Consider the following 72089-nt stretch of genomic DNA (forward strand, 5'->3'; position numbering starts at 1 on the left):
CCATAAAAGATGACTGCATTACAGGGCAGGCTTTTAGGTTTGAGAATAGTGTTGAGGACTGCAGGGGAAGAGCACTGGTCAGGCAGTACGAGGATAAGGAGTCATTTTGGCACAGGAAAATATTCTATTGTTAATTCCTTAGGAGACTTAAGGTGACACTTAAAACTAAATTTAGGGTTGTGGCAATGGCCCAACAGTTGAAGTACTTCTTCAGCTCCTGCAATCCCAAACAATAACAGCAAATGTAACATCCATCCCCCCCTGCCTTTACTCTAGCTAAAACTCCAGTTTAGAGATGACAAATCCACAGACAATACAAACCTAACAATGGCAAAACACACGTTTGCTTCTGCTTCTGAACTTAAGCCCAAACCTTATGGTACCTATAGCTCACCAGTCTCAGATCTAATGAGAGTCCATTTTATCCTGGCTACAGCCCTCAGTCCACAATATGGTACTATTCATCAATAAAAATTCCTCTTCTATTCCCACTGTCCCCAAGCCATGGCACTTCAGAGGCCCAAGCCACTCTCCAGTTCTAGTTTTTATATCAGTCTTGCAGGAACCAGCAATAAATCCAGTTTTTCAGCCTTTCTTGACCTCTCAGAGCTAACCCTAATCTGAACTTGGGTTTTTGAGTAAAGAGCAGGAAGTCAACCTTGTAACTTTGTGTCATCTTTAACCTTAATCTAACACCCAGTATTGACAGGCACACAATGGCAGAACCTGGAGAAGGAATGGACTGAATTATTTTTAAAGCTAGTATTTGGCACATCAGAGTCTAGAAACATTTTTTTAGTTGCTCCACATGGCTTACATGTCTAAGATGAGGACTCGGTACTTCCAGGCAACCAAAAAGTTATGGTTTGTCTAAAGGTACACTTGTTGCTGGTTCTTCTTTATATTGAGGCATAGACAACAGCCAGGAACTAAACTATCAATCAGATGTATTGCTGGATCCTGCAATTTCTTAGCTGAGACTGTGACTGGAAGGAACAGAAGCACATAGTTTTATGTAGACATAAGATGCTGGAGTGCCTTTAGGGCTATTGTACTTTGGGATAAAACCCCAAAGTTCGTTGTTACATTCTGTATTGCCCATAATATTAAATGAATGTGTATTGGAAAGGGGTAGATATTTGAAAGACATTTTGGTAACTTGTCTAAGGCTGAACAAAAGCAAAGATTAAAATGTAATGCTTTGTCCCACAAAGGCAGCAGCGCTACAGCAAGGGCTAGTGCTAGCAAACATGCAAGGAGGATAGCCAGAATTCCATTAGCTTTGGTCGTCTGGAAAAGTAGGGGCATATCACTTACACAAGCTCAATGCGGATCAGCTAAAATGAGCTAAAGCACTCTTAAAAACAAATTTGGCAGTACATACACTGCAGTGTATCATCACCCCTGAACACAGGAAACAAGCAGCCATCTTTTAAGGCAGGATTTCTTTTGACTCATTGAAAGGCCTTCATCCTGTTCCCAGAACTTGACCTAAATAAAGCGACCACTCCTCTGTTTTCTGTCCTTAAACGCTTCTGAAATGGGTCTATTCAGACAAGGACTGCCCTATAAATGGTTGAATTGCGTCCTCTTTCTCAGTCATTCTTTGCAAGCCCTGAATGTGGCTACATGCAGGAGTTGCCAAATTACAGCCAGAAGGGTGAAACAGAATACATGCATTCGGGAGCCACAGATTTTTTTAATAAACTTTTTAACCTCGCTCAATATTTCACGTTTCTGGTCTTGCCATAACTGCCTGCCTCTCAGGGGAAGGTTAAACCATCGTGGACACTCGTGTTGAGGCTAAACCTTGTTTTGTAATGCTGCACATACGGTAGTTATTTAATGATGCGTTTGCTGCACTAAATTAAGTCCGGGCTCTCAGGAGTAACTGCAGTAGCTTCATTTAATGAAGCAATAATACTCACTTGCTACAGTAAGTACACATAACATGTAGTCTTTTGCAACCCGCAAACCAAGTATTTTCCTGCAGAGATAATTGTTCCAGTCCCAATTTTAAAAGGCTCTCCGGGGTGGGTATTAACTCCTAGATGGCATTTTGGGAGGGAAATCCCCTCCGCTACGTGGGTGCGGGTACTCAGGCTCCGCAAAGCCCACACCGCACCCAGCCCTGCCGGCCCGGCCACGGCCGCCCCACGGGCCCGGCGGCTCCGCCGGGCGGTGACCCGGCCCCCGGCCGGAAGTGCGGGCCAGGCGCGGCCCCCTAGCGGCGGCGCGGCCCGGGGGGGGCAAAGCTGCCCTCAGACGGAGGCCGCTGCCCGCCATGCTCTTCCGTTTCGGTGTGGTGCTGCCGGGCCGCATGACGGAGGGCGGCGGCGGGCTCCTGGTGGCCGGCTCGCGGCCGGAGCTGGGCCAGTGGGACCCGCAGCGCGCCGTGCCCATGAAGCCGGCGCGGCCGGCCGCCCCGCTGCCCGCCCAGGAGCCCGCGCTGTGGCTGGCGGAGGTGGTGCTGCAGGACGAGGACGCCTCCAGCCCTTTCTGGTACAAGTTCCTCCGGCGGCGGGGCGGCGACCTTCTCTGGGAAGGTAACGGACGGGCCCCCGCCTCGCACCCCCCAGCGCTCGGGCCGCCGGGACGTGCCCGCGCGGCGGGGGCGGGGCTGCCGCCGTTGCCCCGCCCGCCTTGGGTGGAAGGGACGGCGGGAGGGAGAGAGAGGCGGCCGTTAGCGGCGGGTCCCAGCGGTTTCGGCCGTTGTCCCCGCGCCGTGGGGCAGGCACCGAGCAGCCGCCTGGGTGAGGGGCTGCAGTGAGGTCGGTAGGAGCGGGTCGCCCCGGCGCCGCCCGCCGGGCCCTCCGCAACGCGGGGCCGTCGAGGGCCGGCTCTGGGTGCTGCTCTGAGGGGCAGAGCAGCGCTGGGAGCTCTTCTTCAGGGATCGCTTGCCTTGCTGGCGGCTCCGACAGCTCCGGCTCTTGGCCGGTGCCACGGAGCATCGCCCGGGGACAGGGAGAGGTGTCACCGTCAAACGGGCCGTACCCTGAACAGGGCGCTGCCGGGTGTCGGCCGCCTCCTGTGCAGGGGTGGCCTGAATTGTGCTCGCAGGTAGAACCTCCTAGGCTGTCGTGACGTGACACGAGCACTCGCTAGCAAAAACGTGGTAACCGTGTGGTGGAGGAGAGTGAACACTGAAGGAAGCTGCTCTTCTAGGTTGGTAAAAGTTATTTGGAACAGTTTTCTTTCCCCTGAAGTAAAGAACTCGGAATTTCCTACTTATGCATTAAGATGCGATTTGTTACTTTATTTCAGTAAGGTGAAATGTCACAACGGCATTTTCAAGCTGGTAAATTTTACCATCGGAATTGCTGAAAAAAATAAGGAAAAGTTCTATTAGAGCTTTTCCAGTTTTCTTGCTGTTTCAGTAGTACTTCCGCCCTGATTTTCTCCCATGTTGTCAAATATTCAATAACTTCAGTCAGTTTCCATGTGCAGTTGTAGTATATTTAATTTAAGTATCTTAAATAAAAGAGAACACTCATACAATTGTATGCTGAGTCAAAGCTCTAAATATACCTCTTGTTACTGAGGAATGGATCTGACTCGGTGAAAGGAAGACAGATGACTAGGTAATTTGTGAGGTTTTTTTTAACTTATCGAATAGTTTCATAATCCATATACCGAAATAACACATTGTAAAGCAGTTGCTCTTCACCTATTTCAAGAAGACATATTACACTTTTAAACTGCCATTCAACAACTGTCATACAGTCTAAAAGATGCATTTGTCATAACTGTTGCATTTGTTTTTTCTTCTTTATACTAATAAAAGCCTACATGTTAGAAGTACCTTCACTGAAATTTACATCATGGAATACTATTTACACCATTTAATAGTAATTGTTCTATTTAACAGCTAAAATAAATAGTATATTCTGCCTGTTTTAACCATGTTTTTCTTTTGCAGAAATGCAGGAAAAGTGAATTTATGGAATAAAAAACTTTGCATCTGTCCAAGGAAGCAGAAATGGGTCTCTTTTGAAGGTGCCAAATTTAGATAATAAGCCAATGATATTGGTATATAAAGAGGTCCTCACCACAGAGAATATAGAAATAATAATAGAGTGTTTCAGTCTATAGAACATCTGCAATTGTAAGGTGATGGTTCATATGTAGTTTGGAAGTAATGATATCTCAAGGTATTTGTCCATACGTGGGAGCACATTTAGTAAATGTAGTCTGTTGAGTAATAAACATCTTCTGTTTTGGTGGTAGTGCTATTGGATTTAGGATTAACCTGCATGGGATTTTGTTCTGGTTATTGTGAATGCTCAGCAGTTTGAGCTTATTGCTTAGCTAGAATGATAAAAAACAACTGGGCATATCATCCAAATGCAGAGGGTATTTTTTTTTGATTAGTCATTCATATAAACCATTTTTTTGTAAGTTGTTATTTACAGGAAAGAACTAAATGAGTTTAAACCCTGAAAATTATTGTTCTTCATGTGTTACATGAAAGGAGCGTAAAGATGTTTTTCTATCCAATAATTAAACAATATCTTGCAGTCCTTTTTTATATCACTTGTTTTAATGATTTTTTTTTCAACTGTAGGTCAGTAAGAGTTTTGGCTGTCATCTGTTTATTCTTGTAAAAGTCACGAATAGACAACTACCTTTTTTTAAAAAAACAAAGGTTTTTTTGTGATAAGTAAATGCTATACTATGGCTCTTCAGTATCCTATGTGTTTAGAATTAAAATGTGCTTTGGGAGACATTTAGCTGTTGGAGAACATCTGCAGTTTTGACAACATGATTATAAGGGCTAGAGGAAGGTGCAGAATGATACTTGCTCTGAGTTTGAGTTGAGGCATTCATCTGTAGTCAGAGAAACTCCTGTCCAATTATGGATGTCAGATGTTTACATATTTTAGATAGGAAATAATGTGCCATACTTTAAAAAAATCATTCCGTATTTTTTTATTAGTATACGTCATGTGAGAATTCCCCTAGTGACATGTATTATCTTTATAATACCACAGTACATGTTGCATCATATGTTTTGAGTATAGATTTAGTTCATCCTTCCAGCCACTCCAATGCAATGGGGAAACTGAAAGATAAAGTGAGGATGTTTGTTTCTGTGGGCTAGAAGAGACAAAGTCATGGGCCAGTGTTCTGTGGCCTTCGGGTTCTGCCAGGTGGTCCGGTAGGAAGTGAAGCCTTCAGGCCAGGCTTGGCCAGCAGGAGGGTTGCTGGCTTGTTGCTTGTGTCTGGAGGGAACTAGTCGCCCTCTCTAGGAGGATGAGGTGGGAGAGGAGACTCTCTTGTGGTCCTGAAGGGTCAGATGCTTACCTCTGCTGTCGTGGGGTGATGATGCTGGTCTGCATCCAGGGCTTGTCACTTAAAGCCATAGGGCTCCTCTGGCTCGAATCATGGGATTTCTGTACACGCTCTAGCCTAAGTGAAGTTTTGTCAGGGTTGGTACTTTGCTTACCTCCTGTGAGCTCAGCTGAAAAGCCTGCTATCTAGGAGAGTTTTTAACTGTCCTGCTGTATCTGTGGAAAACAGGTTGGTTATGTTGAGCTTTAGAACCTAGGAATAAGTTTACCCATTAAAAAAAAATAACATAGACACCTTTTTTTTTTTTTTTTAACCAACTGCATCCTGTGTGTCTTTCAATGTACTTTGTTTTTGATGTAGATTCTTCAGAACTGGGTTTATGTCTCCCTTTCAGCTCGGGGAGTAGAAGTACATTGTGCCTACTGTCAAAACTAAATAAATACAAGATGAAACTTAATGCTTTGATTTGTTTTTGTGAGTTTATGCTTGAACACTTATCTATGCCTTTATCTGTTTTGCTCCGGTCTAAATAAACTGTGGGTACTGTACAAGATACATGTTCCATAACAGGACAGAGGAGTTTCTAAGGGCATGCCCCATACTGTATTTCGAGATTATGGAATACAGTCTGTTGACACATTTTGAGAAGGGGGGGAATATATATATGTATATAAAGTATAAGCTTATATTCTAAACTGTTGGTCCATTTTCACATAACCATTAGTTTGATGTAGTTGGTGCTTGCTTGAAGCTTGACAGATACAATATTGCCAATTAAAGCTGAAAAGCACCTCAGTCTACATTCTAGTAATTGGCACAGGTGAGCAGAACTTTATTCCTTCCAACAAAACCCCATCTCTAGTCTTGGAGACAGCAGAGGAGAGAAAAAGAGGTGTCTTGTTTGTACTTACCTGCTGCTGTTCTCTGTGGTTTCTTGGGGGCCAGTACAACAGAGTTTGGTTGGTGTGTTGGCCTTCCAGTATTTCCAGTTCATGCTCCTGTGAGCTTGTTAGTTACAGTTTAAGCCTTCTGTTGGAGAAGATACACTTCTGATGATAGTTTAAAAAGACTGGTACATTTATGGAGTAATAAAGGCTTCCTAATATTGTAATATAATTAATGAAAATGTCAAAAGTAGAACTTGATCATAGCTTTCAAAGGTCAAGCACTTGATTGACTGAAAACATTGATGATAATAAGGCACATTTTAATTTTGTTTTTAAAGTGGCTGAGCATTGAAACCTGAAACAATCTCAAGTCTTAGCCTCAATTCCTTGGAACAAAATGGATTTAATTTCTTGTTTTAAAGGGGAAAATTCTTTAAAGGCTGTATGGGAAGTTAATATCTAGTTGCTGTTTGTGCTGGAGAGATTGTAACAGAATAAAAAATACCTGGGTCTAAGCCATAGCAGGATAAAGCAAAGTAAACATTATTTGAGGCCATTCAGAAGTACAGTTGGATGCAATATTATTTTCCTGCAACTGAGATTCATCTCTCTTTCATTTTTTCCCAAAGCTAATCTACAGATTCCCAGATTAGGTAGCAGTTCTATTATTAAAAAAACCCAGCTAACCGAACAAAAACACAACCAAACCCGGAGAGGATAACATTTCTTTGTATTGCTTTTAATGCAGCTGTTTTATGTAGGATTGTTCCCACTGGGTGTCGCCATTTTACCTGTGTACAGGCAGCAGCTGCTGAGTTTCTTACAGCTACTTGCACATTTTATCAGTATTTACAGTAATCTCTTCTGCTTTTGAAAACAATCCCGGGCTTTACTTGCTTCCACCCATCCCAGTCTTGTTCTGAAGTAGGTAGGAACTAGGAAGGAAAATAAAGCAAAACTGGATGTTGTTAGCTGAACAATTGTGCATGATATGAATTTGTTCATGCAATGCTCTTGCTTTCTGGATGACGCTAGATGCCTTAACCCTTTTCAGATGTGAGGAATCTTTACAAGTAAAAGGTGATAACTTTGAAATCTATAGCCGTTTAAGGAATGGAGAGAAGCTTCTGTTTACAAAGTGCAATAGCTCCTGATATTTTGTTCTTCAACCCCCACAAGACAATAATTAGCATGAATTATGGTGTAAGTAATTGGTAGCAAGTTTTCCATTACTTCCTGTCTGTATGTCAGCATTAACTAACTTATAGAGAGCAGGCTACTGGAGATCAATAAAACAACAGAGAGTTGCCCATGAAGCTGCAAAATTAGAAGAATAAAACCACGTATGTACACATGTGATCCTCTGGATTTGGCAGGTATTAATACGTGTCATTTCCGACCCACAGAGATAATCAGGGACCAGCTCTGGCAGCTGTGAGAGCCTAATTAAAGCATTTGTGGTTATAATGATAAAGTTACAATAAATGCATTGTTTATGCAAATTATTTATTTGCCATTTTTCTCCATCCCCTACTTCATTCCCTGCCCTTACCTCCAAGTGACAGCAGCATGCAATATGGGTCAAGAATTTATTTTCAATGGCGAGAAGCAATTGGGATGATAATTTGGTTAAGTTTTTGCCATGGTTACTGTTTTGGTCTAACTTGTTTCTTGCCTGTAGTTCAGTAGTCTTCTCTGGTGTGGTAGAAAGTAACAATTGGTAATACATGGTACAATGCCATAGAGTCTCAAAGCAGTCAGGAAGACTTACATTATACATTTTGTTGCTATCAGCCATTATTCTATCATCTGCATTTCCTTTATTTTTATTTCCACCATCTGTCTGAGAAGAACCTCTTTTTTATATAAGCTGAATTCCCTTTTAGTTGCTTTTCTCTGGCTTAATCTACACCATTAGACTGGGCATTTGGTAAAAACTCTTAGTACAGTAGCAGCTCCCACTGAGATACACCTGTGCCTAAGCAGACCTGGAGAGAAAAAGAAAACACATTTTTGAAAGGTGCCTTTGAAAATTCTTTTTTTCTCATCTCTGATTTAAAAAAAATTAAAAAAGCTTTCTTCATTAGCAGCAATAAGTCCTGAGGGCTTTCGTGTAAACCATTTAGTTCTAATTCTGCCATAATTAAAAAATAAAAAAGAATTCTCTTAGAAGTAGACTAATAGACTAACAAATTGTAAATTCAACCTGAATTTTAATAGAATTAAAACCTACTTCCTTGGTTATATATATCAGCCCTACCAAATGAGAAGTTGGAACGGGCTGCTTTAAGTCTCAGAAAATAAACATGCAGTGTATGATACAAATGGTCTTCTGCTTCTTGGATATCTCTTTTGGCCTGGCAAGTGCAAGGAAATGTTTCTGAAAACCAGAGCAGTTATGAAGGAGTTAGTGAACTAGGTGTGGCAAATTAACAATTTTGTCTTACATTAGGTATTTAAATAATACAACAAATTAATCTACTGTTTTTAGAATCTACAGGGAAGATGGTTTATGGACATCAAAAAAGTAGCATTAAAAAGCAGAGTAAGTATATTTTATTAAGCATGCTGGTAGGGGTTAATACATGACACAGAGAATTCAAATGCATTATTTGGCACTATTTGCAGAGGTGTAAAAACAAAGGGCAGTTATTCAGCAGCTTTGTTGAGGCTTCAGAAAGGTGGAATGCCAGTCTAAGAGCCTGTGGCAGATTAAAACTACCAGAATACCTGACCTCGCTCAGCTTCAGTGAGGGGAATTCAGCCTTACCTACCTCTCTTTTTTAACAATCAATAGCAATTCAGGCTTGGTGGGACTGAGGCATCAGAGATTGAATTTCATTCAGCCAGTTAGGCATCAGGGAGACTTTAATGACAAAATCTGGTGTAAAGGGTAAGTAAATTTGAAAATTGTAAATGTACTGATGGAAGTCCAATTAGAGTAATGTCTGATAATGACACCATGCGATAGCACATTCAGTTAGCTGTGAGAATCAGATCCAAAACAGGACTTGAGACTTTTCTTTGTTGTAATGTTGGTATGACAGATTAGGCAGTGAGCAAGTACTTCATCTTTTAAATGCTTCATTTTGGAGATTCCACCCCCCCCGTGTTTTCTTTTAGTTCCTGTTGTTCTATTACTATTTAGAAAAAAATCTTTTATTCCTCAAACCATTCCCATTCTTCTGCCCCTAGAGTGTTTATAGTGCTTATGAGGTTATTAAAGTTGTCCAGGGGAAGATGTTAATTTACCTTGTTAAAGGACCTCGTTTAATATTTCAAATGTAATTACTTATAATATTTAGGCATACTCAAAATTTTGACATGTAAAGCCTGCTGGTTCATGAAAAATTTATGACGAAGATTAAAAAAGTCTTTGCCTTTACTGATTTGTAAGGTGATCTGGCTGCTTGCTGTTTGGATTTATTTGTTGCTGTTGAAGCTAATGTGCGTATCTAAGTGCGTCGTCTAAGTAGTCCTGTGGTTCTTCAAAGGCAGCAGCAAACTGAGAAACATGCTGACCTTGCTGGGGTTTGGAGGTTTGGAAGTTGCACGCCTGTGGTGTAGGGTCTGGATAAAGCAGGGATGAGACACACAGCACCTTGACAGCTGCTGCCATACCCTGGAATTTCTACATACCTTCCCTCACACAGGAAAAAACAGAAACAAACTGAAAACTTCCAGCCAGCTGTGCAATCAGCCAGTAGCTGGGAGAGCTGTGGCTGAGCAGTACACTAAGTGGCTTTGCTGCAAAGAACTCTGCAGAGACCGTGGAAGAGGTGATTTTATTATTTTTCATTCATTCATGGTTTTTTTGTTCACCACACTTAATAGCACTGAGAAATTTCATTGACCCAGATTTTGCTCATTATCTTTTAAGATTGAGCTGATAATTTCACCAGTGTGACTCTTCCAGAACATTATGTAATCTATGTGCAGTTGTCCTCTGTGTCAAGATGAGTCTGTGCTGTTGGCAGACTGTTGGATTGTACTTCTTTAATCTCTTCAGTACAGCTGTAATAAAAGAGTAACTGAAGGTTTTTCTTTGTATTCTGTTACTGCATATAATTAGATCAAATTGCAGAAGGTCCTCTTCTGGTCTCTGCTTATCTTCTTCCAGCCCTTGATCTTTGGATGTCTTTTTCTTGCTTACTGTATCTTCATCTGTTTTTCCTTTTTTCATTCTTGTCTCTGTCTTTTGCCAATGCCATTTATCAGTTATGTGGAGATCTTTGGTTTTAATCTTTTTTTTTTGGTAGGTTGTACAGCCAGGTTCCTTTGTATTCCACTTTGCTCATCCTTTATATGCATTAAACCAGGAGCCATATGTGCAGTCATGCAGATTTTGAGAGCCCTCTGTGAGGCTTGAGCTGTAAGCAGGGATGCTGCTGGCTTTGTTCTCCAGCAGTTCTCTACCTGCATCAGTGGATTCCACTGCACAACCATCCGCAGTAGAGACAGCAACAGCTGGGTTGCAAAAGCAATGGGGAACTTTAATGCCTAGAAACTTATTTTTACTTTTCCCTTTCAGATAAGCATTTTTGCTGTGAAGCGGCACAAAGATGGAATTTAAATAAAATCATTCTGGACCTTACTGAAGGAAAAGGAGTGCTACCCTATCAGTTAAACTAGGACCTGTATCTTCTAATAAACTCTTCCTTTTGTTCTTTAATTAGGAAATTTCACATGATCAATTAACAGGAAGATCAGTACTGTTCAGATATTTAACTTACCCTCTTTATGGTTGAATTTTACATGTTTTCAAATGATTGCATATTTGCATCCCCAAAATAATTAAACCAATCTTCTGCCACTTGGCACAATATGAATAAAAACAAGATTAAGAAAAATATTAATTTAGAAGTGGTTTGGGCTATAAAAATGCGTTTCCTGTTGTATGTTGCCCTTTCTCAGTGGGCATTTGTGCTTGTTTTCTTTTCTGCAAAGATGAACAGGGGAGTGGAAAACAGATTTGATTTTCTTTGCTCTACTACTGGGTCTAGGAACAGAAAAGTTGAAATGCTATTAAAATCCCCCAAATCTTTAAAGCTGCACTAGGTTTTCATGACTATAAAAAAATTAAAATTTAACTCAAATAATTGTTTATTTCGTATGAAAAGTACCTGGAAGCCTACCCAGTGGTCTGGTGGTGTGTGCTGTGAGCAACATGGGAGTTCTGCGCTTGCTGCCTTGCAAATGCTGGTGACGGGACACCCAGCTGCTGTGCGAGCAGGGCACTTACATGGGAGTGGTGAATTCCCACTCTGGAGGCTGGTGGAGTCGGGGGATGATTCAGAACACCTTGAAGTGTTCATGCAAGGTTTGAGTAAACTTGAGGAGACTAGTGTAAGGGGACAGATATATTTACATGAGCAATTTATGCACCAAAGAGTTCCTTTTGGTGAGAATTTGCCTCGTAGCTCCTCTAGGAATTCTGCAGTATGCCTTCAGGCTCAGCACTGGTGTGGTGTGAGCTTCTTCCCTCCTCGTCAAGTCTGGAGCACCTACCTTGTCACAGGGATGCGACGTCCTCCAGCTGCTCCATCTCTGTGTGAGTGGTGTGTGCAGGGAGCTGGCTAGTGGCGCACACATTGTTGCTGGTAAAGATGTGATGTGCACTTGTGGGCTTGGAAGCACGCTGGATTGCAGCAAATGAAACCCTGGACATTCTCTGTGCCACACCAGGTGGTAATGTAGAGGCACCCTGACAGCTGTGGTTGCCCAGCACAGTCAGGATAGCCTTCCCAGCCTGTAGATAGGACCTTTCTGAGCTTCAGGTATGGAAACTAAACTTCAGCGCTAGACCTTCCATTTTGGTAATTTACTTTCTGGAATGCTTTGCTCATTTAAGAAGTGGGTAATAAAGCTGAGTTTCTGTGGGGAAGGGCTGCTGAGTCTAACTTCTTAGGAAGTCACTTACAGGATCCAAAGGTGCGGTGGCCTTTTAGATAAAGGGAGGGAAATCCAAGTGGAGTAGGATGTTGTGAGGGTATGAGCAGCTTCAGTCATGAGCAGACATGTCCAAACTCTGCATACATGCAGCCTCATGGCATGTCTCTCTGCACTGGCCTGTGCTTTTTGTCTCTGGTGCTTGTGCAGAAGGTAATAAAGTAGAAAGGGCTGCACCACATCTCTGATGCACTGAGAGGGATTGTATTCTGATGAGCTTGGTCCCACTGCCTTCATCAGGTGCTCAGTTTCCTCCCAGTCTAACCAGCTGCACCACACCAGCAGCCCTGGACTGGAGAGTGAGCAAAGAAGTGCTGGTCTTTGATCTGTGGTGCTGTTGGTGGCTGCCTGTAGCTAACACCCTGCCGTGTGCTGGGCATGGGAAAGTCCCTGTGCTCTGGGAATCCAAGTCCAGAAAGGACTTTGCTTGGCCTGTTGTGGCGAGGGAGGGAAGGGTGAGTTTTTCACTTGGTGTGCCAGATCTTTATCTGGCTCTGACTGGAAGCATTTTCGTTCTTGGTGTGAACTCTTCCTGTACTTGTGAGAAATCTTGGGCCAGCTCAGCTGAGTCTGGCAGAGTTTTGTGACTACCGCAAAGGAGATGCAAGGAGCCTGCTCCATCAGCAGAGATAAAGGGGCTAAGATGAGACTAAGGCATGTTTTGCCTGCATTTGCCTGCATGAGGCTGATGCACCTTGCTTCAGACAGAGGAAACTCATGAGAAAAGGTTTAAAAAGACACGGGTGGAAAAAGAAGAACTGAGGGTTATCCAGTTAATGATTTCTGCTCATCACCCAAGCTATGCCCATTTTCCTAGCCCTAGACATTCTGCAAATATATAACAGAACATGTAAGTGATGCAAATTGTTTTCGATTTAAAACAGTTTATGAACCTTGAATGAAAACTAGTTTAATTGGCCGACTTATTTTTGTATTAAATGACTCTGGAAGATAAAAGTTGAAAGAATTCAGTCTTTAGCTCTTTTATAGCAACTTTAAATTATAGATGAGTTCTACATTGCTCCTCCAGTTTGTCATCTGCCTCTACTTCTGAAACTTTCTTTGCGTTGTTGTTTCATGGAATCAAAAATATTATGGTTTTCTTGTGACATACTGAAGTAGCAGAAGCATGATGTGAACTGATGGAAAAAGTCTCCAAAAACCTTATTTGTTAAATGTGTCTTGTGAAGCAAACTGTAGTGACAAGTACTTGTGTATCATTTGGATACTGCCTGGGTAGTGAGATCCTGATTGTTTCATAACTCTTGCAAGGCAAATGGAGAATTCAGCTTCCTGAACAGCTCAATATGATCATACTGTTCTCTAAATTAGTATTTCTTGGAGATGGTAGTGCTCTCCCCTTCCTGTCTGAAATTATATCACTGTATTTGTTGAACAAAAAATACATGAATATACATATACACACATGAATACATACATGTTGAATGTATATTCATATGCATTCTGTTGCACAGGCTTCATATTTCATAGGCCACTATAAAATGTGAGGAGTAGTAAAGAGCTGTGCAGTTTTCATGAAAAATGTTAGGAATGCAAGCTGTTATTGTTTACCTGAGTATTACAGCCAAAATGGAAACATTCCTTTTGAGATTCCAGTTTGACTGTAGGCCACAGTGAGAAGGTGAGGTTGAGTGGTGCAGAAAAATCAACAGCGATAAATAACAATTAGGGAAGGAATATTTTCGGAATGAGATTTGACAAAACCTGTTTGAGGGAGCAAATGAAACCAACGCTTCATGGCAATTTACTTTTGGCCCTGCTTCCATGTGTGTTGCAGGCCAGGTAAGGGAATGAGTGATGGTGAAGGTGAAAAGGTGACAAGGCAAGGGGGTTACTGCCATTTAAGAAGGCAGATGATAGAAAAGGAAGGAGAAAAAGAGCCGAGAATTAAAGCTGGAGAAGAGGATGGATAGTAAAACCGGTGAATGATGGGACATGCACCTCAAGCAGCAGCAGCTGGAAATGGGAAAGCAGGAGGTACGCAACTGAGATCATGAAGACAAGAGTGAGGCTTTGTTGTCTTATAGGACTGACTGTGCCTCGGGGAAAGGAGAAATTAAGCAAGAGAGGGATATCATAGATGGTGATTGCAAAAATTCATGCAGAATCCCTGATGGGTGAGGAGGAACAGCTGTGAGCGATGGAGGGGCAGCCTTTGAGGGAGCCAGTGCGTGTATAAGGTGTCACCCAGCACTAAGGGGAGAGCCGGGTTCTTGTAGGGATCCTTGGCAAAATGATGATATTAGCATGGGTCAGGAGCACGGGGTACCCATCACACAAGGGTGCCCTTGTACAAGGAAGCATGGGGCTGGGAGAAGCAAAAGAGCCAGAGATCCTGAGAATATGGCCCAAAACCACCAGGGTGCAGTGAGGGTGGTGACTCCCTGGGGGCTGCAGGGACACCCCATGGGGTGACAGCCAGGAGCAGCTTGGGGCACTAGGGCAACCCCAGCCCTCGGCATCGGGCATTTCCCTGGGGATGGGGACAGGCTGAGGCTGGGATGGGATGTCAGTCCATGGATGGGTGTGGGTCAGGATCAGACACAGCCTTGTGATGGCTGGGCAGGGCCATGGTGACGTGCATTGTTGTGGACAGTTGTCACAGGGTAAAATGGGGGAGGCAAGATGTGTTATTTGTAATTGTAAAGATTTTGCTAAGTACATTAAGTCAATTAAGTGTCATAAACATCCATAGGTTTTGTTGTGCCGTCTTGTTTGTTGATGTGTACTGCTGTCTTCAAATATTTTTTAAAAGTGGTAAGAATGTGTAAACAATTAGAAATGTGAGATTAAAATATAGTGGTGATATTTGTACCTTCAGGAGCTGATCTTGCTCGCTTTATCGAAAGCTGTGTCGTACCATTGCATATGATGCATCATGGTTCAGCAATACAGAAGGAGGAAACAGTTTTCTGCCTCGTATTTTCTTTTTCTTTTTGGTAAATAATAATATTTCATTATTATGATAGAAACTACTGCATGTCATGTGGAAAAAAGGAGATTGTTTGAGCTTTACTATTAAATGTTAGTCTTATTCTCTAATCATTGCATTAATACATCTCCCAGAATGCTCTTGCTCTAGCAAATTTCTCTAAATGTGGTGCTTAGAAGCTGCTTATGCATTTACTTGCAGTGTGAAATTGAGGATATTCCTTTGGGTATAATTCTACTCAGAAGTGTTCTAATATCATTAATAATTTACAACAGGTTTACATTAAAAGCAAGGCATAGACCAGGTCACTTCTATTCTGCACAATAATTCCTACTTGGCAATTAGTATTACAATACGTGTGTAAAAATGATGAGGGGGGAGCATATACATGTACTGAATTTTTGGAGGCTAGATAACCTTTTGACTGATGACATGACGCGGTTCAATCCAAATTGCTTACTCTGGCGTGGTACTAAAAATTGGTTTTCTGTACTAAAGCTCACACTGTTGCTGTAAGAGAAGAAGGGGTAATGGCTATTAAATAATGGAAAAACATAAGAAAAAATTCTTACTTTAGACAAAGCTATTTTAGGTAAACGTGATTGCATGGCATTGCAGATATGACTGTGTCTCTCTGGGTGACTTTGGGCAACTTCACTGTGTACGAGCAGACCTTCTAAGTAAGACATGTAACTGAAGAGTACAAAGTGCTTGTTTATTGGTTAGCAAACATAAAAGACAGGATTTAATGAGCTCCCAGATTGGGCATCAGTGTGCATCCCGTCCCCAGCAGAACACCCAAAGAGTCTTTGCTGGCCAGGCAGCTGTGGGTGAGGTGGAGGAGGACCATCCTTCTCCCTGAAACAGGTCTTCATTCCTGCCAGGTTGCTGCCTGTCACCTGCTTGCTTTTCTTTTTCAGGATCTGGTGCCTTTCTACATCAATGTTTTTGAATCCTTAAGCTGGTAACAACTCCAGTGTCGCCAGCCCAATCCTTTTTTACAGTTTGACCTTTCTGATCTTGCACAGCCGTACCTTGCACAGCCATAGTCTGTGCTTTCTCCGAGGTCTTTCTCATAGCTGGGCAATTTTCTAAGTGTGAGGGACAGTGACACTGCTGTGCCCTGTCAGAGCTGGGCCTCAGGCCACAGCAAGCTGGGCCCCCCAAGAGGGAGGTCATGCACCAAAAGCATTAAATGCTGAGGTCACAGATTATCAGACATCAAATGAGGAACTTAAATGAAATTCATTATTCTTGAAATTTTAAGTGCCATGGTTGATGATTTGGGAGACTTATACAGCTTTAATGCTTTTTATTTTTTGTTTAATATTTTGCAAAAATTTATTTTAATGCTGAACATTTGCTCTGTGTCAGTGCTTCTGTTACAGCTATTTCAGGTGTTAATAATGCAGTTTGAACAGGCAGCAAAGACCACTCCTGGCCTTAAATACTCAGTTCACAGCTCCTGCAAATCTTTTGGAAGATTTTCCAAATACACAGCCTGCAACTGTCCTTTCTTCTGTTCTAGGTAATGGGCCACATCATGATCGAATTTGTGTTTACAACCAGAGCAATGTAGTAGATGGAGTTTACTGCCTCCCAATAGCACACTGGATTGAAGTCTCTGGACATACTGATGAGATGAAACATACAACTGACTTCTATTTTAATATTGCAGGACATCAAGCTATCCATTACTCCAGGTAAAAGAAAAGTTCAGGGCTTGGCAGTTGTCAAGTATTCAAACAGAAAATCTGTACTGACATGATGTCAGAAAAGTTTGAGTTTGAAGTGGTGAATGATAGTATGTATGTAACAGTAAAGTTTAAGAAATGTTCGACACCTCTTTGCAATTAAATGTCACTTTTGGCAATAAGGAGAGATTCTGAGTTTAAGGATACCTGCAGCCTGTACAAGTGTGTTAAGCTGCACCACATCCGAAAATGACTAGTGGTAATTTATGGACAAATGTATGAGGAACTGTCATTTTCAAATTCTTGTCCACATACACATGTAAATAAGCATGTATGTAATGTGTTTGGTTTGGGATTATTTTGCTGAGGAACATCTCCTGGGAAACAAAAAGAACATATTCCAGCACCAGAACTTTAGGGCATCACATTATTGCTTATGTGTGGCAGCAACTGCAATTAGTGACAGCTGTTAGAGATGAATTCTGCTTCTGTGCATGCATTTTAAAAACATACTAAAACTTAGGCAAGGCTTAAAATGTTTGTACTGACGTGGTTTTCACTTGAGTCCACTGCCCCACCAGTGAAGCATCCTGGCCTGACTTAGGAGAAAGTGAAGCTTAAGGACGGCATCCACCCCTTAGGGCTGCCGAGAGAGCACAGGCTGTATTTGGAGCTGCAGCCTTAGCACTGGTGGTTAACAAAGTGGCACTGAGGAGTTTGGGACCGTTTGTAACTTTTTCCCCATCTCCAGTCATGGATGTGGCAGCAAGTTTGTTGATTGATAACTGGTGCATGGATGCTGCAGCCCCAGTATGCCACGTGCAGCTGGTGTTGATTACCCAGCAGTTAGTGATCCTACAGGGATATGTATTTTTTTTTTAGGAAATCAAACCACCTTGTACTTTCATTAGGTCTTAGCATTGCTTTGTGTGAATTTCTCCAGATTACTGTTTCAGGTACTCCAACATCACCATCTTGTTTCCTCTTTCTACCCTTTTGTCTCCACCCTCCCACAGACTAAGAAGCAGACTTGTCTTTTTCTCATCAGAGTTGCAGTGTATGATGGAAAGATTTTTTTCTCTTGGTGTCTTTTGGAATAGTAGGAATCCATAAACTTTAGATATTTGTGTGCTTCGTACCTTTTCCCTGAGACCACCTTAAGCTATATAATATTCCTGACAGACTATACTGTTTTCTGTATCTTAAGCATCCATTTCCAACATCCTATCAGGGAAAAGATCTTGTTTATTCCAAAGTACAGACTTGTCAATTGCAAATCATTTTGCTTGGCAGAGGAAGTCTGTGAGAAAGAACAGCTGTCAGAAAGCGAATATCAAAGCACCGAAGGCTAACTTATCTTCCTTTCCAGAGGCAGCAGTGATCCATTTAATACTGCCTTATCTGTGTGACTATATGTTTCTAAGATTAGGTAAAAAGCACAGATTCCACTAAAAAATAGTTGGAGAAAGTTTTCTGAGCTGTGTAGTCTTTTCCAGATGAGGATCCCCTCCTCCGTTCCCCTCACACACACACATACCTTCATTGCAAGGCAACCTTATATGTACATCTTCAGTAAGTAATTCTTATCTCATTTCTTTGAGCTATATTAAGTGAGCATACCCCATATCAGTCCTGTTGCATAATTATTTTTAATACTTTGAAGATACGCAGCCTTAAATGACTTTTTAATTATTAACAGTTGGGGGCAGATTCACCATTCTACTGGTTATAACACAGCAGCCCAAAAATACTGGCTAATTAAGTTTTTGGGTTTTGGTTTGTTTTTTTTTTTTTTGGCAGACCAGCTGAAGGGAGCTGATGAAAATACCTTTATTTTGTAGTGGATTTATTGATTCAGAAAAGTGCTATGGAGATTAATATCACCAAAAAGAAAGAAAGAAAAAGCAACAACACACAAAAAAACCCCAAAACAGAAGCAAAGAGCCAGTTCCCCCACCTGTATGATTGAAAGCTCAGTGTATGATTGAATTGTAGTTATCCAGCTAAGATTACTTATTTCCACGCTGTAATGGAGGAAGCAGTACCACAGGGAGCTGTATGAGCACAAAGTCTGAGTCCTGTCACCAGCCGTAGGATCTTTACAGAATGGTGGCAGCTGGAAAGAAGTGATTTGTCAGTGAAAACTTTTGATGTGAGCCCCTTACTCTGGGTTGCTCCACTTAATAGGAGTGCCATGCGCAAATTAGCTGGAGAGGAAAATTTATCTCTGTCAAAATGGGCTCCCACATGAGCCCTTGGACTCGTTTTACTTGACTGTCGTCTGTCTAATCACAAAAATTAGAAATAGTTATTCTGAGCTTTGCTACCACCTTAATTCTTCATAAAACATGTGCTTAAACTTTAAATGGGCTGCAGCAGGATAAGAAGAACCTGCTTCCTGCTGTTTCCAAAAATCATTCTGAGTCACGCTGAGGCTGATGGCAATGCTCTGAGGAATCAGATTTTTCTTATTCAGTATGGATGTGTTTGCTCATAAATCAGTGAATATATGTTTAAACATATATTTAGAGAACCCACTTTGTGTTGGTCATTAAGATTGGAGAGTATATGATGCATTTTTAAAGGACAGCAGGATTTCAATTCACTTTTTAAAGTGTGAAATGAAGCTCGCAGGCAGCGACAAAGTCATGACTGATACCTCCGTGATGTTAGTGTTCACTTGTTTTGGACATGTAATGACACATATCACCAAAATCTATTTGGGAAAAAAAATTACAGTCCCTTTCTCCTTTGTGTGAGATATTACTGCGTTAAGATGCCTTCAAGTTGCAGGAGAGCTCACTTAGGACACAGTAATTTTCCAAAGCAAATTAGAGTTATTGTAATCTTTTCTGGGAGAAGATGACTGCAGAAAATTTGTAAACCTGGGGCATGTTAGCTGTATTCAGTTCCATCTGTGAAAGGTGGAACTTCCTAATTCATAGGTGTTATATACCTTATTATTTATATTAAAAACCTCTGCAATTCTCAGAAGAAAGGCATTACATAAGAGCAAGAGAGAGAGAGACACCTGAAATTACAAAATCCTCAAATAATGTGTTGGAGACAATGATGCTTGATGGCAGAATTAGGTGCTATGGGAATGAATATCACTGAGAAGAAAAGCTATCTAGTTATGGTTTTCTGTTTTCAGACTGATTTTCGGTTCTCAAATCCACCCCTGATAAGTAATGAGTTCCCATAGTTTTACCTACTCATTTGAATATGGTGTATGACCACCACCTCTTCATTTTAGGACATATACTTTGATGTCAGCTATGGTGTCTAATTTTGAATAAAATGTGTTTCAAATTTACTGTTTTCATAACTCTACTTTTATTCATTGTGTGTGTGCTTTTTGTGGGTCATATCCCCTAAATATGATGAAAAATATTTTTTTACATGCTTTGCATGTAAAATGCAGCTAAACTGGATTATGTAAGTGAATTCCTCAAGCAATAATGATAGCTAATATCTGACTGAAGTATTGTTATGGCTGCTAAACACTTTAGAGGAAAATACACGATAAACTTTAATATAATGTGAGAGGGGAGTCACTACTTGGGAGTAGCCATGGGTCCTGACAACAACTTTTTGAGCTACAATTTTTGTGGTAGCTTTTTTGCACTGAGATATTAAGGACATTAAATATTAATATTTAATGTTTATGGAGTGAGTGGTATGTTCCTGTAACTGGATATAATCCAAGAAATTATGAAGTTGATGAATGTGTTGCTATCATCAGTGTTTATGTCCTTAATTTCTTCCATAAGACAAAATAAAGCAAAAGATAAAAGAAAATAAACCCTTGTGCTTCGACATACTGTTTTTGTTTGTTTGTTTCTTGATGGTTACAAATCAAACTTAATTTATGATGTAATCTTTACAAATGCTTTGTAGATTGTTGGTAAGACAGTTTCCTTCAGCACTGCCATAGTAATGTAGGTTACAACCCAAGTTAAGTGTTAAGTGGGGATGATCAGGACAGTCACATAAAAAGTGTGCTCCTGATTCGTACTAAAATGTTAATGTAGATTAGGTGAGTGGATGAGGTATCATCCAGGGCAAAATCCAGATGCTCCTTATTTACCTTCTCAAGGCACTAAAGCAGTAAGTATTCTGCTGATGAGCACAGAGTTTCCTTTTGTCTGTAGTAATTCTCCTGTGATGAAAATGAGCATTTGCTTGATTGACATGTATCTTTCATTGGGGTGGAAAACAAGAAGCTGGTTGAGTCTATTTTTGCATGAGAATCAGTGGAGAAGAGAAATAGTGTAACTTCTGTTAACTTATTTGGGTCATCGAGTCACAGTTATTGCTATTTGAATGTTAGAGCTCTGCTGGGGCTGATGAATGTAAAGATATACTTAAAGACATCTGTGGTAGGCCTCAGCTTGAGATTAAGACCACTAAATTCGTATGTCTGTTTACAGCAATTCAACTCACTGGCAACTAGATGTCTACTTTAGAGTGAATTAAGAATTGAATTGGTCTCCAAACTCCACTGATGATGCTGATGAGATCTCTATTGATTTATAATGACACTTTAAACATCCTGTCTGGTTGCTTGACTGTTGATGTCTAGTGTCATTTGACATGCTCTAGAGTTTACTGTCTGGCCTCCATCTGCTGCACTACAAGAACATGGGTTTTTTATAGCTGTTTGACCATATCTTTTTCGCGCCATCCAGATGTTCCAGATGCTATAGGATGTCTCAGAAGTCAGTGGGAAGCTGTCCTTGGCAATGTATTGAGCGTTGCTGTGCCTGAAGACACCCGTTTGTAGATAACCAGGGCTAGGTGTCTTCATCTTGACCTTATATCACATCCATAGTCTGTATTAATGAATAATGTTCATCTCAGTTCAATATGATGGCAAAATCACCTTTGAATTACATGACTGGGAAAAATACAAGAGAGAGCACTTTATTTTTGCTCTTGTCTTCTGACTTACTGGTTTTAACTCGTTCACAAAATAAAATACCCTTCTAAGCGTAATTCTGAAGTTTTTTTGGTTTTTTAAAATTTTTTTTATTAGTGAGTTACAAAAAAAGCTTTGAAGAGGAAGCTGTCACAAAAACCCCCTAGAGTGCAGTGAACTGTGCTGCTGTAGTAGAAAGCTGAACTGACGCTTTATGGCTGTGTTATGAATTAAGAGAAGAGGTGAAGATGTCTACGGAGATTACCATAATTAACATAAAAAATTGAGAGCTAGCTGTCCCCTGTGCCTAAAGAATACTTGTGGTATTAGAGTAAAAGAATAAGAAATAATGAGCTCTGTAACAAACGTCTTTGATTGTGTTCTAGTAAAATAATCCTGATTAAAAATACTTAACGAATAGCAGTTTGGCCTTTGATCTCAGTACTTAGGACTCTAACTGTAAAGTTATCTGGCCATTTTATACATTAAGTAATGAAAATATTCTAAGTCACCTTTTGTCATACACTTATCCCATAAACTGGGACATTTGACCACACATTGGAGTATCGTTTTATTATACTGAGCTATAGTCTTAAACTCGTCTAAATTAGAGCGATTGTTTACTTACCAATGGGAATTGTCTTTTATAGCGTGGTTTAAAAATTAACTGTTTTGTATCCTTTGAATATTTTTTTTCTATATTACCCTCAACTGGAGCTGTGAAATGCTTTTGCTAGTGTCTGCTCTGAAAAATATGGGTTTCAAATCAGTGTAAGAGGTGACTTTTGCGCAATTTTTTATTTACGTTCTTGCAAATGAAGAGAGAATGTGAGGAAATAGGAGCGAGAGTGAGAAGATAAACATATTATGAGGTCAGAATTTTATCTGTTTTTAAAGTCCTTATTTGCTTACATTCATTGAATTTGGATATATCTCTGTCTTGGGTAACAAATGCATTTTTCTTCCATGTTTTTTGCCCATCCAAACAAAAATTTCTCCTTTTGTGAACTTCCCATGCTGTGCCCTCCCTAACAATGGCAAAAAACTTGAAAACTATATTCTCATTTTCTAAGTTTTGCGATTCCGCATGGGCAGGATGGCTCCTGGCTGGGATAACCTAAGCCAGGCTATCGGAGATTTAGCTGCAAATCCCAGTACCGTGAACAGGAATACAGTCAGGATATGCCAGCAGTGCGGTCACAAGCTTTGGTACCTGTGTAATACTGTGAATAAACTGGATCGAGGGAACTTTTCACATTTTGTTTTTCTGAGTATTGGCAAATAGCTGTTGTCAGCACAACACCAGTTCCCTCACCGTGACCTGCCTGCTGAGCACTCAAGCTTGAAATGGGAACTCCTGGAACTCCTGGATCTCAGTTATTCGTTTCTAATCGCATTTCTTGTATGAACCATATAACGACCAAAATCTGGCGTTTAAATGGGTGATGTAAATTTTGCCAGAAGGAAAAAAACAGAGGGCTTTTAGATTAAAAAGTTTTGTATAGCTGTTGTCAGTGTTTGAATTCTCAGTGCTACTTCTACCTACAGTGACCAGTCTGTTAAATCTGATGACTGGCTACTGACCAGCCTGCTGCCAGGTTTGTCGTGTACTGCAGTGGCTGAGGGACACAAAATATCATCTAGACATTGGGATGACACTGTTGAAATAATGTGGATATGATAAAATTGTGGGGGGAGTAATTTTGGCAGCAAACGGGACTGAAAACCAGTAAACTTGTGAACTATTAATATTTTTATGTCAGGTATTTTTCAAATGGCAGGCATCATTAATATTCACCAGCTTTGCTGAGTGTTTACGCTTCTTTCTATAAAGCTACAATGTATGTTGTCAGCATTATTGATAAACTAATAAACAGTTCATACATATAGTCTAAATAGCGTAACATTTTATAAATTATTTTTTAGAACAGTTAGAATAATTCTTGATAGCACAATAAGAGCACATCACACTGATGTGTGGATTTCATGTTTGATGAAATCTCATCTATTTCTAATGAAACACAGAATATTTTCACAGTTCAGAAGTTTCTGAATCTCCCAAAGTGATGCCCAACATTTACCTGTACTAGAAAGAAATGGCTTCCATGGCACCTTCGTTACATCTGGTTTGCCTTTGTTCTACTCTTCATGAGGAAAAGTAGGGTTGCAATGTTCTTTCCCTTCTTATTCCTGCAAAAAAAGACAACGGAAATAAATCTTTTGAATGTTACACTTCAGAAAAAGGTTTTTTTCCACCTGATCACAATCTGAATCATACTCAAAATGGGCAACATGACACAAGCTAAAGGGGAGCTTAGCATGCTGTCTGGATAGTCTTTTGAGTTTTATCTGGACTTTTTTGAATTTTTATTTACCATTCTGCCATTCATATGTGGCATTCGGAATGGGCATTTGATTGAGAATTATTTACTTGGAGACGTGATTGTTCAAGAATGAGCATTTTGTTATTAAAGTGGCAGCAAGCAGAGACTGGCTGTTGATGGCAAGATGAACACCTTTTGTCAGCTATGTGGTAATGGGTAACATTTACTTAAAACCACTGCTGCTCTTTAAAATAGGTGTTTTCATAGGTGTGTCACTGCACAAAATGATTTCCTTACTTCTTGAGAAAAACTTAAGTTCTGAGTCATTCTGGGAGCAAAAACCAGAAGGAAGACTGGGAACCCTTAATGAGAAAACCTTGAGGAGTTTTCTGTTTTTCTCTGTCAACAAATGTTGATAGTCTAGTAAATATGAATTTTATGTGGGGTATCACAGTTAGGGAACAAAAACTATTGTTGCTTCTAATTTCTCTTTCTTCTTTTACCAGGCCTCCCTGTCCCTTGTCTGTATTTGTTCTGGAAGTCTTCAGCCCTTTTTCCTGCCTCTTTACTCTTTAACATTCAGGCTGTCAGCGAGAGAGTAAAGTTCTGTCTCCATTGGAAAGCAATTTGCCGGCACTGCTGGCTGTGAACAAAATTGACTGAGATTGTGAAATCCTGGGCAATTTAGCTCACAGCTGGGACTACGGGGAAGGGGCAGCATCGCTTTTTCACTGAAGATGATGTTCCAGTTATCTTGCACATATTTATTTCCTGTTACCTTTTACATGCATTTATTAGGTGCCCTGTAATCACTGGCATTTCTTAAAATAGCTTATCTAAAGATAACAAGCTTTTTTTCAAAAGCAGAGATTGTGTACTCAACCTTATTGCTATTTAGTTTACCAGGAGGGAGTGAATTCAGATGTTGGGTCGTTATCAGAAGAACTTCACTAAGAGAACTCCATAATTTTCAGGTGGTGAAACTGTAGAAGCAGGTACTTGTGTTTGCAGTGTAGACCCAGTCTGCCCACCCTTCCTATGGTTTTTCGCAGGCACAACTCCTAGGGCAGGTTAACCCAGCCAGCCTGCAGCTGACTCTTAAAGAAAAAAAAGCCTTAAAGCAAGAGAGTTTTCAGACCCCAAATGTGAAAGGTGAGACCATCAGATAGTTTATAACCACCAGCCGGTTTGGTGTTCGCTTGCTCAGTATGTACTTTATTTCTGAAGCATGTAAGCTGTAAATGAGGAAAATCTGAAATAAACAACTGCATAGTTGTTTCGACTCAAATGAAATGGGAAAAGTGTAAAAGATAGTTCATTTAAAACGGCAGCAAGCTGAAGCTATTAAGTTATGAATTCTACCTCTTTTATAAATGCTGAGAGACACAAATGCAAGTTTTCATGCTTAATGCTCTAGATATTTACAGGATAATTTTATAATAAAAAAGCTCCTCCATATAAAAATATGGAGAATCCTTTTTAAAGGATAAAAAAAGATTTATTAGAAAGGAAAATTGAATGTAGCTCTAGTTTCTTTGAAGTTTGTCTCAGGAACATAAGTATTTTATTTCCCAAGAGTAAATAGAGATTATCAAATTGCTGCTGTATTTTCCCATATATAATTTTCTCTCTGCAAGAAAAACAAAAACCAAAGAAATGCACTGTGTTTGTCTTCCCAGGGAGCATATTAAGAGGCTGAACTGAAAAATCTCTTGTTCCCTCTTTTAATGCTTGTACTTTGGGAAGTTTAATTTCAGGGAGTCAGATACATAATCCCTGCTATTGTTCAGTGGTTTAATGCCTGTCCTCTTGTGAACTATGATAAAAATTGAGTCAAATGTCATAGGTGTTGCCAAGGTATAAGAAATACAGGTTTCTCCTTTATTGGTTCAATAGACACCATGGTTTGTAAGTTTAAATGAAATGTCTTCTTTCTTTGCTGAAAAACCTAATAATAGAAAACATGCAAGAAGAGAAAAAAGGGGAAATATGCATTTCAGATTTAATACAGAGGCAAGAAAATGTAGAATATAAATGAAATCAATAATGGAGTAGAAGCCTCCCTTCCTCCCTTCCTCCCTTCTTCCCTTCGGATTTGCAGCTTCCCCAATAAAATAATTTCTTTAGTGCTCCTTCTTTCTGCAGTCTGTTTACCAGCTTGAAGGGTTTGCTGTGTGCAGATCATTCCTAAACACAGCATTAACTACTGCTTTCATTGCAGAAGGCCGAATTGCTCAGCTTTCTGTAATATTGAGTTGCTTCAATCTGGTGAGATGAAAGGCGGAAAAAGCTTCTCAAATATATTTGCAGTCTAGATAATAAGGCTATCCAGTATGAGTAATGTTTTACAAATTTACAAAGTCAAGCTTCAGCCGAGAATGTAAACTCATTTACATAAACTTTAGCACAGTAGATCACTTTAATACATTTGTTCAAATGCCTGCAATTCCAGTTTCCAAGCAGATGAAACGATATTGCTAGGAAAAGAAAGAAATCTGAAAAAAAAAGGCAGTTTAAAAAAAATAGACAACCCTTGGTAATTCTTTTTAGTCCTTGGGGTCCAATAAAACCTGCAGCATTGCTCGTTCATGAAATTTAAGTGAAATGATTTTTACCTTTTCGACATCCAAGACTTCTTCAAGAGATCCCACTATACTTTGCAGTTTTGTGTTGGGAAGACTTACACAGGTCCTTCTGGGGCTTCTCAGCAGCTCCATTACAGTCTCAGCTTCAGCCTTTGAGGTTGTCAACTCATCCACCGGGGTCATTAATTTTATGTTTATTATCTAGTAACCAGGTATGTTGGCAAAATGAAGTTTCCTGACAATTTTATTATGGTAGCAGCATGCAGCTGTTGTCCCTTTGATTTGACTTTGTTGTGGGAACATATTATTTTAGGTATTGTAGCTGGCTGTGGTGAATGCATTAATTCAGTTTTTCTCAGTATTTCCAAGATATTGTCCCTCAGCCTAGTGGGGACAGAATGTGTCTGTCCCTCCTTAAAATTAGTGTAAATGAACTGATGTGGGTTTAGAAATTCTGGATAAATATCTTAACTGGAATGAACACAGATACAGAGCCCTGACAGAGCTGTTGTATTTGAATGCTACCACAGGGATGGATGTGCTTCTTCCTCTGACTGTTGTAGTTCTGAGGGGATTCCAGCACTTTGTATGTGTGCATATGCTGCCATGTGGATCACAAGGCCACCTTGCAATAAACTGTGCCTTGTTATTATGTAATTGTCATGAATATGTGCTTGTTTCTGGAGCATTGGAAAGCATTTCCATTGGATCTGAAATGCTGTATTTTGAAAAGTGAATTTATCTTTTATTATTTTTGCAGTCCAGATTTCTAAGCAGCTGCTAACAAGTAAACTCTGAAAGAAGACAAACGATGTTTTTACCAACAATTCTTGAAACTTCTTGGGCACTAACCTGAAGTTCTTCTGTAATGGTTTAAGTCAATCTTGTTAAGATGCTTTAACTTAAAGGTGCCAGCAGTGGCATCATTCCCATTGCTAAGCATTAATGTTAGAAATTCTCATTCCTGATGCCAAGAGATTCATGGCTCATTCCGATCTGGCTTAGTTTAGTAGCCTGTTGTTCTTGTGTTTCCGAGTATTTGTTCTAATTCAAAACAAATGGGAATGTTGGCAACCTAATGGAGACATATGTAGGAGGTAACCATTGGCAACCATGGTTGCATGAGACCAGATTCTATAATTGGAGCATTTAAGTATTAATCCTCACAAGCCAACAGAGGAGTCCTTTCCAGGTTGTTCAGTACAAGCCTTGGAACCTGATTATTTTCTCAGGCTGTATTTTTGTAATTGGCACGTCGTTTGCTTCAGATAATGTTTATACAAATAGAAGTGCGAGAAGAGTAATTCCCCACAAAGGCAAATCCTGCATTCTGCTGCATGAGGTGTGCTCCTTAGGCATCAGTAGAAACCTTGCGGGCATGTTTAAAAATAAAGTCTGACTAAGTTGTGTAAGGCTAGATTTGGACACTCTGCCTCACAAGGCATTGGTCTGCTTATGAATGATTATTTTCTTATCTTCATAGTACAAATATGTAGTGAAATATGACAGAAGATATTGCATTTGAATACAGGGAGGATAACATTTTATCTTCCACAATTTAGCTTTGGCCATGTTCCTAAAGTCTTGTGTGACCAAGTTATTTTAGATCGTATCTAAAGCAGAGATAAAATAGATTATAAAAAATTTCTAAGATATAAATTCATTTGCTTTAAGCTTTTTAATGGAGTGAAGTGAATGAGAGAGATAAGTGTTTATATGGGGAGTTTTTCCCTGTATAGATTTAAATATACTGCAAACTTAATGAGAGCAATTTCGTTGAATTTATTGGAGCATGCACTCTTATCATAGAGACAAAATTAGATAAATTCGATCTGTTATTGTGTCAGAAGAACAAAGATGGTTTACAAGCCCTTTTGGACTTTCGTTTCCTAAAGGGGGACAAGACAGGAACATGTTCTAGTCCTGGCATGGAAGAGTTCAGCTGTATCAGGCTGGTTTATCTCATTTATTAGTGATTGACTTTGAGGTAATGGTACAATCCCTGTTGATGGGGATAGACTGCCTCTTTTGTGTTGCCTTTTTCACATGAACTTTGTGGTCAGGAGATATCCCACAAAAAGAAACCCCAAGATTTCTTGTTAGGAGAACTTTACATCCTCTTTGCATCATGAGAGGAATGGGAATAGCAAATTTGGTTTTGCAAACCCTTTTTAAAATACAAAAAGATGTAACGATCTTTTTTATTTCTGTGTCAGAGGTTCCCTGACGTAAGATAAGCTATCAACATAAAGGGCAGTGAAAAGCAGAGGTACCTGAAGTAAGTTGGAATGCATGAGGGCATTTTCTGCAGGCTTTGTTGCTCTTATTACACTGGAGTTGGAGCAAAATAAATAGGCTTGCAAGGAATTCTATGCAATGATAGCTTGACTACTTCTGGTGTCTGAGACAAACAGCATAGTTAAATGAAGACTGAGAAAGAGGATAAATTGCTATTTGTAAAAGACATTCAGGAATTAGTACAAAGGAGGAAGAAGAATTACTGAAATTGAACCTGCTTTAAGATCAAATGGATATTAATTGCTTCTGAATTAATTTAGAGTGTAAATTAGAACAAGGCTTCTGACATTAAAGGAATGGTGTCTGAATTCTGGCATGACCTTTCAAATAGGGCAAGGAGGACATGGAACCTAAATTATTTCAAGATGGATCTTGGTAAATTATTATAGCTAGTGATGCCAGAGATGGAAATTAAAGTTTATGATTATAGTATCATAGATCATAGGCTCAAAGAGACTTCAGAAAGCATCCAGTCCATTTCCTTGCTCTAACTTAGTTGCAATTACATTTAAATCACTCCAGGTTTATCCAACCTGATCTTAAATCGGATAGCATCTCAGGGATGAGACTCTACAGCCTGTTACTCTTCCATTCAATTACCTCACTATTCCTACCATTAAAAAGCTTTCCTAATCTCAACTTAAGTCTTCCTACTGCAATTTAACTTCATTTTTTCGTGTCCTCTCCACAGCAGACTTGGAGAATGAATTAGTATCCCTGCCCCTTTCATAGCTGTCTGTCATATGCTTAGAAACTCTTGTCCTTTTTCACAGATTCACAGAGTAGTTGAGGTTGGAACATCTGAGTATTTTCATTTTAATATTAACCCTTGGTTCTTTCAGTCTTCTCTCTGAAAACTTGTCTTCTGATTGTTCTGGTGCTCACTGCTGGACTCTCTGTGTGTTTCTCTTCCTTCTTCCCATTCCTTCTGATGATGATCTACCAGCACTGAATATAATAGAATAATTATTTTGTGACTCTCAGGCATAGTGCTACTGCTTATTTATCCAAGTATTATTGTAACTTTTGCAGTGTGGAATGTGGTTTAATTCCCAGTTGTCTAGGTGTTTTCATCAAATATGTTCCCTGCTTTTGCAGGGTATAGGATATTAGAACTGCCCTTGATCTCTACAGTTCTCCTTATGAGATGGGAGTTTTTTTGAGTTTCTTCTTTATTAGAAGTTCTTATGCTCCTTGCAAGGGAATGCTTGGCATTGCTGTGGAAGGGGAAAATGGGCCATAAACAGAAAGCTTTGTAGATTCATCTAGACTAAACTTCTCTTATATGATTGACCTTAATTCTACTCATGTGGATCCCGCTTATCCTGTATCTCTGGTGGATTCAAAGCTAGGACAATCCATAAAGCAGACATAGCCTACAAACCTCCCCAGAGTTAGAATCCACCAGAAGGTTATGGATGAGGAGGAGAGCTGTGCTGTGCTTATGCAGTAGCATGGTCGCTCCTTGTCTCGTAACCTGAAGAGTGCACCGTAACTCCTGCTGCAGATGAGGTTGGTGGTTGAAGATTTGTGCCATCAACCTGGTGCTGCAGAAATCCCCACCTAAGACAGCAGAACCTGAGGGCACTGTACCACTGGAACTGCTTTGTAGCTGCATGTCTAGGGAACCTTACATTTCAGTTGTTGGTTTGATATTATTCTTAGCTGTTTTCATTCTAGCCCATTGTCAGCTTGAGGTCAAATCTTAATGGCTTATTTACTCTGCATAGCAGCAAATGAGGTAGTTTGATGCCACATTCATGCATAAATTTGTGAACATGGAATAAACAAGATACTATTAAGCGTAACACTCAGAATTCAAGGGTTTGAGAAACTTTGCATATTGCTAAGCTGACAAAGTGTTGTTCTAAAGTGATAAAAGCAGGTGCTTCTTTTTAGTTGCCAAGTCTGCTCCCATGTGAGAGGCTAGATAAGTAGTCCAAATTACATCTAAGAAGAAAATTTGCCAGAGCTTAATTGCTTTTCATCACAGTGCCAAAGAAAAAGAAGAAAAAAACCACCTTGGAACTACGTTGTAGTCTATTTATTTCTCCTCATTTAAAGCTCTGAGGTAGAATTCTTAACTTCACAATAAACTGCACTCTGTCGGTGATAAAGCAGAACAAATTTATAGGCAATGACTTGTGCTTCTTCTAAATTTGGTATTTAGGTAAAAGCAATTTTTTGTTCAAAAATATAAGTAGTTTTTACCAGGTCTGCAGTTGTGTGCAGTTTCAGTAGGATATAGTTTAATTATTAATCAGCTCTTTTTTCTGATGACTTCTGCTAAGGTTATGGCCATTTATTCCATCTTCGTTGGTAAGAGTGATCTTATTAAGCCTAGCTATGAGATCTTGGTGTTCCGTGAGTTAGGCCATAGTATCATTAAACCTTGCTCTCCTGCTCTGGCCAGCAGTGCTTTATCTGCGTGCTAGGCAACTGAGTGCATCAGACTGTGTTCTGTCAATCCTACTTAAGTCAAGCCTCTCATCACAAAGCCTCCATCAGCTTGTCTTCTGCAAGGAGACTTTATCAGTAAGTCAGCAGGCGAAGGGATTAAGACCACAGCCATTTATCCATGTGCCCTGTGCAACGTGCAATGAAATGTCAGTGTCGTAACCCCTCAGTTCTACTTTATTATTTCATTGGTAAGGAGGCATTTTGCTGTGAGATCTCTCTGTCCTTTATTTAAAGGGAGTGTAGTGAAACCAGAATTCTTGTACAAGACCAAACCAGGATTCCTCTGTTTTGATATCTGCCTGTGTTAGTATTTTGGAGGAAGATGTGAGAATTTAAAAAAAAAAAAATTCTTCCATTTTTCTCATCTCTTGGTAGTTGCTTTATAGGTGAACCTGTACAGAAGTTGAGTTTCTTTATCTCTTTTATATAGATAGAGACAGCTGATTTGTCCCTCCCAAGTATTTTAGCTTTAAGCAATCATCCAATGACATCTTAAAAAAGCCAGATTCTTAGTCTGCCCTCATATGAAAGTATTTTCAGAAGAAATAGATGGCATCTGCTGTATTTTGAATATTTTAATTTTTTCTATATCTTTTTGGTTATAATAAATTATTAATAGAAAGTTCAAAGTTTGAGTACATAAAATGGCATCATTGATTTTTAGAATGTTACTATACATCTTCTGTTATTTTCAGTTCACTTTTTTGTACAGGCTAATATTACCGCTTTAATCTCTCTATAAAGCAACCCTGTCACCAAGCATCACTGCAAGCACGTACTGTTTCCCTTTCTTATTGATTGTAGTTAGCTTAAAACCCAGTGGTATGTGTGAGTGGCTGAGATTATTCCAAGATGTATTACTGAGATGTATTCATCAACTGTGAATCTCACCTGCTCCTTTGCTGCATATTTGTTTAGTTTTATTTGATATCACTAGCAGCTGTAACTAATAAAATCTTAAATAATTCTGTTTTGGACAGATTTTACTCTCTCCTTGAATAGGCTCATCTCTTGTGAGAGATCTTAACTTGAAAACAGAATTCCATGTTGAATATAGGTCAACAGTGTCATGCTGTAAAAGGACAGTCAGGGAACTATGAAGAGAGTTATAGCCTTTGAACCACAAGAAGGAACTCATCTTTAGTTCTCAGAAATGGTACTGGCCATAACATCTTAAGAAAGATGTTGACCAGCTGGAGAGTCCAAAGGCAAACAAGAATCATCAGATGCTTTTAATATATGACAAGCAAGTGTGTGTTTGCATGCATATGGGAAGAATACAAGGCTGTGGGGGTGTGTGTTAGTAATTTTCAGATAGGTAAAAGCATTTTGCAGAGTGGAAGAGAATAACCTGTTCTTTGTGTCCATTATGGAAACAAAAAGATGTCACTGTAACCTGGGACTGCACTATTTATATTGGATATTAGGAAAATATTTCTGAAGGTGAGGATGGTCATCAGTGTGCTTTCTATATATCAAGCAATGTTTGAAAGTGTTCAGATCTTCCACTGGAGAGCAGAATTTGGTCATTTGGAAATCTTTCTCTGTTTGTAAATGCATTTCAGGACATCAGATAGCAATCTAAGTAATGTCTCTAGATTGCTCTGATAAAGATACAGGAACCTCATCTGATTTCTACCAAGTGCCCTTAGTCTTTTCATTGTCTCAAATTCAGGAGAAAAGAACAAGGAAGGCCCAGAAGAGAGGTGTCTAATTTAGTACTAAAAGGCAGACATGCATGTACCTAAGAATAAGCTGCTATATGTTGTTAAAAGGATGCCAATGGCAAAAGAAGAACATACAGGATGATAGTTCTGGGTCATCAAAATCGAGTGGTATCACCATTTAAAGTGATGTGCCTTGTCACAAGGCAGAGGGTAGAGAAAAGACAAAAGAGCATCTTAGCTACAGCTGGTAGGATTTCCTCTATTCTCATTTTGAATATGCCCAAAGCAATACTTTTGGAAATCTCTTTTGTGTCAAATGAGAGAGAGGTAGGAGTTTTTTGCTGCCATCCGGCTATCTCCCTTTATTTCTCATCAGACATTTGGTCTTTGAACTAGTTTAAATTTGGTTAAAAGTAGAAAGTTTCACTGCAGGCTTTTGGTTCAGACAGATCATAATTTTCCATTGAAAATCCACCTTATAAAAAAAATTCGGAACCAGTTCTGACTCCAGTGCCATCAGGGGACGAAATAGGAATGCACTGTAATTGGAAGCAGTCTCTGGTAGTTACAATGCTGCAAAAAACATCTCTGAGTTGTGCCTCAGGCCTACATACCCCTTGAGCTGCTTGCTCATAGTGGTGTCAGGGTAATAGCACTACATCAATGCAAAAAGTGCTCCGTGTGCATATGAGCATCACAAAATGCTGGGAGTAAATTCACTGAATTATATATGTTGCTCTTCTGGGAATGCAGAATAAGTTTTGCTGCAAGTTACATGTAGCTGTAGTTGCATGCTACACCTTTAGGAAATAAAAGCCTTAAGGGAGGACACAGCTGATTTAATCATTATTTTGTTTGTTTTTTCAGCTAAATTGCTCTGTCTTGTTAAATATATACATATTAGTGCTCAGCTTGCAGATGCTTCGTGGGATCTAAGGAAGGCTGGTGCAGACAACTGGAGTGAATTGCAAGCTTTAACATCAGGCTACATCTTGGCCTGGTGCTGAAGGATGTATCAATCCATCACTTTTCATTTAAAATAATATGCTGGACCATGGTCAAAAATATTACCGATATAAACAAACGGTGTGGTGGATGGATGACTCTGTTGCTAATAACCAGTGAAAAATACCTTAGGATTTTTCCTTAGTTTGGCAAAGTCCTCTTTCTTGATTAAAGCTGGCAACTGTAGGGATAAAAGGATATCTGAAATATTGTACCTGATAGATGTTCTGATGAAATGTGTTCCCCAAAGGCTTGAATCCTACCCTTATCTATAAGAACTGTGACTCCTTAGAAGGGAAGACAGATTTTAGGTGAGGATGTAGATGCCAGCTGCTAGTACACTGATGATTGAAGAGATCTGGAAACAGTACCTGGGTCATCCCAGCTTGCAGCTCAATATTTTAAGGAAATTTGAATTTGGCTCCCGTTTGCCTTAAACTGTTATCAATAAAAGTAACACAGGAACTACTTAAGAAGCAGAGAAGAGGTCTGTGTCATGGAGGAGGAGTTGACCACCCGATGCAGTAACCTGGTATCTTCCCCTAGGGCAGGTTGCCCTCCCTGTCAATCAGATCCCTACACCTACAATTGCTGGATTGTTGTTTTGCTACCTGTGGCAGTCTAAGATTGAAAGGTACAGTGCCTCAGATTTTGGGAATATTTCCTCTAGCCTGAAAATTACAGTCTACACCATTAAAAAAAGAAGTGTCAGAATGCTAGTCTTTCATTGCCTCAGACTCATTTTCTCCTTAAGGATAGGAAGACTGTTTGCATGTGAATCGGTTAAGCAGAATGCATTTGTTGTTTCAGATGCATTCATAGTGAATTGGTATAATTTAATCTAGGCTGTGCAGGGTCCCGGGAGGGAAGCAACCAAGGGCAATATATGTCTGCATCATTAAAAATAATTTCAGTGCGATGATAGATGGAAAATAACTGTACAAGTGATTTCAGGGTGTTCCATATTTATTCCCCAGTAATGATAAATTGTTGCTAGTTTTCTCAGCTGACAAGTCAAAAAGCAGGTTTTTAACATGTCAGCCTTCAGTCTGGACTCTGTAAATCCAGTAAGCTGAGCAGACACCTGCCTAATATTTAGTCCTTGTTACCACAAATTCAAGCTTCTCACATTCATTCATTCATTTAATTCCCAAAAGTCCTCTTAAGGTAGGTAAATATTACCTCCATATTACTGATGGAGAACTGAAGCAGGCTGAAAGTAGCTTTACAGAAAGTAGCTTTAAAGAAAGGTCTTTTAGACAATCTACAAGTCTTAATCTCAGAAGTTAGTTGAATATTTTTCATGTTACTCTAAGTGATTTCTTTACTGACAAACTGTCTCTAACTGAATTTACTTTTTCCTCTGTGACCCAGCGTGGTTTACTATCCTTAGTAACACAGGGAGTTAACATGTACAGTGACAAAGTCCTATATTTATATTAAAACATAATTCTAAGTGGAATTTTGTTTAAAAACAACCCTGTTGTGATATTTGGAGTATATGACAGGGCTTAATGGCTGAAAAGATTATAGGTTTATTGATCACACATAATCCCTAAATGTTTTTTGAACTGCACATAGGAGTCGCTTAATCTGCTGCTGGAAAACAAGTACATGTGAGCTGGAAGGCAGCAGCTGTCAGAGAGCTCAGGGCATGATTACGTGACAGTTGAGAGGGGAAAGTAAAAGAGGTCTCTTTCCCTTGCCAAAAACTCTTGAGGCTAAAATCTACCTACCTACTGAAGTACAGTAGCAACTTAAAGAAGAAAGGCCACATTGGAAAAGGAAAACTGAAAGTCATATTATTAAGGAAAGAGATGTGAAAATGAACTGCCACATTCTTGTTGTGTTTAATATGTATGTTTCCCTGCTTCTCAGTGTAATTAAGCCCTCAGTAGAGCTATCCAAAATCAATATATAAAATACAGCTGCTAAACTCTCCGTCAGTTTCTGTGCTTGCATGTGCACTGACCTTTTTTATTCTTTCCTTCTGATATAAGACAAAGTCAAGGTATGAAGCAGACAAAGCCAAATGGAAATATAGGTACTATGCAGTAGGATAATCCCAGAACTTTTACGTAAATTGGCTGATAGGACAACTCTGCAGTACTGTTTTCTGCATGGACTGTTTTCCTGGTAAAACGGTGGTTCAGCTTTGTCCAGCAAGACAAGACTTTACAGTTATTTGGAGGTGGGTAAATAAGGGGCTTGAAGACCAAGGTCAAGGCTGCATCTGGATCATCTCAAAGGCTAAACTCTAGGACCTGGTCAGAAAAAATAATTCACAAGAACTGGCTGTCCTAAATACTTTGTTTTGGTCGTTCTCTGAATGCCACCACTGGTTTGGTTAATTACAGGGAAAGACACTGATAAAAACTTGGTAAACCCATCAGATTGTTCAGTAAATGTAATTATTATTGTGCAGTACAGGAGGTCTTGTCATGAACAAGATTCTTTAGGCTATAAGAAGAAAATAAACAAATGGTGTATGTCCCAGTGGTCTTGCAGATAGCACAGCAATGATGTTCATCCACTGAATAATCACTGGGGAAAAATTATAAAGCATTGATTAATGTGTAAGCAAGAGTACTACCCAGAATTTTATTTATCTCAGGAACACTTCAGTCACTCCTGATTCAATCAAATGCTAGAAAACACCCTTTTGCTCTCCTGTCAAGGTAACTTACTGTATTAGATGTTTCTCAAAATATCAAGAGAGTTACATATGTATAAGTCTCCAGGAAAGCCTTTGAAGGAAGGCTACTAATGTTCTTGTTCTTGAAAGAATATCCTCATATTGTCACACGATATTAGTGATGTTGCCATTTGTCTTTCCTGGCTATGGAGTTTTGTGGGCATTGCTCATCTCCAGTCATTCATCAGCGTCTCTTTGGGCACTTCAACTTACATTCAGCGAATTTCTGTGGCAGAAGCCTGACAGCGATCACTCTTTCAGGTTAGGCTGGGATTTGCTGTGGGGCTGGTGTGGGGGAAGTGAGGCAGTGAAGCAGTTGTTACAGTGGACCTTCGCTAACCCCTCTGGTTGGTGGGACTGCTTGAGCTGGTTATGCTGGATTTTGGGCAATTTTGAGAAGCTCCATTCCTGTACCAGTGTGTGGGATTGTGCCTTGAACATAACAGTAATACACAATTGTAGTGCTTTATTGTATCTCTTTCAGGTTGCTGTGGAGTCCACTGTTGATTGAGTAGTGATATTTCTCAACATGTGAATTGAATTTAATTTGTAGCTTAAGAAATCCAGAGCCTGTGTATTAGAACTTCTTTCTTTCCATGTGTTCTCTTCTTTATATAGGTAGTGTTCAGGAGTGTGAGAAAAGTGACAAAGGAAACAACTTCAAGGTGTAAATCTTAATTTCTGAAATTTTGGGTTAAAGCTTGCTCAGTGCTCAGGAACAAATGCATTTTCTATTAGCAGTGGGAAATACTCTCACTGCAATCTAAACCAGAACATGGATGTGAAAGAAAAAACAAGTAAAATATCTTCAAACAATCTCACTGTTTAAACATGGTTGAAATGATTATTTGCTATGTAATAGCAATGTAATATATTTGTCTAAATTTGACTCAGTTATCATAGACTGAGATCAAGCCTGTTGTCTCGCTAAAATGGGCTATTAAGGTCAAAGACTGTTTGTGTGGCTGGTATGTAACTCACTGTAGATGCAGCTAAAATACAGGAAACAACATGTGCTACCTGGAGTTGAATTTTTCTTTTTGACAATCTTTCAGTAGTAACGTAGCAAGATTTAATAATTGTCAATTGTAGGTCTTAATTAAATGCTAGTAAGCACTTATTACTGTGATAGTGGAATGGAAATAGCTACCTGATGATTTAAGGGCTGTTTATAGGAGCAACTGCTCCTGAATAAACATAAAACTTTTCTTATTTGTCTCTGAGATTAAAATTGGAAAAGACCATAAGAAATGCATGGCAGATGTTTTATTTTTGAGGATCTTGCTTTTATTATAGATTGGCTTTGGGGTTTTTTTCGAGTTAATAATGTTTGCAGTGTTTGTAGTTAATAATGTTTACAGTTGTATGTTCAACTGTAGGGATATTTTGTGTAGTTTGTGATTGCATGGTAAAAATAAAAGTTGATGCAAACAAAAAAAATAAAGTAGATCACTGACAATTTGTGTGTATAAATAATCCATTGTATGTACCATCAGTTTAATTGCATATGCAGATTAAAAATCCTCATTTGAAAACAAGCATCTTAATATTCAGTTTATATTTATGTCAAAATCTGTTAAGACATACAATAGTTTTTTGATAATTAACAGTGGGAAAACCATAGAAGTCTTGAAGTTTGATTTAGATAAGTACCAGGAATATAGATGTTTATCCATGCTACGTGTATCTCTCAAGTGTTCTTGCAAAATTACTGATTCTTCAGGCCTTGAGAGAAGCTAGACATGTATTGTAATTCTGTACTTGGTTCCCACTAGACTCCACAAGAGCAGAGAAAAATGAGAAGAAAATTACTCATTCTTTTTTGAGTTTCCTCACAGAGGAGTTTAAGTTGAGGGGTTTGTTCTATCTGGTTTCCTCATTATAGTGGTAGCTGCAAAGATGGAAGAGTTCTATGTGTGTGACTAATTAATAGAGTAATTCAGATCTAGATGTGAATCTTTTAGGTCCTTTTTTTTGTGCAAATTGCATGAATCTTCAGAGTTTTCTTATTCTAATCTGTGATGTTAGTAAGCTTCTACTGCAGGCCTAATGATGGATGCCTTGGAGACCTGTGATAGTAATTACACTCTGAATTTTTTCTCAGGCCGTCTGGCTCTTTGTGGTAGGTTAGGAACTTGATCCCCATCATCAAGCATTACCAACTCAACTGTAATGAAATAAGAAGCTGCTTACTGCGTGACACGAAAAAGCTGCTCTTAGCAGTGTTTGTGTGATGATGCTAAGCAGGTTTGGAGCTGGAACTTGGCCGTTTCCTTGTTAAGGTATTTTAATCAATCCCACTACGATGTTTTCTCAATGCTAGAATTCTGCCAAACATCTGGCTGGGAAGTTGTCCTCGGCAGCTGGAGCATGTCACCGTCAAACTGAAGCACGAGCTGGGTGTTACTGCTGTGATGAACTTCCAGACCGAATGGGACATTGTTCAGAATTCCTGGGGCTGCAACCGCTATCCAGAACCCATGAGCCCTGAAATTCTCATTAAACTGTATAAAGAGGAAGGTCTTGCCTATGTCTGGATGCCAACCCCGGACATGAGCACTGAAGGTAATGCCTATATCAATCTTGCAGTAAATTAATAGTAACAAACACTCTGAGTTACTAATCTGCCACTTTCATGGCTTTTTTTTTTCCCCTGTGTAAATTTAGCTTAAAAATATAGCTAACACACAAGGTATAATTTCTCTGTCTGTCATCTCTAACAAATTACTTGCATTTTCTTGTAGGCGGAGAAGCCATAAAAAGTACTTTGTGTCTGGCAGTATATGTGTATTTGAGTTTAAAGTCATCCACATTGATAACTGCTTGACTGGTTTTTTTCTTTCAGCTTGAATTCAGCCCGTATAATGAAAATATGTTGTGTAGGTGGAAGCCTGCAAGCTTGCACAGCAGGACAGCTTGCCTCCTTGCTGGTTGAAAATGGAGAGACAGTGCTGTGTGTCTGTCTCTGCTATCCCCTTTCCCCAACAAATAATTTTTCTGTGACTATAGTATCCCAGGCTGATGAATCTCCATAGATTATTTTATATATTTATTTTTAATTAATTTGGAATGCCCATAGCACCTGATGTTGAACATAAATTATTATTATTTTTAATTCCTCCATTGGAATGCTCAGTTCAAAATCTTGTTCCCAACCAGTAGGTTAGAAAGTGTGCGTTTTTTCAAGTGAATGTGAGAGTCATAGAATGATTTGGGTTGGAAGGGACCTTAAAGTTCATCTAGTTCCAACACCTCTGCCATAAGCAGTGCCACCTTCCACTAGACCAGGTTGCTCAAAGCCCCATCCAGCCTGGCCTTGAACACTGCCAAGGATGGGGCATCCACAGCTTTTCTGGGCAGCCTGTTCCAGTGCCTCAGCACCCTCATGGTGAAGAATTTCTTCCTTATATCTAATCTAAATCTACCCTCTTTCAGTTTAAAGCCATTACCCCTTGTTCTATCACTACTTGCCCTTGTAGAAAGTCCCTCTCCAGCTTTCTTGCAGGTCCCCTTTAGGTACTGGAAGGCTGCTGTAAGGTCTTCTTGGAGCCTTCTGTTCTCCAGGCTGAACAACCCCAGCTTTCTCAGCCTGTCTTCATAGGAGAGCTGCTCCATCCCTCTGATCACCTTTGTGGCCTCCTCTGGACCCTCTCCAACAGGTCCACATCCTTCTTACGTTGGGGTCCCCAGAGCTGGATGCAGTACCCCAGGTGGCGTCTCAGAAGAGTGGAGTAGAGGGGAAGAATCATCTCCTTCCACCTGCTGATCATGCATCTTTTGATGCAGCCCAGGATAGGCTTTGCTACCTGCCTACCAGCAGAAGAAAGTGCATTCCATAGAATGAAATACTGCTGCCACAAATAGAGACCTGTCATATCAGTAACAGGACATCAGGGAAGACACCTTAAAACAGGGATTTGAAAGGGCTTAATGTCAGTCCTCATCTGTGCCATGAGGAAAAGTTAGGCTCTGATGCAGCTTAGTTCCCAAGGTAACAGAGATAACAGGGAGAAAGGCATCAGGAGATGTGGTATATTCATTCCTTTGGGAGTGACAAAGGCCATTCCATGTTGTTGAACCATATGCGTAGTACACAATTTAATCGTAACACTATTAAGTTGTACAGGAAAATACTCTTCTGCTCTCCCTCTCTCACTTATTATTGACGTAATGGTCTTCATTACAATGTTTTTGAAGGCAGCAGTATATAGGTAGCTTCACAAATGTCCAGTACTAAAAACATTTCATATTTGGCTTGCTAACTTAAATGCTATGTAAGATGTGCTGTTTGATGTGATTTGCTGCCTTGTGTCAGTCCCCGTGGAAATGAATATACCACACACATCCACTGTTAATCAGAACATATATTTGGAGAAGACTTGGGGAATTTTACAGATTTTGTGTGATCTGAATCTATGTTGTGAGAAAAAACAAAGTTATGGTAGAGGGTCATAAAAAAAAAAGAAAGAAGGAAAGGAAAGAAAAGAGAAGAGAAAAATCTCCAAATATGTCAGGTTTGCCATTATGATTTACAGTTCATCAAGCTGTACAGACAATCTCATCCGTGAACCTAGCTTTCTCAAATGCAAATGAACGTGCCTTGTTTTTAACCTTAGGAAGAATACAGATGTTGCCACAAGCTGTCTTCCTCTTGCACGGGCTGCTGGAGAATGGACACACTGTCTACGTTCATTGCAACGCTGGTGTTGGCAGGTCTACAGCTGCTGTCAGTGGCTGGCTGAAGTACGTGATGGGATGGAGCCTGCGGAAAGTGCAGTACTTTTTGGCTTCCCGGAGACCAGCTGTCTACATAGATGAGGAAGCTCTGAATTGTGCTGAACATGATTTCTACCAGAAATTTGGGCATCTTCGTTCCTCATGCAAAATACTAGAGTAGAAAAGCAGAAGAGGACAGGGAAATTGAAGAGGAATCCTTACATTTGCACCTCAAGAACTTAGAAATCATGAGTCAGATGCCTGCCTCCATTGTTCAGATTATAAGCTTGTCATAGAAGTCGTGAGAATTTTGCTTAAAAAGTGCCTTTGAGGGTTTTTATTATCTTTCTTTAAGCTGATATAGTTCATGTTTTCAAGCCTTTTGCTGCAAGTATGAGACCTAGAAACTCTGCAAAGGGAAACTAAGATTTTCTTTTAACTGCTTGCCTACAGGAACTGAGGTTTTAGGGCAGACACTAAATAAGATGTGAGGTGAAATAGTTAGAGTTGGCAATACTTCTGTGACAAGAAAGAGAAGGCATTCTCAGAAAAACAGATACAAAGGTTGACTGAATTAAGGTTCAGGTTAGGATGAAGCTGATCATAGTCAGCTGCTCAGTTTTTTCAGATGGAGTGTACATTATTTAAGTATTTTCTGTTAATTCTGTAGACAACGGCTATTAATGAGAAAAACCAGAAGGCAACTGATTTTTCAACTCAGTTTCTTAAACGAAAAGCTAATGCCTAGTGCACTGAACTAAAATTCTCTCTCTTTGCCTATCTCGTTAATGTTAAATATTATGAGCTACGGCTATACCTTTTTATGACATTGGGGTTATGCTTGGATGTGGCATGAAGAGAGGAAACAGCTCTACTTATGTTGTGGGGAAAGAATACTAGTTATTACATTATCCCAGGCTGTGAGATCTCCAAGTTGAAGATACATTTTGCTCTTCTTGTCTGTGCAGTGCTGTACAGAGGGCTCCCTGGCTGCCAAGGCAACCTCAGCTGTAACCACTGGGCTAAAACAGGGCCTGTAGAAAGTGTGTGATAAGCCTCTGCACATGATTGACACCACAGCCTCTGTGTTGCTGACCTAGATTAATTCTTTCACTATAGCGAAGGTCCCTCCTTGTGCAAGCAGTGTGTGGATGTGCACAGATGCTAGACTTAGCCAACCGAAGCTAATACTGGGCTATCTCTGGGGTGAATGAAGTGAATAATTTTCTCTATAGGAGCAAAGAGCAACTCTGAGAAGGGTTTCTCAGGAGCTTAGCCTCAGTAGGCTAATGTTGGCTCTGTGGATGATCCCTAATGTTTTCCAGTGCTGCTTAGTTCCTTAGCTAAACTAAGTGGTGGCACTAACAGCTTCCAGCCCTGCTCAGGTGAAACCAACTCACTGTAGTCCAAGAGAGAAGGGAGAGAAACCACTTCCTAAGGAACAGAGGATTAAGGATGTGTAAACATTAAGAAACCTAATTTCTATAAGTTTATTCTCAAGTGAAATCTCATTTTTTCCAGCTGACTTGTTCCTCTAAAGACCCAGTCAGTGCCGGAGTAGTTTAGGTGATATATATTGATTATCTGAATACTTAATGGAGAAACTATTAGATATGAACTGTTCATGGAGAATTTCCAGAATAATATAATACATTTTATTTATCCTATACTTCAATCTTGTTTGAAAGGAAAAATGTTTATTTAAGTTATTCTATATGTGTGGTTTTGATCATGACTTTGTTTCTGATTCTTTGAAATAGCACTACCTGTTTAGAAAATGGACAAGAAAAGTTCTCTATCAAATAAAAACATGATGACAATTCCAGCAGCCCATTTTGTTTTATGTCTTTGTCGCTCAATTTCATGAGTAGCAAAAGGGTCATGACTGGTATATAGAATATAAAGGTGGGACCAGCCCAATTCTTGTCTGCTATGCTGTGTCAGTTTTGATGGGCTATTGAAGAGGAAATCTCAAAAAGCAGCCCAGCAAAGGTATGTGGATGATATGGCATGTCCGGTACTTCCAAAGACAAAAAAGGGGTTTCTTCTCCTGACTCGATGCAGAGAGCAGAGGGAGTGTGTCAGTGCTGCTGTCTGGCTGTTGCAAATGTACAGAACTACAGCTGACCTTGTTTTGATGGAGTTTAGAGTGAAAATGGTGAGTTTTTATTACTGTGTGCCTCTCAAAATTAAGTGCTGAGAGGAAGAGGATAGCTTAAGAAGTAGAGAGTAGAACTTGCTTAAGTTTTACATTTCTGTTAAGATATATTTGAAACCTCAGGCTTAAAATGTGTTTCCAAGCACCCCCAACAGACAGTCCTTTCCATCAGATGCAACTTGTAATAATTGTTAGGACAAGTATTTGTGGGTTTTGTTTGTGTTTTACAGCTAACTATATTTCTCTTTTAGGGCTCTTGGGACTGAGCATTGCTTAACATGGCACAAACAAATAAGTGTATGACTAAGTAAGTATGGTAATGCTGCACCGGCTATTTCTTAATTCTGGTTTTATCAGCAATGGGAGCAGATTGGTGCTTCATTTGTAGGGCAGAAATGATACAGAAGCCACAGATTCAAGGAAGCCCTAAGAAGGGGTCATTAATTCATTGTTTATTGTAATTTCAGCAGGCAGTTATTGATTCATTGTTTATTACCATTTCAGTTTGCTTGTCTACTGAACTGCTAGGGGACTGTATCATATACAGATTGCATTAGCCGATGAACTGCATGAAAACAACTTGCCAACATCATGTTAACAAAGAATGCAAAGAAATCCCATGGCTTGCAGTCCCTTCGTACCTGTTTGTATCATGCTTTTTTTCTTCATTGCAACTTTCCTGCCTGCCCCATTGAAGGCCACCTTCTCAAAGAATGTTCATTCACAGCCTTGTCTGATGAATGCAACGAGGAATTAAAATACTAAAGAGATCATTGTAGGAGGCTACAGCAACAGAAAAAGCAATCATATAAAAATATTCAATATCTCCAACTGTATAATTACATGGTAAGTCTGCATCTAGAGATTATCTATTAGAATTCCAATTTGTAATATGTTCTTATGCTGATTAGATCATTAGCTTTTTCCACAGACGAGCCTCTTGATGCAATTTGGATGAAAGGATGAAGACAGTCTGTTGTTTATAAACTTATATATTTCCTTGCTGCTTTAGTTATAAAAGTGCTACAAAATTTAGAGAAGAACAACAACTATAGAAATAATTAGAAACAGATAAACAGTAACGGTTATTTTAAAGTGGGCCCAAGAAGCAAACTAATACACGAACAACAATAAGAACCAGGTAGAAATATTTTGATAACTCAGTGATTTTGTAACAAACACAGCCACTTGAGGAATGGTTCAGGCTTTGAATGGTATAGTTTCATGAGTATTTTTCCTTCAGACATCAGGAAAGTACTAACGAGAATCTTCTGCATGACATTTTTAGCTGGGCAAAGCAGCCTGGTGGAAGGAGACTGGGCTGGCTGGCACGACTGTTGAATACCTTTCTTTCTCCCGTACTCCTCACTTTGTTATTTCACACTTTGAACTTTGGGCCCTTTGGCACTTGTCTGCTTAGTTGCTTAGGTTGTAAGTTTATGGTCCTTACTCTCTGTTTATACAGCACCGTGAAGCTCTGGATGTGGCCGGGACTGCAGGTTTTATACCAGGCTGTACTCCAGAATAGTTGGAGAGTGTCACACCTGGCAGCAGAGTTGTGTGTGCTGCACAAAAACGTGCAAAACAGTGTCTCTGCTCTGGGTGGAATTAATATTTGAGACTGCCAGCCAAGCCCTCTTCGGCAAAGATAAAGGAAAAAAAAAGTTGTGCAGGAGCAGGTAGTAAAATCCCTATTCAAAACAAGAATGCAAAAAGTCAGACTTACTCCATGACCTAATATGATGGCCTTTTTCAGTTCTAATTTATAAAACCCACTGACTTTACTGGTCTGTAATTGAGAAAAAAAAATTGATTTGAAGTAGTCAAAGACATTTGCTGTAACTGTATTACCCTGTTACTTCTTTTATTCTTCATCGTGAAATTGCAGTAAGAGGTTTCAAAGCAATGAAAAAGTTTTTTTAAAAAAGATTATTTAAAAAAATACACTGGGACTGTGCATCAGGAAACTATGAAGAAATATTTGGAAGCATAATAACTACCACAAAAGCATATACTTGGAAAGCAAGCACTGCCTTCTTGAAGGATAATGAACATCAGACTGCCCTTAGCTGAAATGGAATTGGATTAACGTAGCAGAGGACAGGATATAGATTACTGTCTCCAACTCTGTTTACATTCGTAGTGGTAAATCAGCACCTCTGCAGTTATTTCTTTAAAAATATTCTGCTGCAAAAAGGAGAGTTTCATTTTTCACATGTGTATAGCTTAAAGGGAAAGGGGCTGCTCTGAGGGAGCAGACTTTGGAATGGTGGAAATATAAAGGAATTAATGCTTTTTCTGTTGCTTGGCAATACAACATCACCAACAGCAAAACCAAACTGTATGACTTCATAACGGATCTTCTTCCTAAATTAACAGAAGAAAGCAATTTTTCAAGGGCAATGACATTACCAGTTATTAGCATAATTGCATGTTTTCGATATACGCAACCAACATACATGTTGTTGGCCCTTCAGTTATGCTACCAGTGAACCTATAGGTTATTCATTCTTAATTAGACATAATTTCTTCTTACTCTGCCCTTTCACCTCAAGATCCTTCCTTCCAGTCTTGACTGGTTTAGAAATGGTTTTGTGAGTAAAAATCACCCTGTTTGTGAAGACGAGTAATAAGTATTTTATTTAACCTTTTTTACATATTAAGGCTTGTGTGGCGATAAGGAAGTAAGAACTGTTATAGCTGTAAATCAAGAATGGTGACACTGTGAACCTTAGCCATATATAATTAAACATTTTTGTGCTTAAATATGTTGTCTTATTTGGGAGACTGAATTTATAAAGATTGCAGGATAATGTCTGTGATTTGATAATTACTTCAATGCTTATGTTCTTATATTTACATCAAGAAAAACAGAAGGCCTGTTTATTCATGAGCTGGTAAAATTCTTGATTTAGATGATGTGAGGAAAAAGCATAAAACAGCTGCCAAGAAAAAATTTCTAATGCCTGGCAGGTTTCTGTGGTCTTTGCTTAATGTCATTATAACAAAATTTGTTTTGTGGTAATGCAGTTTCAGCAGGGAAATAATTAACAGTCAGGCCATCATCCAAGTGCAGCAGCCATGGTTAAGTTGGGCAGCCAGCCCGAAGCCACTGCAACAAATCAAATACTGAAAATGAATCCAATCTTCAAAAATTCAATAAAATACATAAACAGAGGTTAAGAAATAAATATAAAGATTGTAAGAAAGGTAAAAATGTAGAAAGTACATAAAATACAATCCTATCTAATGTCCAAAGGAAAAATATTTTGTAGTGGGATAGCAAACACCACAACTCACTTGAAAATGTAATCAATGTGTTGGATAAAGTACAGCTGGTAGGTAAAGTTCACCAACCAGTTAAAGGGATACCACCAAACTATTTAGGAATATAAAGAAAGAAATATGGAAAGGTAAGCTCTCAAGATCACAGACCAGTTGGCTACCCTTTCTTGAGCAACTAACTCATGGAGTGTATTCAGGTTGGGGAAGCTTTATGAGCACAAAAGTGGTTGCTGATGCACTATAGTTTGGCAGTCAAATAAGTCCCTTGCCTAGTGATGTATTGTTCTGAAATAAGACCAATAAGGCTATGCTTTAAAAGAATTAATGGGGAGGGCATCTCTTAAAATATGCTTAAATGATAGCTCCAGCTGGAAGTCTAAACAAACAGATGTCTTGATGGAGTCTTTCTCTTCTCATGTGTCTTGCTGAAACAGTAAAGCCTCTTAGAGGTTTTTTGCCCCTCAACACCTGCGCTTATAGCCACAGCACCAGACAGGGCAATTGTAACTGTGAGTAGCAGTGGCCCTGACACCAGTTAGACTCTGCAGGCGAAATAGTTCATTTAATTTCTACACTTGAGTTATTCTGTTTCTTAACATGACATAAAAGATGCTTAACTTTGGCCCCTTACCAGTAATTGGATGGGACAGCTCCTGTTCTCAGTGCCTCCATCCACACCGGCTGTGTCAGCGCTTGATCAGACATTATTTTAAGTGCTTTGCAACTGCATGTTATAGTGGTCTACATTATCAGCTTAAATTTAACTGTGAGTTACTTGTCCATGACCCCAACATAACTTCCTGGCACATAGGTGAGTACTGCAGTTGATGGCGCTCACAGGCAACACGTGGTCTAGCAATAAGAACCAGGACTCTGATCTGACCTTCCTTCCAACTGGGAATTTCACCTGGAAATAAGGATGCATGAACAGATGTCATAATTTTCAGTCAGATTCTTGTAGATTTCTTGGTGTCTTTTATGGTTATATGGCACTTTCTGTCCAAGTGCCCTCTTCAGAAAATAACAAGAGCAATCATGATAGCGTGTACTTTTAAAATTTAACTTAATTTAGATACCCAGCTATGTGCAACTAAAATAGAATATGCTGGTCTTAATTTTTGACATCTTCCACTCTTCCTAAATGGCAAAATAACTGCATTATTCTACAGCAATTTTCATGCAAAGGAGTACAAAACATTTTGTAAAGCAATAACTAGATATACTAGACCACCAACAAAAGATTTAGGAGCAGGAACAGGAAAATACATGAACTGCAGAAGGGAGTGGTCTGCCGCGATGAGGCCGAGCAAGTGGTGGCCTTCCTTCCAGTGGTCTCATGTCACGTGGAAGGAAGCAGAGGAGAAAGCAGGGGCTTTCAATGCAGGCTGAGGACAGGGAAGGGAGGTGGCCCAGGCAGAGCTGTGTGAACCAAGAGCGGCTGGGAAACAGCCAGGAGCCGGGGCAGAGGCTCAGAGATGAGATGTGAGTGTGACCACCACAGCCACATCGTCAATCTTATGTCAGTTGACTTGGAAATATCCCATTCAGCAGTTGGCAGCCACAAGCACAGGGACTGAGGAGATGTGGCAGTGGGACACAAATGCATCTCAGCACCCAGCAATCACCGAAAGCACACAATATCCACAGGAACAGCAAAGCCTGACGAGCTATTTAACAAAATCTGCCAGGATCATTATTTTTGAGAGAAAAAAAATTGATTAGGTCTCTTTTGATTGCTGGGAACATGACTTGAGTACACTTGGGGAAAATGCTGAGCTCTGCCATTTGCGTATTTCTGCATTTCTGCTTATGGAACAAAAATCAATAACTTAATTTTAGCTGTACGCATGATTTTATTTTGCTTTCCTGAATAACAGCAATTTCAAGGTATCTTTCAATGACACCCTGATTTAAAAAGCAAAAAACCAAACCAAACCAAACAAACCCAAAACCCAAACCAAACCAAAAATCCCAAAGAATCACATCAGAAATTTTTATATATATATATATATATATAGGGCAATGATCATCCTAGTTTATCTGGTTATTACTGAGCTTAGAATGTGCTGCTATCTTCCTTTTACTCAACTACTGTCGTATTCTAGACTAAAACATATGTTGGGTAGCACAGAAGACATAAAAAATAGCTAGGTTTGAAACTGCTTCTGAAACTGTTATGTTTTTGTGCTGCTGTGAAGTGTTAAAATTTGTGTTAAAAACCCCACACCTGTAAAACAAACATCACTGAGTAATGTAATAGTTACCAGAATGTTTGTCCTGCTATTATCTGCATTTCATTTGACAGGGTAGGAGAGAAAATGATTTGGAAAAAGTTGTTAAAGTCAAACAGAAGACATGGTTGTGCCCATCTACATACCTTTCCTCCCTTTTTCTAGCAATGGGTTTGGACAGACAATCTGCTGATTCTCTTCTGTGCTCTGAAAGGCTCTGCTCAGGGGACACCTTCTTTAGACAGAAACTGATCTAACAAAGCACTTACAGCTTGTGGAAATCTAAGTACAAGAGCAGTCCTGGGGATTTCAAGTTGAAAACTTCACACTTGGTGCCTTAGCGCTTTGCTGCATTCTTCACCTTGATTTTTGATGAGACAAGCTCTAAATTGGTGGATTGCTGCAATCAAAATGCCTGCAGCAAATGCCACAAGTTGTGAGCCCTTAGAAAAGGATAAGGGCGCTCACTTGTTACACGTCTCTGTGACTCAAACAGGCTGTGTAAGGTGGTAAAGTGAAATCACTTTATTTTTTCAAGGGAATGGGTGATAATAGGTCTTGGAACTTCATTACAAATACAAAATCTGACAATTGTGTTGTGCACACCAGCGGAGTTGTCTGAGCATCTGTTCATGTGCCGCACACCTGCCTGGAAAGGAAATAAAATGAGGAGGAAGCCTACCAAAGATCAGAGTTTTCAAGACTGCAAATTAAAAGAAAGAATGTGTACCTGTCAGATATGTAGTGGCTGGAAACACAAATGAGCACTGCAGTGTCTCCGGGACAGCCTGTAGTTTTTTGCAATATTTCTGTTGTGTTATGCATGACTGTGATTTTCTCTAGTCTGTACACATTTACTCTTGAATTTTTCTTGGTCTCTGCCTCTGCTTCTCCTTCCATTTGAAACAGACTCAAATACTACAGAAATTTTGAGGAAAATTATTTGACTTATGGAATTTTTATTCTCTGTGGGCTTCCTTACCCTATCTTGGTAACTGCTCATTCCAGACTTGCCAAATAAAAGTAATACTGTACCTGCTTCAGTGCCACAGCTCCTTCTTTTCACCTGTTCCTTTGTAGTTCTTGAACCCAGTGAGGAGAAGCACAAAACCATGTAATGATTCTGCATGGCTCTGGGTTACCTCCAAGAGATATGGAGAAACTGTAGCAGATAGCCAGAAGTCTCCCTGAAAACTACAGTTGAGCATGGTTTTTCCTTCAGTCCTTCTAGAAATAATTTCAACTAATATGTTGGTTTTTTCCCATATCAGTTGCTACTCAGGAAACCCTTATGTGTTTCCTTCACCGAAGAGAGCTGGTCTTGAAGAACACTTGGCAACTTGCACTGGTTGTGAATGGTCTTTTGGTCTCTTCAGCACACAAATACTACCAAATTCTGATGTGTGCCTCAGACAGAGCCCTTTGGAGCTTCATAGTAGATACCAGAGCTACAGCAGTTTCCTATGAATGAATCTCTGCTTATTTTTATCTTTTTCTACATCTGGTTCTTTCGTTGCCTATCTTTTGGCAGAGATGTGTTGAAGCTGTTCACTGATTACCATGAGTTCTGTTTCCCCTCTGCTCATGGCCTGTAATACAGTTCCTTCAGCTGGTGTTCATGGCTGTTGCCAGCAGGAGTTTGGTGACAAGCCGAATGCCTCGGCAGCGCAGGAGTGGATTCTCCCAGCTGCTGACAAGTAGAGGTGTAACTGAGTACCTGAGCCTGATGGAATTGAGCTCAAGGTTATTCTGCTGTTTAATTTCATTAAATGGTAACTTAGATTTTTAACACTTAATGCGACACAAATGCTAAGACAAGCAGTCTACTACAGGTACTTTGGCATTTTAAAACCTAGAAACTTCTGAGAGGCATTTCAAAATGCTGCACAGTGAGGGGACTATGCTGAGTTTGCTTTGTACTCCAATTACCTGTCTTGCGGGGGGAAGTGGCAGAAGACCCAAGGACCTCTGTTTGGCAGCGGGTATTTGGCAGAGCAGTGGGCGGCTAAAGGAGAACCGTCAACAAGAACTGATGACCGATTTGAGATTTGAGGTTTGAGATTACTTGTACTTATACTTGGTGTCTCCCAGGAGTCTGTAAGAATAGTATTTATTTTCTGATTTCTGGGATGATCCTTATGTCTACCTTGTTTGCTCAGCTTGAAAACATGAGTTGTAGCCTGGGGATATCCTGAAAACAGGGTCTGAGACCGAATCTTGGCTTCTGTGTTTCTAAAGCCAGGCTAATAAAGTTGTTTTCCCAATGACCATACCTGCACAGAGTGGTTCACTTATAGAGCAGCTGCACAAGGTCACACTGAGGGTTCATCCAGGCCAACACCCTGACTTGGACAGTGGCTGCAAGCAGAAGCCAAGGGCAGAGTTAGACCAAGGCAAACAGAGGATACTACACTGCCCCCAGGCTCTGACCATTTGGAGCTCTAGGGATTTCCATAGCTGGTGTAATTTCTCTGTTTAGTAATCTATAATGTATAATTCAAGCGCTTGCACTGTCTCGTATGGGTGTAAGCTTCAAGCATTTGCAGTGGCCTCTGGCAAGAAATTCCTCAAGTCTGCCACACACTGGAATAACCACATTATTTTGTTTGTTTTGCGGTGCACTTCACATCCCCCTAGTTTTTTTTACTGGAAGATTCCGTGTGTAATTAATCTCTTATCCACTTTCTCCATCAGAGAAGCGTGTGCTCTGTTAGGCACACACATAACAGAATATTAAGTGTTTGATGAAGTCCAATGGGAATAAACAAAACCTTAGCCCGAACCTAAACACAAGCTCATCTGCAAATGCTTTGCTGAGCGTCAGGGCTCCAACAGCATTGCTGCAGAGGTAAACTCATTTCGTCCTGCTTTAAAGTGAAACTCCCTACTCGGAGCCTTTGTTTAGGTGTAGACATTTAAAAGGTCACGTCTAAAACTCCGCTTTCTTTGAGACAAACTTTTCCCCTCTATCCCTGTTTGTTACCTGCTGCCTCAAAAACCTTCTGGTTTATTAAAGTATTAAGTAAAGTGGGCATGCCATTTCCACATAGCTTTCCCTCTTTTAACTGTTGCTTACCTCTGATTTCCATTTGTTCACTGCCCCTGGTCAGAACCCACCAGCATAAAAAGGGAAGTGAGCACCTACCCTCATCTGGCCATCTCACAGGGGCCTGAAGAGGCAAAAATCCTACAGGCACCAAATGGTGCTTCTGAGTGATTAAACAACCAAGTGAAACCAATTATTACATTAGCATTGCTGTGTGGGTCCTCTGGCACTTGCACTGCTGTAATTCTGGTGGATTATTTTCTTTATAAAAATCCTGATGCATATATGCATAGAGGAAATGAGAGAAGTGGGGACATATGCTCACACTAGCATTTAAGATACCCACAGCCAGTAAGGGATATTTGTGCTCTGAAGCCTAAACTCTCTGTGGTGTCTACAGTATTGTGAATCCCGTCTCCAGTGGCTGATGTATACAAGGTGTGAAAGTGCTCTGGTGCTGTCACTGTTGGAGCCCCAGAACCTAAGGCATTTTCTTTAATTTCAGCTCATTTTTAGGCTGTCATCTGTTGTGAGAGATGAAAAAGTGTATGTGCAATCACTGTTTTATTCAACAGCTTGCAAACATTTGCTGGAAAAAAAAAAAAGAGGGAAGGTTGGGTGCTGCCTCACCAAATGCGAAATATTTCCTTTCTTCCCCTTCTTAGCCCATACGAGATACTCAAATAGGGCCAGCAAAAGCTATAGTTCAGAATGGAGAAACATTATAGGTTTATAATATAAAGAATTTGATTTTCCTGTTGCCTTTTTCTTCTTTTCCCCAAATGACCAAACCATTTAAATAAAAATGTAAAGAGGAAAACAATATCTTCAGCTGCAGTTCACTGGTGGTTTTTTTAAAATGGTAGCTATGGGGGAAAGAAGAATAGGGAAAGGGCATGTGGCTTTGCAACCATTCCCACACATTTTATCTGCTGCCCTGAAACAGCTTGTGCCGCAGTAGGGGAATTCTGAACTAGGCTGAAGCCCCTCAGGAGATATATTAATGAAAAATAGGACATACAAAATCATAACCCAAAAGTGGATGTCAAGGTGAGGGATGTTTTTTCCCATTGCTATGGGAGTTCATTGCAATCTGGGAGAGCTCCATCATGCACAGATGGGCTGTGCCCTCCTGGTGGGAAGTGCCCATGTGCCAGAGAAGAAAATTTGATGGCAGCCTTACAGCTGGGACCAGCCCCACACCTGAGAGCTATAAACAATCTCTAAATACCCTGAGACCAAGATAGTGAGTGGTGGTTGTAGCAGTGTTGTGGGCACTGGTGGTCTAGACTCCTCGCCTGGAGCACCTCTTCCCCTTGGGGAGAATGGAAGGGAGAAAAACAGAGCTCCTTGCTTCCCATGGCATGCCTCTGCATCCCTCTGCAGGGATTAGCCTTAGGCAGAGTTTAGAGAAATGCCAGCTGTTGCAGCCTGGCACAAAACCAGAGACAGATAAAGGCTTATAAAAACCTGGATGAGACTTCTTATATAAGCAAGGTTTTGAGAGTAGTCACGAAATGTTTGGGATATCACAATGAAATCCTGATCAGCTTCCTGCCAGTGCATTTTGGATGTGGATGGGGAGCCCAGATCTCCCGCTTGCCCACCAGGCCGACCCACTGCCCATCTGGGCAGACAGGCAAAGGGAAATGCAAAGGAAAATTGCTATTTAATTTTATAAAAATGTGATAGCTGGAGAAACCAGCCTGAAAAGGAAATGAGGCCAAGTACACCAGGAGAAGAAACTTTGCAAACACCTGTGTGTGTGTGTGTGTGGTTTAGCAACTCTGTCAAAATGTTCCCAGCATCCTCAAGAAGTAGGGAAAAAAAAGCTCTAACTTTACAGATCCCGATGTCTGTGGGATCCTAACTAAAAAGTCTGCCACCCACATACTCATTGAAGCCTGCTGCCCACATATGGGCCCAAACACAAAATGCCTTTTTTAAAAAAAAATTTATTCTCATGTAGGGGAAGTATAGAAAACCACAGAAGATCCTTTTTTTTAATACTACCTTCTGTGGTGATTATGGTTTGCCTTTGCCATGGATTTGTTCTATACTCTATCATAATGTTTTTGCACTTGCAAAGGGCAGCCATTTACCCTGCAAGTAGCCATATTGTAACAGGCAAATTTCCTTAAATTCAGCTATATTATCTTCTACTTCCCCCTAAGATATTCCTGAGGGGAATAATGCATTCTTGTATCATAACATTTCATGTTATAACATCTGTATGTTACCATGAAAGGGAGGAAGGATGAACTTCCCCTATAGTTTACCTAATTCTTTTTTCACATAATTCCTGTGATTAACTTTCTAATGGGGACATATTGACAAGAAACCCCAGGGAACTCATAACATTTTGCAGGGAAAACACTTCACTGTGGAAAAAGAAAGTTCCTGAGGGACCCACCAAAAAGTGTCTTCATCTTGATCTCAGTTGACAGAGCAGAGCTGTGCCAGGGTTATGTGTCCCTGAGGCACCACGTTGTGTGTGAGCAGGTTTCCTCCATCCTTGCTCATCCTCTCTCCCTTGAGATTTCAGGTCACCGACTTCAGCCACATAGGATTTATTTCCTTTGTTGCTTTTACTTCTCCAAAATGGGGTAAAAATATGTACCTGTAAAAACATAAATTTCTTTGTATGGTTTTGGGTAAGAGCAATTTTTTCAGCTGTCTATGGAGCAGCCAGAGCAATGGGCTCCCCTCACTGTTGGGGCTGGGTGGTGTGTCTGTAAAGCAGGTGGGGATGTTGGGAACGTAAACACTGAGTATGTCTCAGGTGCTTACGCAAAAATCCAAGCAAGCCCCTCATAATCCAAAATATTCTGTTTCACTCAATATTCATCATGCTTGAATTGGGCATTCCGGGGCATACTGCCCTTTACTTGTATCATTTCACAGTCAGTTCATAGAATAATGTCAAGCTGACTGAGTGGAAATCTTTGTGGTAATATATACAGAAAGGGCAGATCTGTAAAGCCGACAGAGGAGCAGATATTCAAAAAATTTCACTGCTTTTGGCTTGGCTGGAAGTGGAGAGGTGAAGAGCTGCTTACTGCTGGGATCAGGACCAAGCCACCATCATGATTATGGTTCTGAGAGCCACAAAGCCGACAGCTCCAGGGCCACTGGGGCTGCAAACGGCATGCCAAGGGGAGCACGACACTGCACCTACATTGCTCCCTCCAAACCTTTCTCATCTGAGCCCTTGATGGTGCTGGAGATTTTAATTTTTCAGAGGAATAGGAGTTTCTGAGTTAGTCTTTCATCAAACTGTCAGGATATTATTTTACCTTATAAGCTATTGGTTCTGTTTGCTTCTGTGGCATCTTCAGTCCCAAAGGACTGACAGCACTTCACCTTCTATCCATCTGGTCTGCCTTCACTCTCTATTGAAGTACAGCTGCCACAGTCTCAGGAGCACAAATTAGAAATGTGTTTAATTGTGTATAACAGCACTGTCCCATAGTGAAGGACAGAAGCAAAACAGAATCTAGTAGAAACAGCAGGGGACCTTTACATAAAGTGTAGATAAAAAAGAATATTCAAGTAATATGGTTTTCTGAAAATACATCTCACTTCATCTCATCCTTTACCTGTTTTATATCTATTTGTATTACAGGTATCATGTGGGAGGTATCTGGTCTACCTGTCACAGCATGCAGTTAGCATTTTTATCAAAATCCACTAATTTCTAGTTGCTTCTGAATTTTCTTAAGTAGAAGATGCTTTCTGAGGCTCAGAGAACCTCATGTCCTTGCATAAAAGCAAGGTGCCCAGCTCACATACTCATTCCACCAAAACACAGCCTCCCTAGATAGCCCAAGTCAGGAATGTCGAATGAATCCTTGCTGCTGACGGTTTTGATCATAACAACAGTACCCTGCTAATGCACAACAGACATGTTAGGATATTGGTCAGGATCATAAGTCTGTTCCAGCTAGTAAGGCGGTTCAGGACCTGAGATAACCACAGGCATTCCAGAGTTACAGCTGCTATAAACGATGGCACTTCTAATGGCATAATAGCAACAGTATTCTGAGACTCTAATTCAGCAACTGGATTGTTAATTATATGATCTTGTGTAGCTTCTGCATTGCTGTCTGCAAGAAAACAGGGCAGCAAGCACGGCAGTGCAGAGCGTACCTTCCGTGTGCCTGCTTCTCTCAGATAGAGGCAGTTCCAGTGGTGAAGGGAGGAAAAGAGAGCAGTGATGTGCTGAAAAGCATGGCCAGGGCTGCTTGGCAAACAACCCCCAGAGTAAATGGCTTGTTACACAGAAAGATTTCAACCGCAATTAGCTGAAATTGTAGGGAAGAGTGTTTAGCTAGTAAAAAAGCATTTGAAGGAACAGAAATTTGTTGAAGTCAGTGAAATGCTGTTTGTTTAAGGCAGACAAGAGTAATAAGGTCATTCTTGTAGACAGCTTTTTGAGAGTCCTGTTTTTACCAAGGTTATTGAGATTTAATAAGACCCAGCATCCCATGCTGAGGCCATGTGTATGGCAGTGTGTGCTCTGGAGTCCTCTTTAGCGTTGGCCATTTTTCCAGTTGCTCCTGAATGTGATTTGTAGGTGAGTCAGTCTGCTGAGGAGATTTGGTATTCGTGGTAATGATCCCCTTCCCTACCTTCCAGTCACCTCAAAGGACTCATTTGGTGATGTCTATCACATGCAATTATGTTGGAACCCCATTAATTAATTAATATTAGTTGCTAGTAGTTATGCAATTAATTGCATTTGGAAGAATATAAAACTGAGTAAATAACTTCAGTATTGAGTCCTATTTGGCAAGCTAATACAGCTCATCCTGCCCAATTACACCGATAAGATTTTAACCTAATTGAGCTCACACTGTGCCTCTCCATTACCTGATATTCAACAGCACATAGAGAAGATTAAAGGGATTCAGGGGATGGTATGTTTATAAAACCAGGAATAGTCACTCCTGGTTCTCATTTAAGCATAAATACATACTAATTCACAACTGAACAATACTTTGTATGGAGGTTGCCATAGAGATGAAAATTTTGAGAAGTTTGGTGGTTGTACTGGTGTTTCAGGTTAAAAATAATAACCCAGGTTACTCAGGACCTCATTACACAATGGCAGGTGTATATCCTGCAATCCAACCAGTTGCTCACCATGGCACCATAGGAGCATGGGGCTCGCCATACTGGATTAAATCATTTGTTCATCTAAATTGACATTTTGCCTTCTGCACTGATATTCTTGAGGAAGGTGGAAGGCTCCCATAAGGCCTATTACCTATCCAATTATACTATGTGGTGTACAGGAAAGAAATATCCTTCCAGAGCCCTGCAGGCAATTAGCTTACACCCAGAAGCATGATATTCAATTACCCTTATTATTTCAGCATGCCAAGCAGCAAGAGGTGGTTAATGATTGCAAGAAATTATCCAGCCTTTTAAAAAATCTACTTAAAGTTACCAGAACCTTACATCACATGCCAGCAAAACCCATATGAGGCCCACTAGGAACAGTAAAACTGAGGGAGGGTGAGTGTCCAGTTATTCACTTGCATTGCAAAATTTGTCTTTTTGAGCCTTCTCTTCACACCCATGGAATCAGTCCTGAGAGACATTTTACAGAATGATAATATTCATTGAGAAGTAAATCTATTACTTTTTCCTAATAAAAATCCTGGGGTTTTGTTTGCTATATGGAACTGGCTATTTTTCAGAGGAGGTTTTGGGCTGCCGAGCTCTCAGCTTCTGTTGCAGCACTTTGGATTCAGAATTTGCTCATGACCACACCCATGGTATGCTGACATCTGCCAGTCACCAGACTCTCACCAAAACACCCCATAATAACGGAGAGTATCTCATAAAATCCTTCAATGCTGTGAAGAAATGCTTTTGGGGAATCAATTATTTTTCATTGAAGAAGAACAGGTGGCTGAACTAATTAACAGATTAACTCCTTGAAGAAGAAAACTTAAGTTCCTTAGGCAGAACAAACTAAGCAATGAAAATGGAGTTATCTTTCAACAACTTTTAAACATATTTTTAAAAAATTTGCAGTAGAGTTTGTACTTGAGCAGGTGTTTCCATTGTCATGGAAAACTGGGGCCAAATATGCCAAGCTCCATGTAAATTATACAGGAGAACAGTATAAGAACAGTCCCACTGACCAACAGTGACTGAGTACCATACCAGACCATTCAAGAAAGGAGGTAGTAAATAATGAGTACAAGTGCTGTGAGAAATTATATATTTGATACCTATTCAAAATAGACAAGAGATCTGGGCTGGTAACTTTATGTCCTTCAGAGAAAGCATAAGGGAGATGATGAAATGAGTCTGCATTTTTGATGGTACCAAACAAGTGCTGAACCTTGTCAAACTGACATTACAAATGGGCTGCAGGTAAAATTTCACAAGACCTTCACTCTCTGAAGGACACGTACTCTGATTAAGATGTATTGAATCATTACTTATTCAGTAAGAGGCAGTTAAGTTCTTCCTTCTAAAAATTCAAGAAAAAGCTTTATCTTTAAGGCTTAAATTAACTTCTTTTTAAGTGTAAAACTGTCTGGTAAAAACAAAGGCAGGGGTATGGGTGCCTTTTATGGCTGCAGACTGTCACCCAAGTCTTTAGGGTGTCAGGATGTCAGTTAAAATTCAGTCTCATACTTTTCACCAGTACTGATTGGATCAAATGTATATTCTGCAAAGACGTATCTTTCCAATGATGTCCATGGCACCGCCTTCAGAAATACCAGGACTCATTTTGGCCAGTTTCACATTTACTAAGTAGTCATTTAATTCTACAGCCTTTATAGAGAAAGACTGTTTGACTAAATGGACTTTCAAAATGGACTAGTTAGGGAATGCAAATTTTAGTCTCTGAAGTGGATGACGGTGTTTTGGGCACAGCTTTGGGATCCACAAAGAGGGTGTTGTAATTTATATTCCCCAATGATAGACCTATTGCTCATGGCAGACAGAAGCTGGCTGCCTCCTCATGGGTCACAGTGAACACACGGAGACAAAATATCACTTTGCCAAACATATTTTATTGTTGAAAAATTCTTTTTCCCTAATATTTCTGTTTCCTGTAGCAGGTGGTAGGTAAAAGTGAGGCTAATCAGGTAAAAATGCTTTCTTTTCCATATGGGGATAAAAATTTCAAGGTGTGTTATCAATTCAAATATTCTTGAATACCTACAACTGTGGCTTATTGAATACAATGAATGTAAGCTAGAAAAATGGGTGGGTTTACTTCTCTCATTAATCAGAGAAATAAATTGCATTATGATGCTGATGTTTTCCTGGAACAGTAAACAAATGATTCTGTGAAAGACATATAGGAAATAACACTGAACTGCTGCAAGTCTTCTAGCAACTGCTGCCAAGAGCCACAAACATCAGAGGTAAATGAATAATCACCAACAGAGCAGAACAGCCATTAGACATAATGATAGAAAACCTCCTTTCACAGTCACAGGCATCAACCTTTCTGTGCAATTACGAGTTGGCAGAAGCAAACAATTGGGTTTAAAACGAGATCAAGAACTACGAAAAGAACCTGGCTTTTTGCTTCAAGTGAGTGGACTGCAAGTGAATTCAAGTTCTCTGCTTGGTAAAGGGAACAAATGAGACTATAGTCCTCAGCACCTTTCAAAGATAATTCAGTGTAAGAAAAAAAAAATCAAACTACTTTAAATTCTTACTTCTTAATAAATCAAGCAAGAACTACCCAAAATGTCCAGCTCTTCTGCAACACTTATAAGCATGTCTAATGGGAACTCTCATGAGAGCCTTTGGATTTATGTCCCTCTTATGAAGGGAGAAATGGAGGTGTGGGGTTATCACTAGCTGATGAACGTCAAGAGCAGCATAAGGGGGAACACCGTAAGCCTGTGACTTCTTCCATGGTACTTTATTTTGCTCTGGTGGAGAGCTATTGACTTCTTATGCATCACTCATACCACTGACAGGAGCGTCATGTCGTGTCCTCTGCACCCCAAGATGCTTTAAGCAGTGTTTCGTTTAGTATTTAATCACAAGCTATTTTTATTTTGTGAAGGAAGTTGCCAAAGAAGATGGGGGATGTTATTTTTGGAGGCATGTAGTGAGACATACTGACTACAGAAGGGACAGTTTAGAAAGAGAAAATGGAGGAACTGTGCTGGAGACAGAGAGCTATCGATCTGTTCAGTGTCACAGAATGAAACCAAGATAATGTGACTTTGCAGGACGGTTTCCCTGTGGATGCTTTTCTTTCCGTGTGGGTTTGGGAGTTTGAAACACAGAACTGTGAGATTCGACTGGGTTTTTTTGTATGTTTGTTTCTTACTTGTTCGTTTGTTTTGAGTTTTGTTTTGTTTGTTTTGAATTTCTGCTAGATTCTAATTTCCACATCCTAAATCCCTCCAACACCAAGTGGAGAGCAGTATTTCACTGATCACCACATTTAACTGACTCCAGCTAATTCATGTTGAGAATATTAGAAAAATATAAACCACGCATCTTGCCACTGAACAGGCAGGCTCAGGACTGCATTTCCTCTGTGCTCTGAAGTGTTTTGTTCTTATGTTTAGGAAAGAAGATGGACTTTTAATTGAAGTCCTCTTGTAGTATAAAAATGAGAGCACATGGAGTTCTATAATAGAAGAAAATAAATTACATGTTACCCTTCATTTACAGTTTCTGATTTTGACCATTCAAATCAGAAATGATGGTACTGGCAGTCTTCTAAATTTTAATGAAAACTTTAAGGCATTTTTAAATTTCAGAGTTAAAATTTATCACTATAAAACTCCTGCAGGGAGGCAGATTCCTAAAGAATAACTGACAGAGAAGGACAAGTTGGTGTATCCTCAGAAGCCAGGATATTACATAAATTGCAATGGAAAAGGAGATTCTTCTAAATCGAAAATATGTTTTGACCCTTCTTGCTTATTGTAAATTGCATGCTAATTTCTCTCAAACTAGGACAAAACCATTTGTTCTATGCTGAAACACAACATATGGGGTTTCAGTTCAGAAATAATGTTATTTTTTAGCTCAGTTTCAGAAAAAAATAAGTTATGTTCTCTGCTGCTAAAGGATTATGTTATTAGGAATAAATTCACTCTCTTGGAATTCAGACTGTTGTGGTGTGTGGAAGATTTAGTTTCAGAACTTAAATAAAATGGCAGGTTGACCAGATGTTTTTCAATCAGTATTTGAATAGTAATATCTTACTGACGTAGGGCCTTTTCTCATGCAGCTGCTCTCCCTGGGAAGTAAAAAAAATTGTGTACATAAATGAAGAGAAGTATGACACTTGATTATATGAAATGGCTTGTTAGGTAATCACCTTCGGAGTGTCTAGAGACTTCAGGGGATTTTAACATAATCTGAAAAATAGTGTTCAAAAAAGTGTCAGCATGACAGAGATGAGATTTATTTTTCAGAAAAAAAAACCCCAACGTAATAATATTTCTAAATCACTGACTGATAGAACAGATTAAAACAAACCAGACTTGTTATAGGCAATTGAGTAAATAATATGCATGCCTGAAATTACGTTATGTACTGAACTACATATCTAGCTGACGGTTCTGATGGCTTTACTAACAAGAAGTTCTTGCCTGTCAGGAAAGTGGTCATCATATTTTCCACCTCATCTCTAAACAGGACTAGATATGGTCATCTTGGCTTAATATCTGCAATAAGAAGCCACCACAGAGTTTGCTGACAGATGGGTTTTCAAGCTCCGTCAGTCCTGATGTGAGGGGAATATACATGTATCTTGATAATTTAATCTCCAGTATGCCAGGTATTTCTACAGAGGTATGGAACTGGTTTATAAATTTCCAAATTATGTATATGGATTTATATATGTATAATTTTTCAAATTCTGTATGTAGGAATTCTCGGTGGTGCAAGAAAGGCAGTGAAGTTTTCGGTTTCCTGTGTCATTGTCACAGCCTGATACCTGAAGACTCAATGCAGTAAGTGCTGTGCAAGAAAATAATTTTCTCTTATGTGAGTACACCAGTTGAAATCAGGGCTACTTCTCTGTCCTGTACTTGGCACTGAGATTTATTTACAGGAGGATAACCTGGGGGAAAAATGTATTCCATTTATTTAGGTCTATCAGGCAGTCCTTGGCTGAATGAATGTATATTATTTCTAAAATAAACTAACATATGATTACTTTCCCGTTATACGTGTCTTTCATGACACAAACTATTTTTGTAAAGTTGTAGCAGTGTAGTGAAATACTGTAGAAAATGTAATTGGATTATGATTCTTTATTATTGCTTTTTAGCTGTATTTTAATAGCATGGTAAAAAGTACTTTATTGCCTAACTATGCAAAAATTACTTTTCTAGGTTAGTTGGTTTGGCTTACAGTGTTCACTGAAGGAAGTTCTAACACAAGTGCTTGGCTATTAGTGTATTCAGGTATTGCTGTATGGCAAAGCAGTTAAGCACTTAGGCATTTAATTGAACTGAAACCACATAGTGTAAAACGGTATTACAAATTACCACAGATAAGTATGTAAGGCTGAAGCAGATTGAAACACTTAGAAAGAAGGAAACTTAGAAGTAAGAAAATATTAGATTATATTCTTTACACCAGAGAATAAGGGGAAAAAAACAAGAATGCAAAATAAATTTCTGTCTTCTCACCTCAAGAGAAGTTCAGCTTGATCAGTGCAAGATCAAATCCAAAGGTGGTGATGGAGCTCAGATGAAATCATTACAGAGCACACCCCATTAGCTGGGCTTTCTGCCACAGGGACACCAACCAGCTCTCACCCACTTCTGCTGTTAGAGTCCTTTTTAAATGCTGGGGAACGTTAAATACACAAATTAAAAAATTAAGATGTCTTTGAAAAGTTGTCCTCTTCCTTTTATTTTGGATTCAGTAAAGTTTTTCAAAAGGTGGGCTGTTAATCTACCGACGGCTTCTCTGTCAGGCTGCAGTAAGGTCTTTCCCAGTGAGCACTTGCATTAATCAGGGAAAATGGGTAAATGACCTGTCTTTGTTTTAAATTGGAAAGGGAAAAACACAATTAAAAGACTGAGAAAGAGAGAGAGAAAAAAAAAGTAATAGAAGCAAAATATAAGACAGGGTTGATGGTGACCCTGAGATTTTGAAAACTACTTGAATTTTAATAGGTACGACATCCTTGCAGTCCGTTTGCTTTGTGGGTGCATTGAGAGATGATGCCAGCTCCTCTGAGAAGGAGAACTCTTTGCCAGAGCTCCCCAGCTCTCAGTACTTGCCCTTCCAGTGATCAGTCTGACACTTGCCAAAGAAGTGTCAGAGAAGGACGTGGTCCCTCGTCAATCCTGGCTGATCACAGTGGTAGCGGTGTCAGTCACCCATGTATCAAGATAATGCTTTAGGTGCATCGAACACCATTTGCAATGTTAAGATGTTCTTTTCCTACTGCTGTGCTAACATGGGACCTCAAGTGAATCCCTGGAGTTCAGTTTCACCATTGAATTCTCTCTGGATTGCCTAAACCAGGGAGAATCATTTTCTTCTGCTTTGGGAGGAAATGGCTTTTATCAACAATTTTACAGGACACATTTGCAGGTTGAGCTTGATTGGTTGTTGCTTTTCTCACTTCCATTCAGCAAGGCATTTAAAACTCCAGCAAATATTTATAGCATTTTCATGTCCTAACTGTATAGACTTATGTAGAGATTTATAGTGTAAACAAATAATAAAATGCCTGGCTATGACCCCTCCTGTAAAATTTGCCTGTTCTTCTACTCTCACATTACATTTAACAGTATGTAAGCTCTACACAAAATAAACTTCCTGTAGGCTTTGAGCTTGGTTCTCTTATTGGAGAAAATGTACTTTAATTTCCCTGACAAATATGTAAGACTTTCCTTGTTAAATATAAAGATATGTATATATACAAATACATATTTTATATAGATGTATATTTCTTTTTTTACATGTTGATAATGGGTGACCTAATTCCTTTCTTTATGCAATACTTCACTTGGTAAAAATACCTTGTATGTAATTTTTGGTTTTCTCTATTTGTTTGTTCAAATCAACACAATTACTCGGCCTGCATCACTAAGTTGCTAACCTACACTTACTAGACATATGTGCCAGGGTCCAGGACTCCTGGAGATAAAATGGTTCCTCTACTGTCCTAAAACAAACAAAAGAAGACCAAAATCAGGCAGGAGTCTCCTACTGTTATCTGCGATTTCGTCAAAGGTATCTGACATTAAAAACAAACAAACAAATGCAATATCTTTAAACGTGTCTTGCAACAGCTCCTTCCCAGTTGCTGAGACAGGACTTCTCCTCAGAGATAACATACTCCGCACAAATAGTTTTTAAAGATTCAGACCTCTTCAAATTTCTCTCTTTTGCAAGGCACCACAATTAAGAGTAATTTGCTTGTGTCAGGACTACCACTGGCTGTGCCAGGAAAGAATGCAAAAATGCTGTGGCCAGAAACAAGGACTGTATCCTTTAAAAATTAAACCTACAGACTTCTGTTTGGTTTATGTGTACTCACTTTCGTGTGTGCTCATCACTCTTTCTTTTCTACATCTCACCCTCAGTATCTCAGAGCTGTAGCAGAACCTTGGCTAACCTATGTTACCTGGTGGTCTCTCTCTGGCAGGTATTTACATCACCCAGAAACAGATAGAAAAGTAGTTTGACACTTGAAGTTGAAAGTGTTATTCATGCCAATATCTCAGAGACATTTGACAATGAGACATTGGTGCAATAGATTTAAAAATTTCCTTTGCTTTAACTTCAGAAGGACTGAGCAGCAGGTGATTTAGTGGGTTTTTTTTCCTCCTGCTTTTGTGCATGTCAAAGTTTTTGAAACAAAGATGTTTTTGTCATTACTACACTCAGCAACTACGATGGCTCTACTTTCCACAAACTGGAAACCAGTTTGTCTCTCACTGTTTGCTGGTTCACCACATCAAGGCTTCATTTCTAGTCCAAGCACCACCAAGTGTCAGCATCAGTTCCCTGTGCTAAAGCAATCATGCCATTAGAAGGTTCCTATCACCCTCATCATACCTCTAGTTTCTGCATGATTTAAATGTGCAGCTGGCACTGCTGATTAGCTGGACTGTGCTGCTGCGCTGGGCACATCCCTGCAAAGGGCAACAGATTGTGCCCAAGTTCTGAACAGCTCTAGACTGATACTTAAGATCTTTTCTGAAAACCGTGGTGTGATGGTTCCTTTGAAGGTCAGTTTTGCTGAGACATACACAATACACTCCTAAATCCCTGTGAAGCCACAGAAGTAGAGATGCATATTTTGACCAGAACAGGACATGAAATTAAAGAACAACGTCACAATAATTAAGACACTGCAGGGCAATACATGTAGGTAAAGCTACCTCTTTTTCTGTACTTGCGATGACTGATTTACTTTTGTAACCTCCAACTCTGTTTTCCAAAGGAAAACACTTTGTCAGTATGCTCCTTCATTTGTTTCCTGCACCCTGCTTAAGCACTGGACTAAATGCAGATTTATCATTTTCCTTATGGACTTCTTGGGTTACTCACCTCAGTATCTGAACACATCGTATACTTATTGTCATAACAACCGGGTAGAATTGACTGCTGGTGTCACCCTCATTTTATAATCAGGATACCAAAGCAAAAGGCAGTTAAAGACAAAGTGAGCAGAACAGCTAGTAATCCTGTAAGGTCTGAGTGATGAGTGGCCCTGGGGAGACACCCGAGGACTAGTTTTTAAGAGCCTTTAGTACTCCCTGCATGCTGCCCCTCCTGCTGCTGTGCCGCCCAGCAGCATCACCCTCCCCTGTCGTCTTTCACATCTTGCTTCAGTCTCTGGCTGCTGCAATAATCTTCCTCCTAAATTTAGACTGGTCACAAAGACTGCAGTTTGGTAACGTTGTGTAGATTAAAGTGCTCCTTAGCACAGGCAATCTTACTGGCTTCAGTAAGACTAATAGTTTCAGACATCATATATTAATAAACAGGAAAAATAATAAATAAAGGAACGGGGAATATATTTTGTATTGCAGCCTGGCTGTGAAACAGATATGCATTTTCTAGTAGTCAATTCATTTTATACTGACTACTAAAATAAACATATCAGATGACAATACCTGCACACAGGCTGATATTTGCAGTCAATAAATCAAGCAGGGAGTGAAGAATTACGTGTTACTGTTTCAAGAAAACACAATGATCATGCAGCCTCAGAGCTTGCTGTTGGATTAAACCCACAAGTTCTGGAAAAATAAGGCATTTCTTGAGTCCCAGAATTCATCTTTTCATATCATCGTTTATTTGCAGTTTGTGTATGCTGAGCTGGGCAGACAATAAGGGAATAATGAACAGCACTGAGTTACAAAGAGGAGCCTTCCAAAGCTCGGTTGCTCTGCTGTTTGGATGTGACACCTCGAAAGCAGCAAAACTTAGGTGTCTTGCTTGGCTGGTTATATCCTAAATGAAGGACCAGATAAAGTCTGCAGTAGGGACTTGGAAGAGCTGCAAGGGGAAGATCCATGCTTTATTTACCCTATTTCTTATAAATTTTCCCTAAGCATTTTCTATGTTTCGTTGCTGGATTTGGGATAGTGTACTAGGTGGACTCTGCATCTGATATTGTGCTTGGAGGGAGGGCCAATACCTACTTTTTAGTCCACTCTAAACTCAAAAGCCACTTCAATCTTTTTTATAGCTGCATTAAAAGTATTAAAGAAAAAGTTTCCATTTCCATATCCCTTTGCTTATAGCCAAAGTTTCAAATAGTTTACCAAAGCTATTTGATTCCTGTGTTAGATCCTCTGATTCTGACAAGAAGTATGAAAAGGCATCAACAAGGTAATGGCAGAACTGTATGCCACAATGTCCTTTAACCAATGAGAGAGGTTTTACTTCCCCCAGGCTTGTGAGATCAAGATAAAATGTAATAGGAAACATCTGTCTCATCCTTCAGGACACAGAGTTTTCATGAACAGCTATGCTTAATGACCACAGTGATCAAGACAAGCTTCTATATTGAATATATAGTATAGGTTGAGGAATGACCTATTAGAGAGCAGTGTAGGAGAAGGGGACCTGGGGGTCCTGGTGGACAGCAGGATGACCATGGGCCAGCACTGTGCCCTTGTGGCCAAGAAGGCCAATGGCATCCTAGGGTGTATTAGAAGGGGGGTGGTTAGCAGGTCGAGAGAGGTTCTCCTTCCCCTCTACTCTGCCCTGGTGAGACCTCATCTGGAATATTGTGTCCAGTTGTGGGCCCCTGAGTTCAAGAAGGACAGGGAACTGCTGGAGAGAGTCCAGCGCAGGGCCACAAAGATGATTAAGGGAGTGGAGAATCTCCCTTATGAGGAAAGGCTGAGGGAGCTGGGTCTCTTTAGCTTGGAGGAGACTGAGGGGTGACCTCATTAATGTTTATAAATATATAAAGGGTGAGTGTCACGAGGATGAAGCCAAGCTCTTCTCGGTGACAACCAGTGATAGGACAAGGGGCAATGGGTTCAAACTGGAACACAAGAGGTTCCACTTAAATTTGAGAAGAAACTTCTTCTCAGTGAGGGTAACAGAACACTGGAACAGGCTGCCCAGGGAGGTTGTGGATTCTCCTTCTCTGGAGACATTCAAAACCTGCCTGGACACCTTCCTGTGTAGCCTCATCTAGGTGTTCCTGCTCCGGCAGGGGGATTGGACTAGATGATCTTTTGAGGTCCCTTCCAATCCCTAACATTCTGTGATTCTGTGATATCCATGTATTGTGATGTTCTCCAGCGCAGGAAGGGGAAAATCTCTCCTCCTAACCTTTTTAGTAACATGCCAGTCTCTCGGATATCTCAATGCTAGGTGCAAATGTCTTGTTTTTGTTGCTCTCCAGTTGAGTAGCCCAATAAGAAACTTGGTTTGGCTGCATTTTAAGAGCTCTGATCAGGTAGGCATCCTAACATTTTCTTTCCACACTTGCAACTCCAAAATGATCTACTGTCTCCAATTTTACTGCCTATGTAAAATTCAGAGTGCTGTATGTAATCAAAGCCTGGGAATTTATACTCAATTTAAATACAGTGATTATCCTTTTTGAAAAACAGCTGTAGGTAGGTAAACAGTTCAGCATTAAAATCGGAGAAAAGAATCTGCGGATTCCAAGAAAGAAGAAAGTGATTGGCAAGAGAAAATGAGAAGAGAGGCAGGAGCAGGAGAAGAAAGATTATTGTATAAAGGGGTGGCTATCAGAAAAGACCGTATAGCAGGGTTACTGTAGAGCTTTATAGCGTTCAGTAGTTTATTATGAAATTGTTCAGGGCATAAGTCCACATCCCTGCATATTTCCAGGCCACTCACCTCCCTTGCCAACCTTGGGATGTATTTAACCCCTAACTGATGCCTTGGTACCGTTGGTACCAGCAAGATAGCTTGCATTTCCCTTCGCAGACCAAGATTAGCCATCCAAAGTCAACACCAGCCTTTGGCATGCAGTAATGCATAATTACCAGGGTTGTTAAACTGCCCACAGAGCTGGCAGCAAGATAGTAATATCTCCTGATATTGTTTAAATCCATAGAAATATTTTTCCCTCCAGGAATAAAACATCTGGCTATACTTCTACTCTCAAAAAAGGAGGATGCTAAGCCAACTCTACTTTAGGGGAGATGTGGATGAACTTGGCATCTTTGTAATCTGAGATACTTCCAGATCAGCTTTGATCTTGGCACTCCATGAAATTAATTTTGCTGGTAGACTTCACAGGAATGCAGAATTAAACTGTTGTCTTGCTTTTCTAAGGTCACATAGATGACTAACATCACACTTTAGAGCACATAATTTTTACATCTCTAATTAAGTAAAAGAACCTTGGTTAATTGCTTATTTCCAGGTACAATATATAGTCAGTAATGTTAGCTGCTGCATCTATTTATATTTGGAAGGTGATGATAGCAACAGGAAGGTCTAGAAGTAAAAGAAAAATGATAAAGGAAATTCATACTAAAAATATTTGTAATCCCCTCAGTCCCCCAGGAAAAAAGCTTAGATTGCAAATGTACATACTAGATAAACTGACACAACTGCTTACCATTTAAATGTGCTATTGTCACAATTTGAAAACACCCTGACATTAACACAATATCACCTCAAAGTCTGTTAAAAATAAAGCCAAATTAAACATGTAATAAATATTTTGGACAGTATGGTTAAACATGGGTTTTGAAGAGTCCATCACATCGTGTTACACAACAGAAATGCTTCATGCCCTGAATTGCATGAGCTCAGTGTGGAATAAAAGACAGCAACAGTGAATACCAATAAGGCTGCTGAAGAAACCCGTGCATAAAAAGTGCATACATATAAAGTAGGGGCCACATTTTGGTGGTAAAAACAAGATGATTGGGAAGAAAAAGCTTGCCTTTTCAGGCTTAAAGACAGCCATGAGAAGCACTATGATTTTATTACAATTAGAAATAAGTCTATGTCTTTTTCATTTTAATAATGCAATTTTTAGTTCAGATATTTAGTAGCTTGTTCAAGTCTGTCCTCAGTTACTAAAGGATCTCTGTCTGAAGATGTTTTAACAGTCCAAGGGCTTGCATTAAATACATACTTAATACTAAATAAAATTGAAAGAGAATATCTGCAATCCTTCATTTTCATACTTAACATGTACAAAGCACCACTTAAGTAAAAGGAAAAAGGGCCTGAAGGGTTCTAATGGCTCCGTTTGCTACTGTGCCACTCTGTTTTGTGCTTGTACTTACAGCATTACACTTGCCTGCTCTGCATTATACCGTAAAATCATCTCAAAAAGTTTGGAAAGAGCACATTTTTGCTGTAAACATCAGGACAGGAAGCTGCTAACTGCAGAAGGGTAAGTTTCTTTAAATCAGGGGTGCAGAAAACAGTATTTCTATGTATGTGCTTTAAACAGACAGCACTTGCTTATGCAGAGATGTTGGCAAACTGTGGTCCTGTAGAAGGAAAATGACGCTGGTGTGCCTGATGTACTGTACTTTGGTGCCTTCCATTATGATTCTCTCCAAGATGGATGTAAAGTAATGCTCTCTACTGTTTCATTTATCTTGTTTGGCAGTTAATCCACAGCCATCTGCAAAATGGTAGCTGATGTGCAAACAGAGACATTCTTTAATTTAAGGATAATACGCAACAAAGCCAGGAGTGGTGAGATCAATCTGCTCAAATGTATCCCAGGTCAGCAGGTGGCGAAAACTTCAGACCAGTTAGAAGGTGTCACACAGAAAACCATTAGCAGGGCAGGGAAGAGCACAGGAATGATTTACTGAGCTTTCATCCCTTGAAGCACTGTCCCTTATCTTTAGACTAAAGGTAGCTTTTCAGGATACGATGGAGAGAAATTTGTACATTTTCCATTTTGTTGCTAAATGAGACTTCATGCCATTGCCTTAAATGCTGTAGATTTCAAACAACGGAACAAGCACTGAGAGAAAATGGGCCTATTATCCCTTTGTCCATGGAAGAGTCTGAAAAATGTCCAGCCTGACTGGTGTGCAGCCTCGCTCATTTGCTCTGCTAATGTGGAATAAGAAGAGCTGACCTTGTGAAGAGCTTTGAAAACTCCAAGTCTCTGTTTAATCTTGCTTGTGGTGTCCCGTACCAGTTTGGCACTAGTGTTGCACAGCCTTCCTGGGTTAACCCCAGCTCCACAATGATCAGCTCAGGCTCTCTTGTTCCTCACAAAGCATTTCCTGCATTTTCCCCATCCGGGGATATTTTGAGAGTTTCTTGCATCTGCAGTTTTTAACTCTAAACTAAATTACTTCCTAATCAGAATCACCACTTACCACAGCCTTACTGGATGCCTCTGCCAAAATCCATAGTGCTACTCCCATGGCCAGGGCAATTGAAATCCTTTCTAGAGAAGATCTATTATAATCCCAGCATCCAGTAAAGCTCTGACTCTCATTATTCTCCTTCCCCAACCCCTGTCTCCCACCCCAGCTCACAGTGCACCCAGCACAGCCAGCACAGGCCCTCCTTTGAGGCCACATACGGCCATACATCCTCATCTCCTAGGGTGGGCATCTCAGTTATAGAGGGAACACCACCGAGATGCAGAGCTGCAGGGAGGGTGCATTGCTCCTCTGGCATGGGCCCAAATCTAGAAGCAACTGTGCTTGGCAGAAATGTGGATAATGCTGCCTGTGGACACTCAGAGGCTCACTTTGTGAGTGTGTGTGTATCCATCGTACAGGTCTGCTGTGCAAAAGTTGGGCCTTATCATTCATGCCCAGCTGGGGAATTTTCTCCTTGCCAGGTTCTACTGCTGGTGGCCACTGGGATTTTCTTCCCCTGCACTGGTCGATTTTGGACTCTGGTCAGGTTTTCTCTCAGGGTTTAACCGGTCTCTTGGGGTTCACTGGTGTACTTGCTTGACAAAATAGAAGAACCCTTTGTTGGCATTGGGGCTGACAAATATATAAAGCGTAGGAATGCAAAAGCATAAGAAAAAATATTGAGTTTTTTCCTCAGAGTTTTATGGAAAAATGAATTAAACCAGGTCCTCTAAGGGCTATAAACATAGATATGGTCTTGAAGAACCCAGGGTTTCTCTGTGAGGTACACAGGTATGGTGTAAATGGCAAACATGTAAAAGTCAGCTTTTACATTTAACAGATCTGCTGCATATCACTGATGCAGCAATATCACTCAGCCCTGCAGTGGGGCAGCACTATACAGAAAAGAGGCATTCCTTGTGTTCCACATTCTTGACTTTCAGCCTGTGTCCACCAGTGACTTGACTTCCTCACACTTTACCAGCTGGACATTAAAATTTTTATGAGCTTTTTGTGTTTCATGATCTTATCCTTGGTTCTTGATATTTTTTTCCCTTTTCTTCCTTGCCTTGCCTATCTTACTTTCTTTTTCATACCTCCCTCCAGTCCGTATAGATTCTTCGCACCTAAGGGGAAAATACAT

General features: G+C 39.9%; 1 protein-coding gene across 5 annotated transcripts; it reads left to right on the top strand.

Moving 5' to 3' along the window:
* The first annotated feature begins 2240 nt into the window (after positions 1 to 2240).
* EPM2A (EPM2A glucan phosphatase, laforin) lies at positions 2241 to 43254 on the top strand. 5 transcript variants are annotated; one of them, XM_065632645.1, is made up of 5 exons: positions 3079 to 3165; positions 3920 to 3996; positions 16610 to 16784; positions 39054 to 39295; positions 41347 to 43254. In XM_065632645.1, the coding sequence occupies exons 3-5, from the start codon at positions 16723 to 16725 to the stop codon at positions 41625 to 41627; spliced, it is 585 nt and encodes a 194-aa protein (XP_065488717.1). In that variant the 5' UTR covers positions 3079 to 3165; positions 3920 to 3996; positions 16610 to 16722; the 3' UTR covers positions 41628 to 43254. The 5 variants fall into 5 exon arrangements, with proteins under 5 accessions (XP_065488713.1, XP_065488716.1, XP_065488715.1 ...); XM_065632641.1 differs by lacking the exons at positions 3079 to 3165; positions 3920 to 3996 and adding an exon at positions 2241 to 2546; XM_065632644.1 differs by lacking the exons at positions 3079 to 3165; positions 3920 to 3996 and adding an exon at positions 2445 to 2502.
* The last annotated feature ends 28835 nt before the right edge of the window (positions 43255 to 72089 follow it).

This window comes from Caloenas nicobarica, chromosome 3 (assembly GCF_036013445.1).
Source record: "Caloenas nicobarica isolate bCalNic1 chromosome 3, bCalNic1.hap1, whole genome shotgun sequence".
Taxonomy (NCBI): domain Eukaryota; kingdom Metazoa; phylum Chordata; class Aves; order Columbiformes; family Columbidae; genus Caloenas; species Caloenas nicobarica.

Coding starts and splice junctions, on each gene's coding strand:
- EPM2A (XM_065632641.1), top strand. CDS start 2,285: ATGCTCTTCCGTTTCGGTGTGGTGCTGCCGGGCCGCATGACGGAGGGC. Junction 2,547..16,609: donor CGGCGACCTTCTCTGGGAAG/GTAACGGACGGG, acceptor CTTCTGTTCTAG/GTAATGGGCCACATCATGAT. Junction 16,785..39,053: donor CAAGCTATCCATTACTCCAG/GTAAAAGAAAAG, acceptor TCTCAATGCTAG/AATTCTGCCAAACATCTGGC.